The sequence below is a fragment of the Salvelinus namaycush genome, chromosome 5, assembly GCF_016432855.1.
Source record: "Salvelinus namaycush isolate Seneca chromosome 5, SaNama_1.0, whole genome shotgun sequence".
NCBI classification, from domain to species: domain Eukaryota; kingdom Metazoa; phylum Chordata; class Actinopteri; order Salmoniformes; family Salmonidae; genus Salvelinus; species Salvelinus namaycush.
Window position 1 is genome coordinate 3,762,193 of NC_052311.1, and position 72,089 is coordinate 3,834,281.

At 43.5% G+C, this 72,089-nt stretch overlaps 1 protein-coding gene and 1 long non-coding RNA gene across 2 annotated transcripts; both read left to right on the top strand.

The window, feature by feature from the left end:
- Positions 1-5,225: 5,225 nt before the first annotated feature.
- Positions 5,226-29,218, top strand: LOC120047368. Its single transcript, XR_005476875.1, has 3 exons — positions 5,226-5,498; positions 22,564-22,618; positions 29,158-29,218. It is a non-coding gene; the product is annotated as an uncharacterized LOC120047368 (long non-coding RNA).
- Positions 29,219-29,484: 266 nt separating this feature from the next.
- LOC120048905 (neuroblast differentiation-associated protein AHNAK-like) lies at positions 29,485-49,205 on the top strand. Its single transcript, XM_038995222.1, has 14 exons — positions 29,485-29,641; positions 29,865-30,094; positions 30,550-33,367; positions 33,470-36,004; positions 36,089-37,036; positions 37,121-37,374; positions 37,411-38,419; positions 38,522-39,409; positions 39,464-39,743; positions 40,032-40,369; positions 40,487-41,218; positions 41,333-42,166; positions 42,305-43,654; positions 43,769-49,205. Exons 1-14 carry the CDS (start codon positions 29,485-29,487, stop codon positions 47,959-47,961), a joined length of 16,566 nt encoding a protein of 5,521 aa, XP_038851150.1. The 3' UTR covers positions 47,962-49,205.
- The last annotated feature ends 22,884 nt before the right edge of the window (positions 49,206-72,089 follow it).

Consider the following 72,089-nt stretch of genomic DNA (forward strand, 5'->3'; position numbering starts at 1 on the left):
CCACGCCTACAGTAAAGAACACCACGCCTACAGTAAAGAACACCACGCCTACAGTAAAGAACACCACGCCTACAGTAAAGAACACCACGCCTACAGTAAAGAACACCACGCCTACAGTAAATAACACCACGCCTACAGTAAAGAACACCACGCCTACAGTAAAGAACACCACGCCTACAGTAAAGAACACCATGCCTACAGTAAAGAACACCATGCCTATAGTAAATAACACCAAGCCTACAGTAAAGAACACCACGCCTACAGTAAAGAACACCACGCCTACAGTAAATAACACCATGCCTACAGTAAAGAACACCATGCCTACAGTAAAGAACACCATGTCTACAGTAAAGAACACCACGCCTACAGTAAATAACACCATGCCTACAGTAAAGAACACCATGCCTACAGTAAATAACACCATGCCTACAGTAAAGAACACCACGCCTACAGTAAAGAACACCATGCCTACAGTAAAGAACACCATGCCTACAGTAAAGAACACCAAGCCTACAGTAAAGAACACCATGCCTACAGTAAAGAACACCAAGCCTACAGTAAAGAACACCATGCCTACAGTAAAGAACACCATGCCTACAGTAAATAACACCATGCCTACAGTAAAGAACACCACGCCTACAGTAAATAACACCATGCCTACAGTAAAGAACACCACGCCTACAGTAAAGAACACCACGCCTACAGTAAAGAACACCATGCCTACAGTAAAGAACACCATGCCTACAGTATAGAACACCATGCCTACAGTAAAGAACACCACGCCTACAGTAAATAACACCATGCCTACAGTAAAGAACACCAAGCCTACAGTAAAGAACACCACGTCTACAGTAAAGAACACCACGTCTACAGTAAAGAACACCATGCCTACAGTAAAGAACACCACGCCTACAGTAAAGAACACCACGCCTACAGTAAAGAACACCATGTCTACAGTAAAGAACACCACGCCTACAGTAAAGAACACCACGCCTACAGTGAAGAACACCATGCCTACAGTAAATAACACCACGCCTACAGTAAAGAACACCATGCCTACAGTAAAGAACACCATGCCTACAGTAAAGAACACCACGCCTACAGTAAAGAACACCACGCCTACAGTAAAGCACGGCGGTGGCAGCATCCTGTTGTGGGGGTGTTTCTCTTCAGCAGGGACTGGAGCACTTGTCAGGATAGAAGGTTAAATGGACAGTGCAAAATACCGACAGATTCTTGAGGAGAACCTGCAGCCCTCTGAAAGGAAGTTGAAAATGGGAAGATGGTTCATGTTTCAACATGACAATGACCCAAAGCACACCGCCAAAGCAACCGTACAGTGGCTGAAGGACAAGAAGGTGAATGTCCTTGAGTGGCCTAGTCAGAGCCCCGACCTAAATCCCATCGAGAATCTATGGAATGACTTGAAGAGTGCAGTCCACGAGCGGTCACCATGCAATTTGACTGAGCTTGAACAATTCTGTAATGAAGAATGGGCAAATATTGTACAGTCTAGGTGTGCAAAGTTAGTAGAGACGTATTCGAAGAGACTCATGGCTGTAATTGAAGCAAAAGGTGGTTCCACCAAGTATTAACTCAGGGGGATGTCCACTTATCCAAATAGGGTATTTTAATGTTTTACTTTTAATTAATTTTCAGTTTCTTTTTCTTCTCACTTGGATATTGTGGGTTACTGTGTGTAAATAAAGCTGGAAAAAGTCCAAATTTATGTGTTTTCATTTCAGGCTGTAAGGTAACAAAAGATGAACATTTTGAAAGGGGACATACTATACTCACTGTATATATTCTGCCTCACATGAGAAACAAAATATAACCTTTTTGATAGAAAAAAACCTTCTCTCCGTGTCTACTTCTCCTGTGTATTCAGGCCAGGACAATAACAGCTGAAAGAGTAGCCTACCTGGAACCAAGTTAGACAACGCCCTGCATGTGTATGTCCCAAATGACACTCTATTGCCTATGTTTTGGGCCTCTGGTCAAAAGTAGTGCACTATATAGGGAATAGGGTGCCATTTGAGAAGTTTTCCCCTATTTAACTTAATTGCTGTTGACAAAGATGACATGTATAATGCTTTATCTTGCTGCCGTGAGACTAGCACTGAAGCTACCACAATGAGAGGGAAATTATACAGTGTAGCATTTGCTCTGGTATGAATAACAGTATTGGGTGACACAGTCGGACTGCAGATTCGGTTTGAGTGCCTTGCCCAAGGACAGATTTTTCACCGTTGTCAGCTGAGGTATTCAAACCAGCGACCTACCGGTTATTGGCCCCAACGCTCTAACCGCTAGGCTACCTGCCACCCTACGGTTCTGAGTGGCACCCTATTCCCTTTATAGGGCACTGCTTTTGTCGAGGACTGGTGTAATATATGGGTCTCATCTGGGTCACTTATGACGCATTAATAACAAAGACATCTAGACATCCAACTGTCTAAACATTCAAGAGATCAATACAAAACTTGAAACAACTCCTTTGTTATCATCAGGGTTGGCCAGGCTACTTTCTAAATGTAATCCGTTACAGTTACTAGTTACCTGTCCAAAATTGTAATCAATAACGTATTATGACCAGCTGTGTCAACTTTAAACATTGATTTGTCCTGCAATAGATGTCATTCAATTGGTAACGTTGACGTTTGTCTTCTTCCTGAGTGGTGCAGTTGTTTAAGGCTACAGCTTAGAGGCATCATTACAGACCCTGGTTCGAATCCTGGCTGTGTGACAACCAGAAGTGATTGTGAGTCGTATAGGGCAGTGCACAGTTATCTGGGTTTGGCTGGTGTACGATGTCATTGTAAATAAGAAATAGTTCTTACCTGGTTAAATTATAATGCCTCTTAAGGGGAAAGTAATCTAAAAGTAACGGAATGTAATCAGATTATGTTACTGAGTTTGGGTAATCCAACAGTTTTGTTATTGATTATTAATTTTGGACAGGTAACTAGTAACGGATTACATTTAGAAAGTAACCTACCCAGCCCTGATCATAACAAAGGGTTGTTTGAAGTTTTGAATGGATCTCTTGAATCTGAGAGAGCAAAGTTGGACAGTTATTCAAAGCAATACAAATGTCCCTACTGACTTTCAACCAAAGCTCCTTCACAAAAATTAAAAAGTTCAATCTTTATGTGTTGTTAATAAATAGGTTAGGACTATATCGTTTGAATTTTTTGGGGCGGTAGGTTGCCTAGTGGTTGGAGTGTTGGACTAGTAACCGGAAAGTTGCAAGAACGGATCCCCTGAGCTGACAAGGTAAAAATCTGTCGTTCTGCTCCTGAACAAGGCAGTTAACCCACTGTTCCTAGGCTGTCATTAAAAATAAGAATTTATTCTTAACTGACTTGCCTAGTTAAATAAAGGTAAAATAAAAAAAAATGCTATTTTCCTATTGCTTCAAACAAAAACTACTTCAAAAGTTTATACAGAAACAAGAGAGATTGTTTCTTCAAAGAAAAAGAGACAAACGTTATATTTGAATGATAAAAAGTTATATTTGAAACACATGAGTTTATCTGCGCTCTAGAACTCTGTTACAAATGTATTATGTTGGAGAACTGGACCATGAAGGACTGCCCCTTTAACCACATATTCTGGTTGTAGAAACGTTTTCTATTACATGTCATTGGAGCAGTGTATGACTGTTGCATTGGGCAGGCTGGTCTCATAGACTAGACGTAACATAATGCACCAAAATCCGGGATACAAATTAGCATGATATGCTACATTTTGTATGGTTACATAAGACAGAAGGTTACTTATGGGTGGGTGTAAAATGTGAATGTCTAGCAACTGAAATGTTGCGTAATCAAATCTCATCAAGGACAACTTCAGCATTTTCGCTAATTAGCAACTTTGCAACAACCTACTACTTTTTAGATACTGTGCTACTTCTTAGCGTGTTAGCTAACCCTTCCCCTAAACCTAAACCTTTAATCTAACTCCTAACCCCAACCTTAACCCTAACTTTAACCCTAACCCTTAACCCCTAACCCTAACCTAGCTAACATTAGCAACAAAACATTTGAATTTATAACATATCATAGGTATTCAAAATTTGTAACATATTGTACGAATTGCAATTCATAACATATTATACAAATTGTATTTCGTAACATGTCATACAAAATGGATGATGGACATCCACAAATTAAATACATACCATACCAAAGTAACGTTACTTTACTATACTGAACAAAAATGTAGATGCAACATGTAAAGTGTTGGTACCATGTTTCATGAGCTGAAATAAAAGATCCCCGAAATGTTCCATATGCACAAAAAGCTTATTTTTCTCAAATTTTGATCAACAAATTTGTTTCCATCCATGTTAGTGAGCCTTTCTCCTTTGCCAAGATAATCCGTCCACCTGACAGGTGTGGCATATCAAGAAGCTTATTAAACAGCATGATCATTACACAGGTGCACCTTGTGCTGGGACAATAAAAGGCCACTCTAAAATCTGCATTTTTGTCACACACCACAATGCAACAGATATCAAAAGTTTTGAGGGAGTGTGCAATTGGCATGCTGACTGCAGGACTGTCCACCAGAGCTGTTGCCAGATCATTTATTGTTAATTTCTCTACCATAAGCCACCTCCAACGTCGTTTTAGAGAATTTGGCAGTACGTACAACTGGCCTCAAAACCACAGACCAAGTGTAACCACGCCAGCCCAGGACCTCCACATCCAGCTTCTTCACCTGCAGGATCGTCTGAGACCAGCCACCAGGACAGCTGATGAAACAGAGGAGTATTATGTCTGTAAAAAAGCCCTTTTGTGGGGAAAAACTCATTCTGATTGGCTGAGCCTTGCTCCCCAGTAGGTGAGCCTGGCTCCCAAGTGGGTGGGCCTATGCCCTCCCAGGCCCACCCATGGCTACACCCCTGCCCAGTTCTGAAATCCATGGAATGGGGCCTAATTAATTAATTTAAATTGACTTATTTCCTTATATTAACTGTAACTCAGTAAAATCTTTGAAATTGTTGCATGTTGCGTTTATATTTTTGTTTTACAAAATTAGTTTTATTTACTATGTTATGTCTACCCCTGATTCCAGGTTGCATTGGATGGGCAGAGCCAGAAAAGGAGACTACGGCCACTCCCTTCTACACCTCCCTCCCTATATCCCTCCTTCCCGCCCTCTATCCACGACCAGTAGCCCTACCCGTTCGCATGTCCAACCATTCTGCATCGCTCGGAGTAACAGCCACGCAGACTAGAAAAAAAAGGTACAACGCACTTTCTAAGGGGAGAGAGTGAAAAGGGAGGGGAGAGAGAACAACTCCCTGGACACCGAGGAAGACTCGGGTTGATAAAGCAAGAAAAGTTTTTTTTATAAGAGAGAAATAAGTTTCGATTGGGACGAAGAAGACGTGCTTTTATCGACTGCTGGGACAGAGGAGGGGAAGAGAACACTGCCGAAGATGCTCAAGCTGCTGTGTTAAAGTTGTTGCAACTCAAGACTGCTCATAGGTAAAACAACCATTTCATCACCATTCTTATGTAGGTTATTTTAAAAGTGTATTATGGTGATGGTATCCTATCTGGTAAACTCACAAAGTTGTAAGGCATTTGTTAAATGACGTGGCAATCGTGTTGTTTGAGGTTCGTTTACATGACGTTTTTGAAAATAAGAATAACAGTCTTTCACCCACTAACTGAGAGGAAGGGTGGTGGTCCGCCGTGTTACTTTGTTTTCTCGTTCAAAGTTCTGTAATTTAGAACACGGGATGAAGTGGGTGTGTGTCACCACCCACATTAACGGAAGAGTTGGGTCGCACTTCTTATTTCACTCTCTGTTACTGCGCACAAAATAAAGGCTAACTGGGGTATATGGAGCGACGCCAGTCACATAAAGGGGGGTTTATGTTCCTTTGTGCTTAATGCTTATCTATCCAATTTTAAAATACCCCACCCCATGCAGATGTGTAACCTCGTCCAGTTGTTACTTCATCTCAGCAACGTGGATATTGATCATTCTAACATCGCCCTGCACGCAGTAAAAAAAAAATGTACAAAGAAAACGCCCAAATATCACCTTTGATGAAAAACCTGTCAAGCTAAATTATGTTTTTTTTCCCCCTATTTGATTCTAATCTACCAAGTCGAGTGTTTGTGTTTGTGTGAGTATGAGTAAGAGTAATTGTTTGTTAAGGAATGGCTATCATTAAAGGCAGTTACCCATAAAGCCTTTTAAGATAGGCTACAGGCTTTGGGTACGGGTTCTACTTTTTTTTACTATTACCCTCCTACTCCCTCCCTCCCTCTTACTCCCTGTTTCAGGGAGGCGCACCCATGGGAGAGAGAAAATAATGACACACTCTGCAATCATGTACAGCAATCTTAGAACACCATCTTCTAACCGATCGTCACCAAAAACCAACGCTTTTCAGAGTATAATATAGTAACGGTTTTAATATAGTATACAAGTATACAGTGTGTGTGATAAATCAAACTGTACTTTCCAATTTAGCTAAAACTTAAAAACAAAAACAGTTTTTATCTGTTTAAAGTGTGTTTTAACGTGTTCACATGAATGGAGTTTTAGCGACTTTCTCCTCACTTGCAGTTTTAACTCGATTCGTTTTATCCTGGGATTCTAGCCAGGGTGGAGAGAGAGAGAGGGAGAGAGAGAGGGGGGGGGGGTTATGGTAATGGAATGTAGTGGTTTGGAAATACTTACTAATTGAAACCAGGCTTGAGGAAAAGAGGGGAAAAATAATCAAGAATTCTGTATCTCAGAGTGAAAGAGGCGTTTTACTCGAGCTCAGAACATTAAGTAACAAAGATGCAGAATGTGTTTGAATAACAGAAACAGCAACTTTATTATAACTTCAGTCGTGTATTAACTTTGAAGTTATAATAAAACCAAACAGACACCTTTTGTGTGTTTCTCCATCCCAATAGATAGAGATAGAGTTATAGACGGAGAGACTTAGATCCCCCAGATATTACGCTTTGTATAGTTGGGTGGAAATTCAAATGCTTTAATCGCTCCCTTCCCCCTTTCTGCCACACCCTGGCCGACGTTCTACTGTAGAGCCGCAGGGAAAGGAAAGTCTCTCTCCCAGAGAACACAAGCCACAGGCTGGCACCAGAGCCAGCGAGCTCACAGAAAATGTCTTAAAGCTGAAAAAGTATAGTGGTTCTCCCAATTGTTCCTGACGACGTGATGGATAATAACAGCGGCTATGAGCAAAGGGTTGTATGGTTGGTCAAGTCGTGCTTAAAGGTCCAATACAGACTCTTTTTTAAAAAATCATCTCAATATCAAATCATTTCTGGGTAAATATTAAGTACCTTTACAGTGATTGTTTCAAATTAAAATGATCAAAAATAAACAAAAATAGCTTCTTAGCAAAGAGCAATTTCTCAAGTAAGAATTTAGCTAGGACTGTGTGGGAGTGGTCTGAGTGGGGAGGAGAAAACTTAAAACTAGCTGTTATTGGCAGAGAGGTTTGGAACTCTCATTCTTATTGGTCTATTAACTAATTTACCACCTGATGATGTCACCAGACAGGCAAAAACTTAATCCCACCAAAAAACTGGCTAAAATTTCAGGCAATATTTTCAAACATTTCTTACACATCTCTTACACTAAAAGGGCATTATCATAATTTACACAATTTCACAGTATTATTCCAACCTCAGTGTGGAAATATATAAAACACAGGAAAATCACGTTTTTGACTGCACTGGACCTTTAAATGTTCACTTTTTTTATTGTGATGGTATGTAATGTAAGTATAGCCTATGTCTGCATGTTCAGTGTTTTGAACAGTTCATTTGACATGGTAGTACTTGTTCAAAACAGAGAATATAGTAAGTGTCAAATTTTGACTGGAATTTAAGTAAACGATAAGTTACTACACAGCCAACTTCAGATTCAGAACCGTTCTTGACAACCCCCTGACAATCCCAGACCTGGTTTTGTTATTTATTAACGTAATCTGTCAATCCAGTGGACAATGGAATTCATAGAACACTCATCATTGTACTCCACCAAACCTGCCACCATAGCGTTCCCCCTGCTAACTGTTGATAGCAGAGGAGAGGAGTGGCACTCTCACTGGGCCAGTGTGAAACGGAAAGAGCCCAGACTCTCGCACACTTCCTTTTGTCATTTCCTCCTCTAGGTCCCATTCAGGGGCGTTTAGGACCTTGCCCGTTAGAGAGAGGGAGAGCGTACGGGAGAGAGGGAGAGAGAGGGAGAGAGTACTGGAGAGAGGGAGAGAGTACGGGAGAGAGGGAGAGCATACAGGAGAGAGGGAGAGAGTACGGGAGAGAGAGGGAGAGAGTACGGGAGAGAGGGAGAGAGTACGGGAGAGAGGGAGAGAGAGGGAGAGAGTACGGGAGAGAGAGGGAGAGCGTACGGGAGAGAGAGAGAGAGTACGGGAGAGAGAGAGGGCGAGAGAGGGAGAGCGTACGGGAGAGAGAGAGCGAGATAGGGAGAGAGCGAGAGAGGGAGAGTACGGGAGAGAGAGAGAGCGAGAGAGGGAGAGTGTACGGGAGAGAGTGAGGGAGAGTACGGGAGAGAGAGGGAGAGCGTATGGGAGAGAGAGGGAGAGTACGGGAGAGTACGAGAGAGATAGGGAGAGAGAGGGAGCGAGAGAGGGAGAGTACGGGAGAGAGAGGGAGAGAGAGGGAGAGGGAGAGAGAGTACGGGAGGAGGACTGATTCCCATCAAACAAAAGTTTTTCTTTTAACACTTCGATTAATCTCTTTGTCTGATTGGTCCCTGGGTGTTCTGATTGTGGATAATTGAGATATTTAACTCATTTTAATCCCACCCTATTTTCTTTTATTTATCACGTAGATTTCATGACTGGTGCACTAAAGCAGCAACAGTTGTCCATCCGTCAGAAGTAGGACAGTAGCACGTTATTGATCCCAACTTGTGAAATTGTTGGCTAGAGATCCACTAGTGTGGTGGGTTCTCCTCCCCCCTCTGTGTAACTGTAAGCAAATCTCAACAAATATCTCTTGACTCATGGACTTATTTTGCCATAATGAAATGTAGCAATGTTCATGATAATAATTATTGCAAAATACCTCTTTCAGACAGAGCGATTGTACACAGATTTTCAGAGAGAGCCACTCCCTACACCCTCCTCGCTACTATTCTGTCTGCATTTAGAGACAGACTTTACGGCATGTTGCCTGTAAAAAAAATCTGGCTTTTTAGAGCCCAATTCATACAGTCCTATTTTTTTTTTTAACCAAATTCTTGCCGCGCTAAGTTTTTTTTATATCTCTTGTGCACATGGCGGCACGTTTATGAGTGGAAGTAGATGTGGGCAGATGTGGGTGGACGTCTATTTAAAGAAAATCTATTGAATATACACCATCACTAAGAAATGCATTATTAATTTGTTTTAGGAAACATTAAAAGACTAATACAATGTATTTTCAGAATAATAGAATGGCAACATTTTTGAGTTGAATTATGTTACTGGTTTGTGCAGTCTATATGCTACAGTACATGGCCATGCACATTAAATCAATAGTGATTATGTTCATTAAACAGATACGACACACTTAGGCCTCCCTAATCACAGTCAACACACTTATATTTTATAGTAGGCTAATAATATAATGAAATATAACAGAATAAAATATAAAATAATATTTTTTTCCCCCAACACAACTTGCGTCGTCACGGCAACGTGTGGAACCGCTGTCATAGGGGGAAAAAATGGGGATATTTTGAAACAGAGCCCAGGACAAGCCCATGCTTTTTTTCTTCATCCATGTTTTCATCTCTTTCCTACCCTATCCACTTTGTTAGGGAGCAGACATATGGTTTTACGTTGACAGTATCTTCATCAAAATATTACCAATCTTTATTTACAAGAGTCTCGTGTTCATATTTCAGATCCTCAGCGGCCTTTTGGAGTTGTATTTACGCGATCAAGCAAAAATAATAGATCTACATTTGGTTTAGGCTACATTATAAACTGGGTGGTTCGAGCCCTGAATGCTGATTGGCTGACAGCCGTGGTATATCAGACCGTATACCATGGATATGACAAAACAGTTATTTGTACTGCTCTAATTACGTTGGTAACCAGTTTATAATAGCAATAAGGCAACTCTGGGGTTTGTGATATATGGCCAATATACCACAGCTAAGGGCTGTGTCCAGGCACTCTGTGTTGCGTCGTGCATAAGAACAGCCCTTAGCTGTGGTATATTGGCCATATACCACACCCCCTCGTGGCTTATTGCTGAATTATAACATGCTAAATGTTTCTGATCAATGATAGATACATGAATTGATGAGCTATACCACCTCCACTTATTTGCCCAGTCAGAGAATGAACCAAATATAAAGACCGAGATTCAGTGGAACAACATCACATTGATTAAAACAAGTCACGGTCTTTTGGTCGGGAGACGGGCCTAGGCTACTAAGTGGCTGCGAGGGGAAGAGTAAACTAACCCACTCGTTAAAGCTACACAGCATGCTGGCAAAATGTTCTGATCAGTGATAGTGAAGGAGCCAACTAGACAAGAGGATCACGAGCAGCACTCACCTCAACTTAGCTAACATTTATAATTCTAGCCTAAACAGTATCCAAACAAAGATTTAGTGAGAAAAAAACATTTCTGACATTGTCTCAATGCAGCTGAAATAGTTGAACATACGTATGTATTATAACAAATTTCATGCCTTCAATTTCATTAGCATACTTTATACCAATATGTTCATCGTTCGGTGATTTTTATTCCCACAGCAGTTCTTTATGGATCCATCCAGTTATGATTAAGATTATATATATATATTTTTTTCATGGGTTGCAAAGTTTAGAACTGCCAGAATGATAGTAGTAACGGGCGCTGCCTAGCAACCGTCGAGAATTTAAGAGCGTAGTGAGTGCCAAAGCCACCTCAGCATTATGGCTACATTTAATACTAAGGCAAAACTCCTCCCATAACTTTTGGACTATAGGATTCCCAGACGGCATGGATTATTGAGTCATTGTTAGTTTTACACTTAAGACATGACTCTGCCATTGTGCTGTAGAATTTTGTGAATTTTGTCTCTTGTAGTAATACATTATATACATTAGTTTATAATGAATTATGTGTCAATTTTTGTTAACTCTTAGTTATGTTCCAACATTCCCTCTATCTTGTGCCAATATCAGTTCTTTTTAAGTCTTGTTTTCAATAGTTTATATTTTTTCCAAAGAGATTGTCAGTTGGATATGCTCTCTGCAAGGTTTTGTGTAGTTTATCTATCATATGAGCATCCTTTTCTGACTCAAATAGGTTTCTTCAAGATTGCTCTGATGTCCAAAAGATAACAAATCGAAATGTCTTGATATGAAACTTTCAAGTTGCATGTATTTGAAGATATCTACATTGGTCCAAAATTGCTTTTTAATTCTGTAATGGAAATAATTTCCTATTACCAAGTCATATATGGTTTCTATGGCTTTACATTTTAACATTTTTTTATTTTACCCTTTATTTTACCAGGTAAGTTGACTGAGAACACATTTTGATTTACAGAAACGACCTGGGGAATACTTCCAGAGGAGAGGAGGGGGGGATGAATGAGCCACTTGGAAGGCTGTAGTTTACCATGTGGAACAGTTTATGGATGAACAGTTGATGTTAAGATGTGTCTGTTACTTGAACACTGTGAAGCATTTATTTGGGCTGCAATCTGAGGTGCAGTTAACGCTAATAAACTTATCCTCTGCAGCAGAGGTTACTCTGGGTCTTCCTTTCCTGTGGAGGGCCTCATGAGTGCCAGTTTCATCATAGCGCTTGATGGTTTTTGTGACTGCACTTGAATAAACTTGAAAAGTTCTTGAAATGTTCCGCATTGACTGACCTTCATGTCTTAAAGTAATGATGGACTGTTGTTTCTCTTTGCTTATTTGAGCTGTTCTTGCCATACTATGGACTTGGTCTTTTACCAAATTGGGCTATTTGATTTGTTTAACACTTTTTTTGGTTACTGCATGATTCCATATGTGTTATTTCATAGTTTGATGTCTTCACTATTATTCTACAATGTAGAAAATAGTAAATCTAAAGAAAAACCCTTGAATGAGTAGGTGTGTCCAAATTGTTGACTGGTACTGTATATGTCGTAAGTAAAAGCCCCGGGTGGCAAGTTGATACAATTCCAAGTCAGGAAGGTTAAAACCACCCTCAGGCTTAAGAAGATAAAGTTTTCCTTTTTATTCTATGCATTTTATTTGACAATATAAAGTCTGTTATGACCGAGTATAGTTATTTAAAGAATGTCTTCGGTTGGGTAATTGGTATTACCGAGAATAATTATAAAAACTTTGGGAGCAATGCCATTCTGAAGAGGTTTATTCTACCTGTAAGATTCATGGGAAGTTTGTTCCATTTAATCAGATCTGCTTTCAACTCGTTGAATAATGGGATAAAGTTATCTTTATATATTTGTTGTTTGTTGTCACTTATTAACCGTCTAAGTATTTCGTATTTTTTTTGGTCCACTTAAAGGATTGCTGTAGATCATGAGTTATTCCCACAAAAAATCCTATTGCAATAATTTTTTTAAGTATTCTGATAATATTTTTTAGAAACAGAGGCATTGAGTTTTCAATATTGGTCTGGTATATCAGGATATCATCTGCAAATAAGTTTATCTTATATTCATGTTTACCAATACTGATACCTGTTACGTTTGGGTCCTGTCTAATTCCTTCTGCAAGCAGTTTAATTGCAAGTGCAAACAGAAGGTGGGGGGGGGGGGGAGGACATCCCTGTCATGTGCCCCTTTCTAAAGCAATTGAATCAGATAATGTTTTATTTGTGTATATCTTTGATTTAGGACATTTGATATATGTTTTTTTATAAAATTAATTATTTCAGCTGGAAAGTTGGTTTGAAAGGTGTATAATTGTCACTCAGTGCAAATGGTGCCTTAATCTAGTATGTGTTAACAGACACCTATCCTAGGTGATAGTGATTTCTCTATCACAAAGATAACAACCAAGAAACACAGAAAAACCTGACAATACACACGCTGTAAACCTTACACAACCGTGCATATGTGCAACCGTGCAACCCCCCCACCTTCCAACTCCCTTTGTACAGCTCTGACTAGAGTTGACATGTGTACAGATATAGGATCTTAATTTGATCACCCTGTTGTTGCAGGACAGTTCCTGCATTCCAGGAAATGCAAACTTGTAGTCTATTCAAGGTCTAAAAAGTATTATAAAGTTTGTAATTTCCACAAAGTCAGACTTGATTTGCCCTAACTAAACGAAACATTTATCAACCCCTACAAAAATGTCCATTTAATTATAATCCACACAATCATTCACATTTCCCGTTGCTGCAGGATTATTTTCCTGCTGTGCAAAACTGGTCAAATTAAGATCCTACATCTGTACGTACATGTTGTTTGGAATGGAGTGCCTAAATATCAGGCTGGCAGTGCGAGGAATATTAATTTAGACTTATATTTTGCTTTGTTGAGGTTGTTATCTTGCTGGCAACAGATACTGGCTCACATATGTTTTTTAAACTGTAATTTGTTTACCTCCTTCTCAGCACTTGTTTACAATCACAAGTGTTCTTGTACTCTGAAATAAAACCGCTAGCCTATAGAATGTGCAGAAAGTCAAAAGGTTACAGGTGTGTTAAACACTATGTATCAATACGTCATGTCACTGGAAGACGTTATAAAGATTAATGTCAACAATAACTATAGAATGTAATAGAATTTCAGGTATTAAATGGTGATTTACAAAGCTCCATCACTTTAAGATTAAAATGGAGGTGTGGTATAAGCCTGTAAATACCGTTAGCCACTGGTGACATTCACACAAGCAATAAACAGTGTTCCTGACACTTTGGGTCAGACAACAACAGCCTACAGTATAAATAACAATACTTATTTGCACTCTTTTAAAACAATACTTGTATGCCATCCTTAGTTATTGGTGCATTTTGATGCGTGTTGGAAACAAAATGTAAATCATTTCTATAAAATGATTTATTCCACTTGCAAATCAGTGTAATAAATAATTTCCAAGTTCAGTTATTGAACAAATGTTATTTGATTTTGAGGTTTTACGCACCATGTACTGTAGAATAATCACATTTGCCTCTGTCAATCTAAAAATGTTTCTCTTTGCTTATATAAAACCTTTCTCTCGCTCTCTCTCTCTCTCCATTTCTCTCTCAGGTCTGTAAACCAGTCAGGCCAGTTAGTGGTAGCAAATGTTGCTTTGTCAACTGATCGGTCCACCCCTTCGCTTGCAACTACTCCCCATCAATAACGGAAGGAGGAAAACGTTGAGACAATTCTGTTTGATAATAACATTGGAATAATTCCGCAACTAAGGGAGCATCCCAAATGGCACCCTATTCCCTTCATAGTGCACTACTTTTAACCAGGGCCCATAGGGGGTAGTGCACTACTTTAGACCAGGACCCATAGGGGGTAGTGCACTACTTTAGACCAGGGCCCATAGATCCTTAACCAAATCTTGCCATTCAATCTATTCTTTATTGTTGTCTTGACTGACAGATCCTTTCAGATCATTTGCTCTCTGGTTTCATTCACTTTCACTGCCTCTTTCAGAGACAAGACTAACTCACTAGGTATTTACTAAACCGGAGTGTCTATATGACTCCTTGGCACAATCATGTACAGATATCCATTCATTGATGTTGATTGTAGTTGCACAACCAAACAGAATAAAGAAAGAAAGAAAGAAAGAAAGAAAGAAAGAAAGAAAGAAAGAAAGAAAGAAAGAAGAAAGTGATTCTGTTTTGTGGCTGAACCCTGTGCTGACGTGCTCTGGGTGGCAGGCAGCACACGAAGAGGCTGGGTAGAGTGAGTGGAGGACATTTCTTTGGAGTTAGTCACTGCTAGAGAGAGAGAGAGACAGAGAGGAGAGACTAGGCTCTGTTCCAGCTGGCCTGACAACTCTATCAAGGAATGTGGTAGAGGCAGGGTGGGGCCTGCTCAGCCCCGTACAGCACAGCACCCAGCCCAGGGCCTGGCTTGCTCAGCCCCGTACAGCACAACACCCATCCCAGGGCCTGGCTTGCTCAGCCCCGTACAGCACAGCACAACACCCAGCCCTGTTGCCTAGCACGTTGGTTGCTCTCTTAGCAATCTAGCTAGAACTGAGAGGCTATGGTGGATCTCAGCCCTGTAGCCTGTTGCTCCAATCTCTTAGCAAGCTAACTGCTAGGGCTGAGACAGGGCTGGAGGCTAGGGTGGGGCCCAGCCTCGTAGCCTATTGCTCCAATCTCTTAGCAAGCTAACTGCTAGGGCTGAGACAGGGCTGGAGGCTAGGGTGGGGCCCAGCCTCGTAGCCTATTGCTCCAATCTCTTAGCAAGCTATCTGCTAGGGCTGAGACAGGGCTGGAGGCTAGGGTGGGGCCCAGCCTCGTAGCCTGTTGCTCCAATCTCTTAGCAAGCTAACTGCTAGCGCTGAGTCAGGGCTGGAAGCTAGGGTGGGGCCCAGCATCGTATTACAGCACCTAGCCCTTTAGACTGTTGCTCCTTTAACAAGCAAGCACTGCCTGAGGTAGGACCCGAAGCCTAGCCCGTTGCTCTGATCCAGTAGCAAACAAGCTAGCGCTGAGATGGTGAAAAGACCGGAGGCACATAGAAATAAATATATTTGTTTGACTGACTAGAACGGGGAAAAGCCCATCAGATCTCAGACATTTTGACAGTACACTCAAGGGTACAATCAATATTGCTGACATGGTATTGTGATGCATCTATTCTAGTCAGTCGAATTCCCAAGCCAGCCCTGCACAGCTTTCATTTAAAAAAATGTTTTATTTGACCTTTTATTTAACTAGGCAAGTCAGTTAAGAACAAATTCTTATTTTCAATGACGGCCTAGGAACAGTGGGTTAACTGCCTTGTTCAGAGGCAGATTTTGACCTTGTCACCTCAGGAATTTGATCTTGCAACATTCACGGTTGCTAGTCCAATGCTCTAACCACTAGGCTATCTGTCACTAGCAAGCTAGCTAGCGCCGACCACTCCTCTGTGTGTACTGCTGTGCTTGTCACTAGGCTATCTGTCACTAGCAAGCTAGCTAGCGATGACCACTCCTCTGTGTGTACTGCTGTGCTTGTCACTAGGCTATCTGTCACTAGCAAGCTAGCTAGCGACGACCACTCCTCTGTGTGTACTGCTGTGCTTGTCACTAGGCTATCTGTCACTAGCAAGCTAGCTAGCGCCGACCACTCCTCTGTGTGTACTGCTGTGCTTGTCACTAGGCTATCTGTCACTAGCAAGCTAGCTAGCGCCGACCACTCCTCTGTGTGTACTGCTGTGCTTGTCACTAGGCTATCTGTCACTAGCAAGCTAGCTAGCGACGACCACTCCTCTGTGTGTACTGCTGTGCTTGTCACTAGGCTATCTGTCACTAGCAAGCTAGCTAGCGACGACCACTCCTCTGTGTGTACTGCTGTGCTTGTCACTAGGCTATCTGTCACTAGCAAGCTAGCTGGCGCCGACCACTCCTCTGTGTGTACTGCTGTGCTTGTGACGGTCAGCAGTAGTCTGGGGACCACACTGTTTCCTTTCTGGATTAAACCTACCTGAGATTTGTTCAGCTTAGTTTTGCAGTGACCTTGAACTAGTTTCCCAAAACAGTACTATGATAGGTGAAGGTGTTTCCCCACACTTCTCAGAATACTTCTGTAACTGTTATTCCAGTCGCCTTGCTTTGACTAATGGTGTTCACTTTACCACATAGGTGTGACCGATAGTACACAGTGTTTTGGATGTGTGATGCCCATGTAACAAGTCAATGCAAGTCAAGGTTGACATGTTCCTATGTTAATAGCACCATTGACAATATCCATTTATCTAGTCAGAAAATGTTTCCAAACAGACATTAAAACAACCAATGCAAATCAGATCAACCTTACCTGCAACCGGCTTCCTTGAATGGAATACAGAGCCCACAAAGTCGTCTGTTCTTTCGACCAATCGTTTGGCCAACATTTTTCAACGTCTATTTTTCTATATATAGACACACCCTATGTGTTTTAATAAAATCAACTCTATGCATTGAGCTTGTCTGATGCTTTAAGCTTACGGATTGATTAAATAAGACAAATGCCTCAAGAGGGTGCCAGAGATCTAGATAACTAGAATAAAATAAAAAAATTAACCTGACCATCCTCCTCCTGCTGCTCATACGGGCTTTAACAGATTCTGCCGTAACTCTCCTGAAGTTGCCGGTAATAGGCTACACCAGGAGTCGGTAACGTTTCTCATGTGGAATGCCAATTTATCTTACCATTTCAACCGATCTGCGTGCAAGGTATGGTTTTCATATGCACATTTTTGTGAAATGTAATTCATATCTCAACTTAACTTTATTCATATCTCAAAATCGTTGTTCATGTGGTTCATCAAAATTCCATCCAAATCTAAATGAAAATGATACAAACCTAAAATGTAACTTCTATTGCTATTGCCAACTATGTAAAAAATAGCCTATATAAATCCAACAAATATAAACATTGCAGCCTACAGGTAGAAAATATCCTGATAACAATAAACATCTGTTAAATCATATTCAGCCTGTCTGCAACGAATTTGAAACATTTGATCAACTATTAGCTTGTGTTGGCTGAAGCTTGCAACATTGTATAAAATATTCTGGGCCCTCAAGAGTTTCCCACGCCAGTGAGCTTGGGACAGACACAGCTGTAGGCTATTTGCGCAAGCGATAAGAAGCAGTGCTTGACTTGGGGAGGAGCTCACTGGAGCTGAGTACCGGCACCTCAAATGTTCTACTGCTCTATTCCTCTGATAGAATTAGCAAAAAATTATTGTGGAGCTCCTGCATCTAAATATATACAGTACCAGCACCCAAAATGAGAACCGGAACCTACTACAGTACAAGTCAAGCCCTGATAAGAAGTAATCAGGCAGAACCTATTTTATGATGTTTCCATTGGATCAGAGCATGACATTTTTCCCTATCACACTAAGTGGTTATTGAAAGGGAAAGAGCTGGAAAGATTTTTCAAATACATGGAGGAACTATTATAATTCTCAACGGATGTAAAAACAGACTTTGCTTGCTGTTTGAGGTGAAGAAAACATTACTTTGAGATGCTCCACAGCTCATTAGTGGTGGTGTGTTAAGCCAATCAGAAATACTATCAGATGCCCAAATACTATCAGATGCCTACATTTGCACGCAGGCCAGGTAGCCTATAGACCTACTTCTATGTGTAAATCAGGCCAGGTAACCTATAGACCTACTTCTATGTGTAAATCAGGCCAGGTAGCCTATAGACCTACTTCTATGTGTAAATCAGGCCAGGTAGCCTATAGACCTACTTCTATGTGTAAATCAGGCCAGGTAGCCTATAGACCTACTTCTATGTGTAAATCAGGCCAGGTAGCCTATAGACCTACTTCTATGTGTAAATCAGGCCAGGTAGCCTATAGACCTACTTCTATGTGTAAATCAGGCCAGGTAGCCTATAGACCTACTTCTATGTGTAAATCAGGCCAGGTAGCCTATAGACCTACTTCTATGTGTAAATCAGGCCAGGTAGCCTATAGACCTACTTCTATGTGTAAATCAGGCCAGGTAGCCTATAGACCTACTTCTATGTGTAAATCAGGCCAGGTAGCCTATAGACCTACTTCTATGTGTAAATCAGGCCAGGTAGCCTATAGACCTACTTCTATGTGTAAATCAGGCCAGGTAGCCTATAGACCTATTTCTATGTGTAAATCAGGCCAGGTAGCCTATAGACCTACTTCTATGTGTAAATCAGGCCAGGTAGCCTATAGACCTATTTCTATGTGTAAATCAGGCCAGGTAGCCTATAGACCTATTTCTATGTGTAAATCAGGCCAGGTAGCCTATAGGCCTACTTCTATGCGTGCGCGTCCTTCCTCAACATTGACAGGAGCGCTCCAAACAAAAGACAATGACTAAATTGACAAAACTCGTAAATGGAATGAAATAAACCAAAACTTGTTTCTCACAAGTGTAGCATAGGTTGTGTACTCTGGGAGGCGCATGGCGGTCGACTAACACCCTAACGACCAAACAATCGGACCAGTCGACCGATTGGGGTCAGCCCTACCAGGTATGTTGTTGATCTCCCCTTCGTGACAGGAGGCAAAATGAATACAACGCCTCTGGGTGTCTGCTAGTTTAGACAGCTGTCATACCCCTGAGTCTCTCTATGCAAACACAGTGACAATCCAACCTCGTATCGCTTGGCGTTTATCACCTATCTATTTCAGTACCCCGGCAGAAATAACCAACCAACTAGCTGCGCCAACAATAAAGCAGTAAGGATAGGAAGACGTTTTAGCTTGGTGGTGTTGTGATGAAAGACTTTAATGAGGGTTTGAAATGACTGGAGGCCGGGGGGGTCAGTTAAGACAGAAACACTTGTTGGATCCGTTGCCAGACCCTGTCGCTATAGACAACGACGTGTAGCTGTGACCTGCTTGGTTTCTGCTCTTCTGCAACTTCAACAGGAAGCAGAAACGGAACACGGGAGTGATACATAACTATAAATCAAGCTTAGATCCAATTTGTTAACACTATACAGATATAACTGTGCTATGCATCAAAAGGTTTGCGTTTGATCCTCAAACTAGTTCAGCCTGTAACCAATCAAAATCCTGGAAAGCTTTTCATATTTTGACCACTTTACTATAACTTTAACTTTGACTTTGAGTTCCGTTTTTTAAATTGAAAGTGTCTCTAATAAACAAACAAAACAACAACATGTTTGCTGGTGGTGAGGGAAGACAATCCAATAAAGTCTCTCAGGATTGTAAACACAGTTATTTGTTGTACTTTTCTCGGAGGTATTGAATAGTTCAGCTGTATACAACAACAAAGGGGAGGAGGCAGCAGACTAATGACAGTTGTTAAAAAAACTAAAAAAAACTTGTCTTTAAAGAATTTGTAAATGGGGGCAGGTTGTCACTGGTCCATTCCTGTCTGTGAGGAATCCAGTCCACCATTTGCTGTTTCTGCTCCAAAGGAAAGACTCTTCTTTGTTTCCCAGTACCCTCGTCCAGTCAAAACAGTCATCTTCAAACGTGGACAGGAAGCGCTTTAAATATAACGTACCAAGTTCAGCTTTTACTGTCTAGACAAATGGCAAAGTTTAATCGGAAAATTAAATCTATCACTATCAAAGCAGTTGGCTAGCATATGATTATATGATTATATCTTGAAAATATAGACGTCTCATAGCTTAAAGGCTGTGCAGGAAATGACCATAATCATTCAGGAAATCAGAATTCTACAGATACTTTATAGTATGAATGAATCTTAAATCAGATAAGTATGAGTCATGAATCTTAAATCAGATAAGTATGAGTCATGAATCTTAAATCAGATAAGTATGAGTCATGAATCTTAAGTCAGATAAGTATGAGTCATGAATCTTAAATCAGATAAGTATGAGTCATGAATCTTAAATCAGATAAGTATGAGTCATGAATCTTAAATCAGATAAGTATGAGTCATGAATCTTAAATCAGATAAGTATGAGTCATGAATCTTAAATCAGATAAGTATGAGTCATGAATCTTAAGTCAGATAAGTATGAGTCATGAATCTTAAATCAGATAAGTATGAGTCATGAATCTTAAATCAGATAAGTATGAGTCATGAATCTTAAATCAGATAAGTATGAGTCATGAATCTTAAGTCAGATAAGTATGAGTCATGAATCTTAAATCAGATAAGTATGAGTCATGAATCTTAAATCAGATAAGTATGAGTCATGAATCTTAAGTCAGATAAGTATGAGTCATGAATCTTAAATCAGATAAGTATGAGTCATGAATCTTAAATCAGATAAGTATGAGTCATGAATCTTAAGTCAGATAAGTATGAGTCATGAATCTTAAGTCAGATAAGTATGAGTCATGAATCTTAAGTCAGATAAGTATGAGTCATGAATCTTAAATCAGATAAGTATGAGTCATGAATCTTAAATCAGATAAGTATGAGTCATGAATCTTAAATCAGATAAGTATGAGTCATGAATCTTAAATCAGATAAGTATGAGTCATGAATCTTAAGTCAGATAAGTATGACTCATGAATCTTAAGTCAGATAATTCTTCACCTTCAGACATGTGCTAGTGAGCTCCAAGAGTATTGGGACACTAAGCAGGTTTCCATCCGACCTTTTTATGTGAGTAAAGTTCATGTCGAAATAAAAAAAATATAAGGACAGGCCTGATGGAAACAGACATTTGTCAGTAAACTTTCCAAATGTCCACAAAACAAAATACGCTAGACAAGGTGGGATCTTTTTTTGTGTCTGCAAAATGATTTAAGCGAGAAATGTCGATGTTCTCCTCCCCACTACTCCAACAAAATGTGGAAAAAGTCACGGGTGTGGGAATACTTTCTGAAGGCTCTATAACCTCAAGCGAGACGCTATCTGTTACGTTGGCCTAAGGCTAGTCGCTAGTTGTTTCTAAGATGTTAATAGACCTGAACTGAAAGTGAATCTTGGCTAAACGTATTAGAAGCCACATGCAGACATCAGAAGTAGGCCTACGGCAGACAGCAGCTGGGTATGTGAGGTCTGTGTACAAGCCAAGGTGTTGACTCCCCAGGGGGAACATTGTAAGTAAAGGGCCAATACCTCGTGACTGTTTTTGTATGGGACTGATTTGGCAACGTTTGATAGTCCAGCAATGTGTTCCAAGTTGTGGTTTGAACATACTAGTCTTGCGCTGAAATGACCTGCCTGCAGTGTATCTTGTTGTGTTGAGTGATCTGTGGTGCTTATTTAAAATGGTATGGCTGCCTGCTATGGTATGGTCTGCCACATAATTCACATTACCCACTGGGCACAGACGTCAGTTTAAACGTCTACTTTTGATTTACATTGGGTTGAGTTGTCCACCGACGTCAATTTAATGTGAAATCTTCAAAACATTTAACCATGTTGTTGGATTTAGGTAAAAATTTGGGTGAAAAAAGGGACTAAATGTCCTTACCTTGATGACGTTTTGTAAATCCAATCAGTTGTCCACATTGACTTAACATCATCACATAGATATTTTGGGGGTTAAAATGATGCATCATGGTCTAAGCAGTAGCTGGATACACATCATTTAAGGGAGTGTTTTACATAAGTGGTCCTCTTTGCCATCAATACTTTATTCTCACCCAGGCAGGTTCATTATTAATGTTCCGGGGTGCCCCTCCAGCTGATTAAAGGAATTCTCTCTGAGGTGAAAGTCCATTGCATTTTTAGGAAGACACAATCACAACACACTGCAGACGTGTGACGTAGTCATGTAGACTAGATATCCCTGGAGCAATAGCGTGTAAGTACGGGGGTAGTTTATGAATTTGTTTCTATGTCTGTCCGAAAGCCATGAATGAAAGTGTGTTGAAGTTGGTTGCTCTCTTGTGTGAGTAACACATGCAAGAGAGATGTGTGGACGTGAGAATGAACCTAACTAGTCGATCAATCAATGTGATTAACTCCTATTCCTCTTCTCTCTCCGTGTGTCCCTCTGTTAACAGACAAACAGAAAGCAAAGAGACAACAGAGCCCTTGGCCTTGCTTGAGCAATCCAAAGTACGTAAGTGTCCTTCATTCAAAGATATAGTCCTCCAAGATGTTGACGACAAGACACAGACTAAACACAACACAAAACACATCAGTCACTGTAAACTGAATATCTCCACAACTATAAGCAATCTATTGTCTTTGTTGATTGGACCTTGGTGATTCTAAAGTCAAACTCTAGAACCTCTTTTGGAATGTTTGTCACAGAACCTTCTTTGAACCTGGAAGGTCATGTGTCCATTCAGCTGTGAAAGGCCTGCCTTGGAGAAATCTGACACCCTGTGTGTGCCTCCTCTTTACCCCCCATACCATTGCTCGACCACCTGTTTAGTCCAGCCCCCCACCTTTAATATGAAATGGCAAGCCGAGCACTGCCAGATCACACTGTTTAACTGTTGGTAGTAGCAGCTGCGGCAAGATACATTTTTAGTGTCACAAGTCTAAGGAATACCAAACTGCCAAACAGTACGTAGACAATATAGCCAATAAGGGGGAAGGAAACAGGGTATATACAGAAATGTTCTGTGGTTAGAAAGAGGCGGGTTTTAGCCAACTGGTTAGGAGCTGCCATTGTCAGAAACCAGAAGCTTTCTGGTCGGGTGGTCTGTCCTCGTGTATCCTGCAGGTTTTCTCTCATAGCACAGTTACATAGCAAACCACAATGATGATGTATGACGCTCATCCCATTCCTTCCCTCCCATTCCTTCCCCACAATTTTCTTCTTTGACAGTTTTTGTGCCCAAATATTGACTTTCATGTCTCTCTTGAGCACATTTCGATGAGCTCAATGATTTGATTCGAGTGCGTTGTGTCCTTTGACAAGTACATTTTTTGTTGTTACACTCAAGGCACGGAGAGATAGAAATGGAAGAAAGATAAGTTGTTTGACTGTTGTTGTTTCTGCTTTCCATGACTTGCTTGTCTGTCGTATGATTCCACGAAGACAAGTCTTGTTCACTGTTTGTTTACCCCTCAACCAGCTGGTCATGTGACTTTACATTACAGCAATACGGTTTTGTTTACCCCTCAACCAGCTGGTCATGTGACTTTACATTACAGCAATTATACAAACCATAGTTTCCCTCCTGATCTGTGTGTCTTTTTGATGTTAAGAGTTGGATTCCGGTACTTAACAGTTTCCTCTTCCTGCTCATATTTCATTCCTTTCCTATAGTGTTCTTCCCTGTCTCCTTTCCTATATTGTCCTTCCATGTCTCCTTTCCTATAGTGTTCTTCCATGTCTCCTTTCCTATAGTGTTCTTCCCTGTCTCCTTTCCTATATTGTCCTTCCCTGTCTCCTTTCCTATAGTGTCTTTCCCTGTCTCCTTTCCTATAGTGTCTTTCCCTGTCTCCTTTCCTATAGTGTCTTTCCCTGTCTCCTTTCCTATATTGTACTTCCCTGTCTCCTTTCCTATAGTGTTCTTCCCTGTCTCCTTTCCTATATTGTCCTTCCCTGTCTCCTTTCCTATAGTGTCTTTCCCTGTCTCCTTTCCTATAGTGTCTTTCCCTGTCTCCTTTCCTATAGTGTCTTTCCCTGTCTCCTTTCCTATATTGTACTTTCCTGTCTCCTTTCCTATATTGTACTTCCCTGTCTCCTTTCCTATATTGTACTTCCCTGTCTCCTTTCCTATATTGTACTTCCCTGTCTCCTTTCCTATAGTGTTCTTCCCTGTCTCCTTTCCTATAGTGTTCTTCCCTGTCTGCTTTCCAGTCTTTACAAGCATTTCGCTACACCCGCAATAACATCTGCTAAACATGTGTTTGCGACCAATACAATTTGATTTGATCTCTAGTTTGAGGAGATTGTCTAAGTGAAAGCAAGTTGGGAGAAACATAACATTGTGTAGTTAATGGACAGAAAGACTGGAAATCTTAAATGAAATTCACTAATAAATAACTGGAACATTTAAACAGTTCTCCTCTCTGTTTTCTACAGAGGTTGTAAAGCAGCTGTCTGTGGTTTTAAGGTCCCTGGCATGACGCCAAGTTTACTTCTAGGCTGACATTCCACAGGAACTGGTCCTGGAACAGTTAGACCCTCCTCCCATGTTCTCCCTCTCTCTCACCCTCTCCTCCCCTCCTTCCCTCCCTGTGTTCTCCCTCTCTCTCACCCCTCCTCCCATATTCTCCCTCTCTCTCACCCTCTCCTCCCCCCTTCCCTCCCTGTGTTCTCCCTCTCTCTCACCCCTCCTTCCCTGCCTGTGTTCTCCCTCTCTCTCACCCTCTCCTCCCCTCCTTCCCTCCCTGTGTTCTCCCTCTCTCTCACCCTCCTCCCATGTTCTCCCTCTCTCTCACCCTCTCCTCCCCTCCTTCCCTCCCTGTGTTCTCCCTCTCTCTCACCCTCCTCCCATGTTCTCCCTCTCTCTCTCACCCTCCTCCCATGTTCTCCCTCTCTCACCCTCTCCTCCCCCCATCCCTCCCTGTGTTCTCCCTTTCTCTCACCCTCCTCCCATGTTCTCCCTCTCTCTCACCCTCTCCTCCCCTCCTTCCCTCCCTGTGTTCTCCCTCTCTCTCACCCTCCTCCCATGTTCTCACCCTCTCCTCCCCTCCTTCCCTCCCTGTGTTCTCCCTCTCTCTCACCCCCCTGCTCTCACCCCTTCCATCCATTTGTTCTCTCCTCTCTCTCACCCTCTCCTCCCCTCCTTCCCTTCCTGTGTTCTCCCTCTCTCTCACCCCCCTGCTCTCACCCCTTCCATCCATTTGTTCTCTCCTCTCTCTCACCCTCTCCTTCCCTCCCTGTGTTCTTTCCTCCCTCTCAACCCTCCCTCCCCTTCCCCTTTCTCCTCCCTCTTCATGTTTCTCTATCTCTCTCTCTCTCTCCCTCTTCATGTTTCTCTCTCTTTATCTCTCTCTCCCTCTTCATGTTTCTCTCTCCCCCACCCATTCATCCCTCCCTCACAGTCTCTCTCTGCCCCTCCCAGTACACCTTGCCAGGAATATGTCAAAACTGTGAGAACAAGGACTGCCCAAATACTTCTCTAGATCATAAAGATATGTTCCAAAAGAGGGAACAGGAAAATACACATTTGGTGTTATGAAACCTAGAGCACTATTTGCAGCAATAGAGAGTGAAGGAGTGAGAGTTGGGTGTGATGTGGCCTTAGGTTACTTTTTAATGTGAGAGATGAGGGCGGGACTTAGAGAATAATAACGAGAGGTGTATTCTCTGAGCCGGGATCTGTTGGTGACCCCCCTCCCTCTGCTTTTGTAAATAACTCTGAATAGCAACAATAATAATAGGGCTTATTAGAGAGTTAGAGCAGCATAGTTTTCATCAAATCAAATGTTATTTGTCACATGCGCCGAATACAACAAGTGTAGACCTTACAGTGAAATGCTTACTTACAAGCCCCTAACAAAAATGTAGTTAAGAAAAATAAGTGTTAAGAAAGTATTTACTAAAATAAACTGAAGTTAAAAAATAAATAAACAGAATTAAAAATAAACCAGAAGAAAACTGAAAAATAACAAATAATTAAAGAGCAACAATAAAACAACAGTAGCGAGGCTATATACAGGAGGGTACCCGGTACAGAGTCAATGTGCGGGGGCACCGGTTAGTCGAGGTAATTGAGGTAATATGTACATGTAGGTAGAGGTACAGTGACTATACATAGATAATAAACAGAGGTCCTGGATGGCAGGAAGCTTGGCCCCAGTGATGTACTGGACTGTACGCACTACCCTCTGTAGTGCCTTGCGGTCGGAGGCCAAGCAGTTGCCATACAAGGCGGTGATGCGACCAGTCAGGATGCTCTCGATGGTGCAGCTGTAGAACCTTTTTGATGATCTGAGGAGCCATGCCAAATCTTTTCAGTCTCCCGGGTCTCTCAAATCCTTCAATGTCTCTATTGCAGTGTAGTAGAGCAAAATCATGAAAAAATCTGCAAAATCATGAAATGGGACGTTGTGTTTTTTTTGTGTGGCTCTTTTGATGATTTCTAATTCCTCTGATGAATGCAGTTTTGGAGGGCTCAGGTGTGTCACGTGTGGTGTTTGCGCGTTCGATCTCTCACACGGCGTGTTGACTTTGAGAAAAACACACACACACACACACACACACACACACACACACACACACACACACACACACACACACACACACACACACACACACACACACACACACACACACACACACACACACACACTCTCTGTTTTTGATTTACTTAGAATACATTTTTGGTCATGGTAATACGGGTCCGTTTTAGATTGTATTACTAGCTAGCAGTGTCAGTTGACCTGAGTGGAATTTGATCTTCATGAGTTAATTCGATCAAGCCGTCTTTGATTAGTAACACTCTATTCCCTACGTTGTGCACTACTTTTGATGGGCCATGGTCAAAAGTAGTGCACTATGTAGGGAATAGGGTGTCATTTGGGATGCTTCCTTTGACACTGCAGATTCGGTAGGTCTGCGTAGTTGCCTTGTTAAAGTAACTCCCTTTAGCTGGACTGGCTGTGCTTGTTGTTGAGGTTTAATGTACCAGCAGTATATGAATAGAATCTACATCTCATAGCTATGATCTGATTCATATCTAGAATTACGTAAAGTACGGTATATTTCATTTCGAAAGCATGTGCATTCTTGGAGAGGGAGGGAGGGAGAGGGACAGAGGGAGGGAGAGGGAGAGAGGGAGAGAGGGAGAGAGAGAGAGAGAGAGAGAGAGAGAGAGAGAGAGAGAGAGAGAGAGAGAGAGAGAGAGAGAGACAACATCATCATGTAATTACAAGGGGTGGGATGTTCGAGGAGTTGACATTAATGAAACAATGGGTTATCTGTCCCCAAAGTGTGTGCTGGACTGTGTAGTGTAGGCTAGGTCTTGTCAGCATGTGTTGGACGGGACAGGCACTCACCCTGGCAAGTAAATGATGTAAACAAACCACTTTCTTCCTTTCTTGTGTTGTATTTGTAGCGTACTTTGGATCGTTCCTCCCTGTCAAAGTGCTTTATATCTCAGAGCATTTCCTATTATTCCGTACGGAAATCCAAGAGACTCCATTTTGTATGATATTCGTATGGTATGTATTCTTTTGTGGATGTCCATTATCCATTTCTTATATGTTACGAATTGTAATTCGTATGAAATGTTATGAGTTGCATTTGTACAATATGTTACTAATTGCAATTTGTGCAATATGTTACGAATTTGCTAAAAGTACAACATTTTACAAATTTGCGAAACGTATGATATGTTACGAATTCCAATTTGTTGTGGTCAACATTAGCTAGGCGGCTAATGCTAACGTTAGCTAGCTAGTTAGCTCTAAAGGGTTAAGGTTAGGGTTAGCTAGCATGCTAAGTAGTTGCAAAGTTGCTAAAATGTAGTAAGTAGTTGAAAAGTTTCACAATTAGCAAAAATTGTCTGTGATGAGATTCGAAGACGCAACCTTTGGATTGCTAGACATTAGCATTATACGCCCACTCATCCACCCCAAACAACCACCCTCTTTTCATATTTGCCTTCAGTAACCATCTGTCTTATATACCCATACCAAACGTAACATATCATACTAATTTGAGTGTCCCCGGATTTACGTTTTCTATGTTACGTCTAGGCTATGAGACCAGGTTGGATATGCAGCATAATTTTGTCTTTTGCATCACAGGGTTTAGCCATCACAGTTCATTTACAAAAAAATTGGCCTTCCCTTAATCTGTGAAATCAAAGGGTGGGACCCACTAATCCCTATCTGTAAGTCATACAATCCAGTATTATTTATGTGCTTTCACAACCTTGAACACACCCTGATGAATATGCCCAGTGAATTGACGATAGTTACAAATGTGGAGGTTTTATTTCACAACAAATAGTTGACAGAAAATAGCCTGTCAGCAGTCACACCAGGGCGCTACATAAAACAATGGGGAATTACAGTTTGTTCTTACCTTGACTGAGCTATTTCTACACGGCCTGATGTGTACAAAAACAAAAACACGTTCAATTAAGGTTCAATAAAATAAAATAAAAAGTATATATATAAAAAAACAAACAAGAGGTTTGGTTTATTTACGTGTGTGTGTGCATGTGTGCTTGTCTAAAGAATGGCAGCTACAGCCATCATTGTTCTCAGTATTGACATTGTAAGGTGCAGGCTGCAGGATCAGGCAGCTTCCCTCAGGGCAGGGTGTGGTCTCAGTCCAACTCCAACCAAATTTCCACATCACACCTCACAGGAGAAAAGGGAGGGGACCTGAGAGTTGGGTGGTTTTATAGGACAAGGCAATACTACTCACCTACCCAGAGTTTTAGCGCCATCTATTGGACATTGCATATATCTTGGCCATTGGATATATCTTGGACATTGCATGTATCTTGGACGTTGCATATATCTTGGACATTGCATATAACAACAGCTTGTTGTAACTATGCAGTGAGTGACAGGTAGAACATGGTTTTCGTAAAAACAAATATGTCAGGTGCCTTAAGCTTTGTACACATTTTAACAGGGTTTTCATTTTACAGATGTGAACGGTTTGCTGATGATATGAGAAAGCATGTTCACGGGTCAACAGTACTGATGTTATGTCATGTTTTGTTTTTCAGGAAAACCAAGGCAGAAACAAACCACACCAGAGCATAGACAGAGGACAAGAAAAAACAAAAGTATTTCACCTACTTAGAAATCACCTTAAGAAATACTATAGTCTTTCTTTGCATTTTATATTCTCTCTCTCTCTCTCTCTCTCTCTCTCTCTCTCTCTCTCTCTCTCTCTCTCTCTCTCTCTCTCTCTCTTCCTCTTCCCCTTCCCCCTCCCCCCCCCCCCCCCCCACGTAAAGATCCGCCCATGAACTAACTTAATGTTGTTGGTCTTGAAAGCGTCTTTGAGATGAAAGCGCCATGTAAATTAAATATATTATTATTATTAAAGGATGGCTGAGGAGGAGGAAACCAGGGAGGTGCTCTTCTCTGACTGGTCGGGTCCAGAGAAACAGGGAATGACCCTTGAGCAGTCAGGCGAAGGAGAGATCTATGTCAAAGAGGTGAAAATGGAGTCGCCTGCTGGACGCACTGGAAGAGTACACGAGGGTATGCAACGGAGTTAGAATTGCCCTTATGTACAGTATTAATTTTCTATAATACATTAACTTAATTGATTTCTACTGTTATTGAAGCTCATGATATCTTATAATTTGCGTAAATTGATGTAGAGTAAGGTTTGATTAATCTACCTTTCTTTTTTTCAAAGTCGATTTTTGACTGAGGAATCTTAACACGGTATCAATGTCATCTTGTGTCCTTCCCCTTAAAGGTGATCAGATTGTGGGCGCCACCATCTACTTTGACAACATGAGTTCCAAGGAGACGACGGAGCTCCTCAAGACCCTAAACAAACACAAGGTTGGTCTGAAACTACAGAACAAGGACAAGTCACCATGCCGCTCCCCCATGGGCACTCTGTCACCCTGCCGCTCCCCAATGGGAACTCTGACGTATGAAGGGAAGGGGAGGTTTGGAGGCTCCAGCCAAGACAGTATCCTGGTATGTAGCTATGTTTACTGTGCAAGCAATTTTAAGTGTATTTACCTGTGTGGTGGTATTGCGGAAAAGATTGGGATTTTACAGGATTTTAATAAACTTTTCAGTGGCTTTTACGTGAACACTAGGGTTGGGGTCAATTCTATTTAACTTCCAGTCAATTAAGGAAGTACACTGGAATTTCAATTCTCTTCAATGGTTTTAAAATTAGGAACATTTAGATTTGTAATTAGAATTAGGTTTACTTTCTGAATTCACTGGAATTGAAATGGAATTGACCTCATCCCTGGTAAACACAGACTTGGAATTCAGACTTGTCTCAAATGATCAATACATCTCCTCAAATAGACTAAATTCCATAATCGAATGTTCATACTGTACATTTTCAGCGGCAGTATTATTCCCAAAATATAATAAATTCATGAATGACTGATTTCACCTTCTTTTGATGAGAACAGAGTGGGGATGATGAAGATTACAAGAGAATATTTTCCAAGAAGATTAAGCCCCGGCTGAAGTCTGAGGATCTGGCGGAGGGCGTGGACGTCCGTACGGAGCGTCACAGCAGCACCAGCACCGACGGCAGCACGATCACCACCATCACCCGTCGCATCACTACCTACACTGTGGACATGCCAGAGGGCGTGGACGAGCAGCTTGATCTAACCAGCCCAGAGTTCAAAGGGCAACGGTACGAGCAGTCAGGAGGGGGCAGCTCCTCTCAAATACGAGTTTTACACGGAAGCGGAAGCCCTTCAGGTATAGGAGGTGGATCGGAGGGGGGTGATTTTGAACTAGGAGGTGATGGTGTTTCTTTCACTGGGCCGGATGTAACTAGCTCCTCTGAGAAGCACTGGAGCACTGGAGGGGTGAAGACCACCACTGTTACAAGGCAGATAGAGGGGGGAGATGGTGGAGCAGCAGGGATCAGATTCAAAGGATCTAGCTTTGGGATGCCCGGTACGAAGGGTCAGCGGGAGTTCGGCCTCTATAGAGGGGGTGAGCAGGGAGACGGTAGCTTTCAGGTTTCAGGTGACTCAGCTGACTACCAGGCAGGATCAGTCAATGTCACGGTCCCTGGAAAAACAACAAATATTTCATCCAGCTCCATATCAATGGGTAAAGGGGAGGTGAGAGGAGTAGACGTTCATTTGCCTGGTAGGGGCAGTGCAGACTGGCAGGGTAGGGCCGGAGGTTCAGTACCTGGAATAACCATTAGTGATCAACAGATGAGAGGGCCTGGGAGCATAGGTCTCTCCAGAGGCAACCAGGGTGGGGTTTCCTTACCCAACATGCCAGGCATTGATACAGGCTTGAATGGGGGCAAGATATCAACAGACATAAGAGCGCCAACACTTGACATCAATACCTCAGGCATGAAGGAGTCTGGCTCAGTGCAAATGTCTGTAAAAGAAACAACAATGGAAAGCAAACTCAAAGGTGGCATCAAAATGCCATCATTTGGACTGAACACTGGAGGTGCAGACGGCGATGGAGATGTTAAACTACCGAAGGTAAAGGGTAGTGTAGATGTTTCGGTACCCGGGGTAGATGTAGATTTATCAGGCGCATCTATGAATATGAAAGGAGGAAAGACGATAGGTGGTGTTTCCATCAAAGCACCCAAAGTAGACATTAAAGGTTCAGGTGTTGATATAGAAGGTCCAGAAGGCGGTTTCAAGATACCCAAAGTAAAGATACCATCATTTGGAGTTAGAGGAGCCGGACTTGAGGGTCCTGGTGTCGATGTCAACCTACCAAAAGCTGACATTGACATCAAAGCTCCCAAAGTAGGCATTGAAGGTCCAGATGTTGACATTGAAGGTTCAGGAGGATTTAAGATGCCAAAGATGAAGATGCCCTCATTTGGAATCAAAGGATCTAAATTGGAGGGTCCAGATATTGATGTCAACCTACCAAAAGCTGACATTGACATCAAGGCTCCCAATGTTGACATTAAAGGTCCATCAATATCAGGACCAAAGATCTCAATGCCCGATGTGGACTTCAATCTGAAAGGCCCAAAGGTGAAGGGAGATTTGGGTATGTCAGGAGACCTCAAAGCACCCAAAGTAGGCATTGAAGGTCCAGATGTTGACATTGAAGGTTCAGGAGGATTTAAGATGCCAAAGATGAAGATGCCCTCATTTGGAATCAAAGGATCTAAATTGGAGGGTCCAGATATTGATGTCAACCTACCAAAAGCTGACATTGACATCAAGTCTCCCAAAGTTGACATTAAAGGTCCATCAATATCAGGACCAAAGATCTCAATGCCCGATGTAGACTTCAATCTTAAAGGCCCAAAGGTGAAGGGAGATTTGGGTATGTCAGGAGACCTCAAAGCACCCAAAGTAGGCATTGAAGGTCCAGATGTTGACATTGAAGGTTCAGGAGGATTTAAGATGCCAAAGATGAAGATGCCCTCATTTGGAATCAAAGGATCTAAATTGGAGGGTCCAGATATTGATGTCAACCTACCAAAAGCTGACATTGACATCAAGTCTCCCAAAGTTGACATTAAAGGTCCATCAATATCAGGACCAAAGATCTCAATGCCCGATGTAGACTTCAATCTTAAAGGCCCAAAGGTGAAGGGAGATTTGGGTATGTCAGGAGACCTCAAAGCACCCAAAGTAGGCATTGAAGGTCCAGATGTTGACATTGAAGGTTCAGGAGGATTTAAGATGCCAAAGATGAAGATGCCCTCATTTGGAATCAAAGGATCTAAATTGGAGGGTCCAGATATTGATGTCAACCTACCAAAAGCAGACATTGACATCAAGGCTCCCAACGTTGACATTAAAGGTCCATCAATATCAGGACCAAAGATCTCAATGCCCGATGTGGACTTCAATCTGAAAGGCCCAAAGGTGAAGGGAGATTTGGGTATGTCAGGAGACCTCAAAGCACCCAAAGTAGGCATTGAAGGTCCAGATGTTGACATTGAAGGTTCAGGAGGATTTAAGATGCCAAAGATGAAGATGCCCTCATTTGGAATCAAAGGACCCAAAGTTGAGGGAGATTTTGATGTCAACCTACCTAAAGGTGACATTGACATCAAGGGACCTAATGTTAACATCAAAGGTCCAGAACTTGACTTCGAAGGCCCTGATGGGAAAATCAAGAATCCAAAATTCAAGATGCCATCAATGTCAGGCCCAAACATCTCAATGCCTGATATGGACATCAATCTGAAAGGTCCAAAGGTGAAGGGAGATGTGTCAGTGCCAAAGCTGGAAGGAGACATCAAGGCTCCCAAAGTTGACATTAAAGGTCCATCAATATCAGGACCAAAGATCTCAATGCCCGATGTGGACTTCAATCTGAAAGGCCCAAAGGTGAAGGGAGATTTGGGTATGTCAGGAGACCTCAAAGCACCCAAAGTAGACATTGAAGGTCCAGATGTTGACATTGAAGGTTCAGGAGGATTTAAGATGCCAAAGATGAAGATGCCCTCATTTGGAATCAAAGGATCTAAATTGGAGGGTCCAGATATTGATTTCAACCTACCAAAAGCTGACATTGACATCAAGGCTCCCAACGTTGACATTAAAGGTCCATCAATATCAGGACCAAAGATCTCAATGCCCGATGTGGACTTCAATCTGAAAGGCCCAAAGGTGAAGGGAGATTTGGGTATGTCAGGAGACCTCAAAGCACCCAAAGTAGGCATTGAAGGTCCAGATGTTGACATTGAAGGTTCAGGAGGATTTAAGATGCCAAAGATGAAGATGCCCTCATTTGGAATCAAAGGATCTAAATTGGAGGGTCCAGATATTGATGTCAACCTACCAAAAGCTGACATTGACATCAAGTCTCCCAAAGTTGACATTAAAGGTCCATCAATATCAGGACCAAAGATCTCAATGCCCGATGTAGACTTCAATCTTAAAGGCCCAAAGGTGAAGGGAGATTTGGGTATGTCAGGAGACCTCAAAGCACCCAAAGTAGGCATTGAAGGTCCAGATGTTGACATTGAAGGTTCAGGAGGATTTAAGATGCCAAAGATGAAGATGCCCTCATTTGGAATCAAAGGATCTAAATTGGAGGGTCCAGATATTGATGTCAACCTACCAAAAGCTGACATTGACATCAAGGCTCCCAACGTTGACATTAAAGGTCCATCAATATCAGGACCAAAGATCTCAATGCCCGATGTGGACTTCAATCTGAAAGGCCCAAAGGTGAAGGGAGATTTGGGTATGTCAGGAGACCTCAAAGCACCCAAAGTAGGCATTGAAGGTCCAGATGTTGACATTGAAGGTTCAGGAGGATTTAAGATGCCAAAGATGAAGATGCCCTCATTTGGAATCAAAGGATCTAAATTGGAGGGTCCAGATATTGATTTCAACCTACCAAAAGCTGACATTGACATCAAGGCTCCCAACGTTGACATTAAAGGTCCATCAATATCAGGACCAAAGATCTCAATGCCCGATGTGGACTTCAATCTGAAAGGCCCAAAGGTGAAGGGAGATTTGGGTATGTCAGGAGACCTCAAAGCACCCAAAGTAGACATTGAAGGTCCAGATGTTGACATTGAAGGTTCAGGAGGATTTAAGATGCCAAAGATGAAGATGCCCTCATTTGGAATCAAAGGATCTAAATTGGAGGGTCCAGATATTGATGTCAACCTACCAAAAGCTGACATTGACCTCAAGGCCCCCAACGTTGACATTAAAGGTCCATCAATATCAGGACCAAAGATCTCAATGCCCGATGTGGACTTCAATCTGATAGGCCCAAAGGGGAAGGGAGATTTGGGTATGTCAGGAGACCTCAAAGCACCCAAAATAGACATTGAAGGTCCAGATGTTGACATTGAAGGTTCAGGAGGATTTAAGATGCCAAAGATGAAAATGCCCTCATTTGGAATCAAAGGATCTAAATTGGAGGGTCCAGATATTGATGTCAACCTACCAAAAGCTGACATTGACATCAAGGCTCCCAAAGTTGATATTAAAGGTCCATCATTATCAGGACCAAAGATCTCAATGCCCGATGTAGACTTCAATCTTAAAGGCCCAAAGGTGAAGGGAGATTTGGGTATGTCAGGAGACCTCAAAGCACCCAAAGTAGGCATTGAAGGTCCAGATGTTGACATTGAAGGTTCAGGAGGATTTAAGATGCCAAAGATGAAGATGCCCTCATTTGGAATCAAAGGACCCAAAGTTGAGGGAGATGTTGATGTCAACCTACCTAAAGGTGACATTGACATCAAGGGACCTAATGTTAACATCAAAGGTCCAGAACTTGACTTCGAAGGCCCTGATGGGAAAATCAAGGGTCCAAAATTCAAGATGCCATCAATGTCAGGCCCAAACATCTCAATGCCTGATATGGACATCAATCTGAAAGGTCCAAAGGTGAAGGGAGATGTGTCAGTGCCAAAGCTGGAAGGAGACATCAAGGCTCCCAAAGTTGACATTAAAGGTCCATCAATATCAGGACCAAAGATCTCAATGCCCGATGTAGACTTCAATCTTAAAGGCCCAAAGGTGAAGGGAGATGTGTCAGTGCCAAAGCTGGAAGGAGACATCAAGGCTCCCAAAGTTGACATTAAAGGTCCATCAATATCAGGACCAAAGATCTCAATGCCCGATGTGGACTTCAATCTGAAAGGCCCAAAGGTGAAGGGAGATGTGTCAGTGCCAAAGCTGGAAGGAGACATCAAGGCTCCCAAAGTTGACATTAAAGGTCCATCAATATCAGGACCAAAGATCTCAATGCCAGATGTAGACTTCAATCTTAAAAGCCCAAAGGTGAAGGGAGATTTGGGTATGTCAGGAGACCTCAAAGCACCCAAAGTAGGCATTGAAGGTCCAGATGTTGACATTGAAGGTTCAGGAGGATTTAAGATGCCAAAGATGAAGATGCCCTCATTTGGAATCAAAGGATCTAAATTGGAGGGTCCAGATATTGATGTCAACCTACCAAAAGCTGACATTGACATCAAGGCTCCCAACGTTGACATTAAAGGTCCATCAATATCAGGACCAAAGATCTCAATGCCCGATGTGGACTTCAATCTGAAAGGCCCAAAGGTGAAGGGAGATTTGGGTATGTCAGGAGACCTCAAAGCACCCAAAGTAGACATTGAAGGTCCAGATGTTGACATTGAAGGTTCAGGAGGATTTAAGATGCCAAAGATGAAGATGCCCTCATTTGGAATCAAAGGACCCAAAGTTGAGGGAGATGTTGATGTCAACCTACCTAAAGGTGACATTGACATCAAGGGACCTAATGTTAACATCAAAGGTCCAGAACTTGACTTCGAAGGCCCTGATGGGAAAATCAAGGGTCCAAAATTCAAGATGCCATCAATGTCAGGCCCAAACATCTCAATGCCTGATATGGACATCAATCTGAAAGGTCCAAAGGTGAAGGGAGATGTGTCAGTGCCAAAGCTGGAAGGAGACATCAAGGCTCCCAAAGTTGACATTAAAGGTCCATCAATATCAGGACCAAAGATCTCAATGCCCGATGTAGACTTCAATCTTAAAGGCCCAAAGGTGAAGGGAGATTTGGGTATGTCAGGAGACCTCAAAGCACCCAAAGTAGGCATTGAAGGTCCAGATGTTGACATTGAAGGTTCAGGAGGATTTAAGATGCCAAAGATGAAGATGCCCTCATTTGGAATCAAAGGATCTAAATTGGAGGGTCCAGATATTGATGTCAACCTACCAAAAGCTGACATTGACATCAAGGCTCCCAACGTTGACATTAAAGGTCCATCAATATCAGGACCAAAGATCTCAATGCCCGATGTGGACTTCAATCTGAAAGGCCCAAAGGTGAAGGGAGATTTGGGTATGTCAGGAGACCTCAAAGCACCCAAAGTAGGCATTGAAGGTCCAGATGTTGACATTGAAGGTTCAGGAGGATTTAAGATGCCAAAGATGAAGATGCCCTCATTTGGAATCAAAGGATCTAAATTGGAGGGTCCAGATATTGATGTCAACCTACCAAAAGCTGACATTGACATCAAGTCTCCCAAAGTTGACATTAAAGGTCCATCAATATCAGGACCAAAGATCTCAATGCCCGATGTAGACTTCAATCTTAAAGGCCCAAAGGTGAAGGGAGATTTGGGTATGTCAGGAGACCTCAAAGCACCCAAAGTAGGCATTGAAGGTCCAGATGTTGACATTGAAGGTTCAGGAGGATTTAAGATGCCAAAGATGAAGATGCCCTCATTTGGAATCAAAGGATCTAAATTGGAGGGTCCAGATATTGATGTCAACCTACCAAAAGCTGACATTGACATCAAGGCTCCCAACGTTGACATTAAAGGTCCATCAATATCAGGACCAAAGATCTCAATGCCCGATGTGGACTTCAATCTGAAAGGCCCAAAGGTGAAGGGAGATTTGGGTATGTCAGGAGACCTCAAAGCACCCAAAGTAGGCATTGAAGGTCCAGATGTTGACATTGAAGGTTCAGGAGGATTTAAGATGCCAAAGATGAAGATGCCCTCATTTGGAATCAAAGGATCTAAATTGGAGGGTCCAGATATTGATGTCAACCTACCAAAAGCTGACATTGACATCAAGTCTCCCAAAGTTGACATTAAAGGTCCATCAATATCAGGACCAAAGATCTCAATGCCCGATGTAGACTTCAATCTTAAAGGCCCAAAGGTGAAGGGAGATTTGGGTATGTCAGGAGACCTCAAAGCACCCAAAGTAGGCATTGAAGGTCCAGATGTTGACATTGAAGGTTCAGGAGGATTTAAGATGCCAAAGATGAAGATGCCCTCATTTGGAATCAAAGGATCTAAATTGGAGGGTCCAGATATTGATGTCAACCTACCAAAAGCTGACATTGACATCAAGGCTCCCAACGTTGACATTAAAGGTCCATCAATATCAGGACCAAAGATCTCAATGCCCGATGTGGACTTCAATCTGAAAGGCCCAAAGGTGAAGGGAGATTTGGGTATGTCAGGAGACCTCAAAGCACCCAAAGTAGGCATTGAAGGTCCAGATGTTGACATTGAAGGTTCAGGAGGATTTAAGATGCCAAAGATGAAGATGCCCTCATTTGGAATCAAAGGACCCAAAGTTGAGGGAGATGTTGATGTCAACCTACCTAAAGGTGACATTGACATCAAGGGACCTAATGTTAACATCAAAGGTCCAGAACTTGACTTCGAAGGCCCTGATGGGAAAATCAAGAGTCCAAAATTCAAGATGCCATCAATGTCAGGCCCAAACATCTCAATGCCTGATATGGACATCAATCTGAAAGGTCCAAAGCTGAAGGGAGATGTGTCAGTGCCAAAGCTGGAAGGAGACATCAAGGCTCCCAAAGTTGACATTAAAGGTCCATCAATATCAGGACCAAAGATCTCAATGCCCGATGTGGACTTCAATCTGAAAGGCCCAAAGGTGAAGGGAGATTTGGGTATGTCAGGAGACCTCAAAGCACCCAAAGTAGGCATTGAAGGTCCAGATGTTGACATTGAAGGTTCAGGAGGATTTAAGATGCCAAAGATGAAGATGCCCTCATTTGGAATCAAAGGATCTAAATTGGAGGGTCCAGATATTGATGTCAACCTACCAAAAGCTGACATTGACATCAAGGCTCCCAACGTTGACATTAAAGGTCCATCAATATCAGGACCAAAGATCTCAATGCCCGATGTGGACTTCAATCTGAAAGGCCCAAAGGTGAAGGGAGATGTGGGTATGTCAGGAGACCTCAAAGCACCCAAAGTAGGCATTGAAGGTCCAGATGTTGACATTGAAGGTTCAGGAGGATTTAAGATGCCAAAGATGAAGATGCCTTCATTTGGAATCAAAGGATCTAATTTGGAGGGTCCAGATATTGATGTCAACCTACCAAAAGCTGACATTGACATCAAGGCTCCCAAAGTTGACATTAAAGGTCCATCAATATCAGGACCAAAGATCTCAATGCCCGATGTGGACTTCAATCTGAAAGGCCCAAAGGTGAAGGGAGATTTGGGTATGTCAGGAGACCTCAAAGCACCCAAAGTAGGCATTGAAGGTCCAGATGTTGACATTGAAGGTTCAGGAGGATTTAAGATGCCAAAGATGAACATGCCTTCATTTGGAATCAAAGGATCTAATTTGGAGGGTCCAGATATTGATGTCAACCTACCAAAAGCTGACATTGACATCAAGGCTCCCAAAGTTGACATTAAAGGTCCATCAATATCAGGACCAAAGATCTCAATGCCCGATGTGGACTTCAATCTGAAAGGCCCAAAGGTAAAGGGAGATTTGGGTATGTCAGGAGACCTCAAAGCACCCAAAGTAGGCATTGAAGGTCCAGATGTTGACATTGAAGGTTCAGGAGGATTTAAGATGCCAAAGATGAAGATGCCCTCATTTGGAATCAAAGGATCTAATTTGGAGGGTCCAGATATTGATGTCAACCTACCAAAAGCTGACTTTGACATCAAGGCTCCCAAAGTTGATATTAAAGGTCCATCATTATCAGGACCAAAGATCTCAATGCCCGATGTGGACTTCAATGTAAAAGGGCCGAAGGTGAAGGGAGAGGTGGATGTGTCATTGCCAAAGATAAAAGGAGACCTCAAAGCACCCAAAGTAGACATTGAAGGACCAGATGTTGACATTGAAGGTTCAGGTGGAATTAAAATGCCAAAGATGAAGATGCCGTCTATGTCAATGCCTGATGTTGATTTCAGTCTCAAAGGACCAAAATTCAAAGGGGGAGTTGAGGGAGAAATGAGTACACCCAAAGCTGAATTTGATGGATTGGATATCTCAGTAGAGAGTCCTGACATTGCACCAAAGAAGTCTAAGTTCAAAATGCCAAAGTTTGGATTCAAAGGGCCCAAAGTCAAGTCTCCAGAGGTTGATGTAAAGCTAGCAAAAGCAGATATTAATGTCAAAGTACCGAAAGGTAGTCTTCCAGACATTGACCTTGATATTGGGGCTAACAGCCCTAAAGTCAAAGGATCCAAATTCAAAATGCCTAAATTTGGATTCAAAAGCCCCAAGGTAGAGATACCAGATGTAGATATTAACCTTCCTAAAGCTGACATTGACTTCAAGGGACCCAGTGTCGATATTAAAGGTCCTCATATTGACATTGAAAGTCCTGATGGCAAAATCAAGGGCCCAAAAAACAAGATGCCAACAATATCAGGACCAAAGGTCTCCATGCCTGATGTGGATTTCAACCTAAAAGGTCCAAAGATGAAAGGAGATATCAATATACCAGTCCCCAAGATCGAAGGAGACTTCAAAGGTCCAAACCTAGACATGGAAGGTCCAGATGGTAAAATCAAAGGGACAAAATTCAAGATGCCGTCAATATCAGGACCAAACATCTCAATGCCTGACATGGACTTCAACCTGAAAGGTCCAAAGGTGAAGGGAGATTTGGATATGTCAGGAAACCTCAAAGCACCCAAAGTAGACATTGAAGGTCCAGATGTTGACATTGAAGGTTCAGGAGGATTTAAGATGCCAAAGATGAAGATGCCCTCATTTGGAATCAAAGGACCCAAACTGGAGGGGCCAGATGTTGATGTCAACCTACCTAAAGCTGACATTGACATCAAAGCTCCCAAAATTGATATTAAAGGTCCAGAACTTGACATTGAAGGTCCAGATGGTAAAATCAAAGGGCCGAAATTCAAGATGCCATCCATATCAGGCCCAAACATCTCAATGCCTGACATGGACTTCAATCTGAAAGGCCCAAAGGTGAAAGGAGATTTGGATATGTCAGGAAACCTCAAAGCACCCAAAGTAGACATTGAAGGTCCAGATGTTGACATTGAAGGTTCAGGAGGATTTAAGATGCCAAAGATGAAGATGCCCTCATTTGGAATCAAAGGACCCAAACTGGAGGGGCCAGATGTTGATGTCAACCTACCTAAAGCTGACATTGACATCAAAGCTCCCAAAATTGACATTGAAGGTCCAGATATTGACATTGAAGGTCCAGATGGTAAAATCAAAGGGCCGAAATTCAAGATGCCATCCATATCAGGACCAAACATCTCAATGCCTGACATGGACTTCAACCTGAAAGGTCCAAAGCTGAAGGGAGATTTGGATATGTCAGGAAACCTCAAAGCACCAAAAGTAGACATTGAAGGTCCAGATGTGGACATTGAAGGTTCAGGAGGATTTAAGATGCCAAAGATGAAGATGCCCTCATTTGGATTCAAAGGACCCAAAGTTGAGGGAGATTTTGATGTCAATCTACCTAAAGGCGACATTGATATTGAAGGTCCAGATATTGACATTGAAGGTCCAGATGGTAAGATCAAAGGGCCGAAATTCAAGATGCCATCCATATCAGGACCAAACATCTCAATGCCTGACATGGACTTCAACCTGAAAGGTCCAAAGCTGAAGGGAGATTTGGATATGTCAGGAAACCTCAAAGCACCAAAAGTAGACATTGAAGGTCCAGATGTTGACATTGAAGGTTCAGGAGGATTTAAGATGCCAAAGATGAAGATGCCCTCATTTGGATTCAAAGGACCCAAACTGGAGGGGCCAGATATTGATGTCAACCTACCTAAAGCTGACATTGACATCAAAGCTCCCAAAATTGATATTAAAGGTCCAGAACTTGACATTGAAGGTCCAGATGGTAAAATCAAAGGGCCGAAATTCAAGATGCCATCAATATCAGGACCAAACATCTCAATGCCTGACATGGACTTCAACCTGAAAGGTCCAAAGCTGAAGGGAGATTTGGATATGTCAGGAAACCTCAAAGCACCAAAAGTAGACATTGAAGGTCCAGATGTGGACATTGAAGGTTCAGGAGGATTTAAGATGCCAAAGATGAAGATGCCTTCATTTGGAATCAAAGGACCCAAAGTTGAGGGAGATTTTGATGTCAATCTACCTAAAGGCGACATTGACATTGAAGGTCCAGATATTGACATTGAAGGTCCAGATGGTAAAATCAAAGGGCCGAAATTCAAGATGCCATCAATGTCTGGACCAAAGATCTCTATGCCTGATGTGGACTTCAACCTGAAAGGTCCAAAGCTGAAGGGTGATTTGGATATGTCAGGAGACATCAAAGCACCCAAAGTAGACATTGAAGGTCCAGATGGTAAGATCAAAGGGCCGAAATTCAAGATGCCATCCATATCAGGACCAAACATCTCAATGCCTGACATGGACTTCAACCTGAAAGGTCCAAAGCTGAAGGGAGATTTGGATATGTCAGGAAACCTCAAAGCACCAAAAGTAGACATTGAAGGTCCAGATGTTGACATTGAAGGTTCAGGAGGATTTAAGATGCCAAAGATGAAGATGCCCTCATTTGGATTCAAAGGACCCAAACTTGAGGGGCCAGATATTGATGTCAACCTACCTAAAGCTGACATTGACATCAAAGCTCCCAAAATTGATATTAAAGGTCCAGAACTTGACATTGAAGGTCCAGATGGTAAAATCAAAGGGCCGAAATTCAAGATGCCGTCCATATCAGGACCAAACATCTCAATGCCTGACATGGACTTCAACCTGAAAGGTCCAAAGCTGAAGGGAGATTTGGATATGTCAGGAAACCTCAAAGCACCAAAAGTAGACATTGAAGGTCCAGATGTTGACATTGAAGGTTCAGGAGGATTTAAGATGCCAAAGATGAAGATGCCCTCATTTGGATTCAAAGGACCCAAAGTTGAGGGAGATTTTGATGTCAATCTACCTAAAGGCGACATTGACATTGAAGGTCCAGATGTTGACATTGAAGGTCCAGATGGTAAAATCAAAGGGCCGAAATTCAAGATGCCATCAATGTCTGGACCAAAGATCTCTATGCCTGATGTGGACTTCAACCTGAAAGGTCCAAAGCTGAAGGGAGATTTGGATATGTCAGGAAACCTCAAAGCACCAAAAGTAGGTGTTGAAGGTCCAGATGTTGACATTGAAGGATCAGGAGGATTTAAGATGCCAAAGATGAAGATGCCCTCATTTGGATTCAAAGGACCCAAAGTTGAGGGAGATTTTGATGTCAATCTACCTAAAGGCGACATTGACATTGAAGGTCCAGATATTGACATTGAAGGTCCAGATGGTAAAATCAAAGGGCCGAAATTCAAGATGCCATCAATGTCTGGACCAAAGATCTCTATGCCTGATGTGGACTTCAACCTTAAAGGCCCAAAGGTGAAGGGAGATTTGGGTATGTCAGGAGACCTCAAAGCACCAAAAGTAGACATTGAAGGTCCAGATGTTGACATTGAAGGTTCAGGAGGATTTAAGATGCCAAAGATGAAGATGCCCTCATTTGGATTCAAAGGACCCAAACTTGAGGGGCCAGATATTGATGTCAACCTACCTAAAGCTGACATTGACATCAAAGCTCCCAAAATTGATATTAAAGGTCCAGAACTTGACATTGAAGGTCCAGATGGTAAAATCAAAGGGCCGAAATTCAAGATGCCGTCCATATCAGGACCAAACATCTCAATGCCTGACATGGACTTCAACCTGAAAGGTCCAAAGCTGAAGGGAGATTTGGATATGTCAGGAAACCTCAAAGCACCAAAAGTAGACATTGAAGGTCCAGATGTTGACATTGAAGGTTCAGGAGGATTTAAGATGCCAAAGATGAAGATGCCCTCATTTGGATTCAAAGGACCCAAAGTTGAGGGAGATTTTGATGTCAATCTACCTAAAGGCGACATTGACATTGAAGGTCCAGATGTTGACATTGAAGGTCCAGATGGTAAAATCAAAGGGCCGAAATTCAAGATGCCATCAATGTCTGGACCAAAGATCTCTATGCCTGATGTGGACTTCAACCTGAAAGGTCCAAAGGTGAAGGGAGATTTGGATATGTCAGGAGACCTCAAAGCACCAAAAGTAGACATTGAAGGTCCAGATGTTGACATTGAAGGTTCAGGAGGATTTAAGATGCCAAAGATGAAGATGCCCTCATTTGGATTCAAAGGACCCAAACTTGAGGGTCCAGATATTGATGTCAACCTACCTAAAGCTGACATTGACATCAAAGCTCCCAAAATTGATATTAAAGGTCCAGAACTTGACATTGAAGGTCCAGATGGTAAAATCAAAGGGCCGAAATTCAAGATGCCGTCCATATCAGGACCAAACATCTCAATGCCTGACATGGACTTCAACCTGAAAGGTCCAAAGCTGAAGGGAGATTTGGATATGTCAGGAAACCTCAAAGCACCAAAAGTAGACATTGAAGGTCCAGATGTTGACATTGAAGGTTCAGGAGGATTTAAGATGCCAAAGATGAAGATGCCCTCATTTGGATTCAAAGGACCCAAAGTTGAGGGAGATTTTGATGTCAAACTACCTAAAGGCGACATTGACATTGAAAGTCCAGATATTGACATTGAAGGTCCAGATGGTAAAATCAAAGGGCCGAAATTCAAGATGCCATCAATGTCTGGACCAAAGATCTCTATGCCTGATGTGGACTTCAACCTGAAAGGTGCAAAGGTGAAAGGAGATTTTGATATGTCAGGAGACCTCAAAGCACCCAAAGTAGACATTGAAGGTCCAGATGGTAAGATCAAAGGGCCGAAATTCAAGATGCCATCCATATCAGGACCAAACATCTCAATGCCTAACATGGACTTCAACCTGAAAGGTCCAAAGCTGAAGGGAGATTTGGATATGTCAGGAAACCTCAAAGCACCAAAAGTAGACATTGAAGGTCCAGATGTTGACATTGAAGGTTCAGGAGGATTTAAGATGCCAAAGATGAAGATGCCCTCGTTTGGATTCAAAGGACCCAAACTTGAGGGTCCAGATATTGATGTCAACCTACCTAAATCTGATTTTGACATCAAGGCTCCCAAAATTGATATTAAAGGTCCAGAACTTGACATTGAAGGTCCAGATGGTAAAATCAAAGGGCCGAAATTCAAGATGCCATCCATATCAGGACCAAACATCTCAATGCCTGACATGGACTTCAACCTGAAAAGTCCAAAGCTGAAGGGAGATTTGGATATGTCAGGAAACCTCAAAGCACCAAAAGTAGACATTGAAGGTCCAGATGTTGACATTGAAGGTTCAGGAGGATTTAAGATGCCAAAGATGAAGATGCCCTCATTTGGATTCAAAGGACCCAAAGTTGAGGGAGATTTTGATGTCAATCTACCTAAAGGCGACATTGACATTGAAGGTCCAGAAATTGACATTGAAGGTCCAGATGGTAAAATCAAAGGGCCGAAATTCAAGATGCCATCAATATCAGGACCAAACATCTCAATGCCTGACATGGACTTCAACCTGAAAGGTCCAAAGCTGAAGGGAGATTTGGATATGTCAGGAAACCTCAAAGCACCAAAAGTAGGTGTTGAAGGTCCAGATGTTGACATTGAAGGTTCAGGAGGATTTAAGATGCCAAAGATGAAGATGCCCTCATTTGGATTCAAAGGACCCAAAGTTGAGGGAGATTTTGATGTCAAACTACCTAAAGGTGACATTGACATTGAAGGTCCAGAAATTGACATTGAAGGTCCAGATGGGAAAATCAAAGGGTCGAAATTCAAGATGCCATCAATATCTGGACCAAAGATCTCTATGCCTGATGTGGACTTCAACCTGAAAGGTCCAAAGGTGAAGGGTGATTTGGATATGTCAGGAGACCTCAAAGCACCCAAAGTAGACATTGAAGGTCCAGATGGTAAGATCAAAGGGCCGAAATTCAAGATGCCATCCATATCAGGACCAAACATCTCAATGCCTGACATGGACTTCAACCTGAAAGGTCCAAAGCTGAAGGGAGATTTGGGTATGTCAGGAAACCTCAAAGCACCAAAAGTAGACATTGAAGGTCCAGATGTTGACATTGAAGGTTCAGGAGGATTTAAGATGCCAAATATGAAGATGCCCTCATTTGGGTTCAAAGGACCCAAACTTGAGGGTCCAGATATTGATTGCAACCTACCTAAAGGCGACATTGACATCAAGGCTCCCAAAGTTGACTTTAAAGGTCCGTCAATGTCAGGACCAAAGATCTCAATGCCCGATGTGGACTTCAATCTGAAAGGCCCAAAGTTGAAGGGAGATTTGGGTATGTCAGGAGACCTCAAAGCACCCAAAGTAGGCATTGAAGGTCCAGATGTTGACATTGAAGGTTCAGGAGGATTTAAGATGCCAAAGATGAAGATGCCCTCATTTGGGTTCAAAGGACCCAAACTTGAGGGGCCAGATATTGATTGCAACCTACCTAAAGCTGACTTAGACATCAAGGGACCGAGTATTGACATTTCACGTCCAGATCTCAACATCAGAGGCCCTGATGCAAAGTTGTCCGGTGGATCCCTTGATATGGGAAGTCCCAGTTTCAGTATTGACAAACCAGATGTCAAGTTTCCAAAGTTCAAAGGTCCCACATTTGGTATTAGGTCACCTGAAGTTGAAGGACCTGAACTGAATATTTATCAAGGAAAGATGGATGTGAAGGCACCTGAGGTTGACCTTAACCTAGGGGATGCAAATATCAAAGGACCTAAATTCAAGGCACCAAAGATCCATATGGGAGGCAAGAGCCCCAAATTAGATGTTAATTTGCCAGAGGTTGACAGTAGTCTAGAAGCCCCTGATGTTGACGTTCATGTCAAAGGAAAGAAAGGCAAATTCAAACTACCCAAAATCAAAGGGAAAGCAAAGAAACCTGATGTTGATATTGACCTTGAAACTTCAGGTGTAGATTTAGATGTTGACTCTCCTGAGCTTCACCTGAAAGGAGCAAAAGTAAAGAAACCCTTCTTTGGAAAACTTCATTTCCCCGATGTGGAATTTGATGTAAAATCTCCCAAAGTTAAAGGTGATGGCTCTCTGTCTGGTGGCTTGTCATCTGGGAGCCTACAAGCCAATATTGAGGCACCAGATCTAAACGTGCAAGCCCCGGATGTAAAAACTAAGTCTAACATAAAATTTCCAGGGATGAAAATCAAAGGGCCCCAGGTAAATGTACCTGATGTCGATGTAAATGTGAACAGGAAAAATCTGAAAGGAGAGGCAAGCCTTTCAGGAGATTTAAAAGGTCCTAAGATAGATATTGGAGGAGTGGGAGGAGGAGTAGATGTAGACTCAAATGTTTCAGGATACAGTGGACTACATTTCCCAGAGGGACATGTATCATTCCCCAAAATCAATGTTTCAAAGTACCATGGACCAGAGATGGGAGAAGATGTTGATGCAGGAGCAAGAGCAGGGGCAGGGGCAGCAGTGCGGGGTGGAAAGATTGATGTGCAGGCTCCTTCGGTTAGTGGTAGTTCTCCGAGCCTGGAGATGCACAGTGGTGAGAAAGTAAAGGTCAAGATGCCAAGGTTCGGTTTTGGCAAGTCTAAAGCAAAGGGAGGTAGTGCAGCGGATCTTAGCTTCCAGGGGCCGGACGCAGAACTTGGAGCCGGTGGTCGTGGCGGCGTTAAGGGCTCCAAAGAGTTGAGTTTAAGTCATGGGGAGTTAGTAAGTGGCAAGTTGTCAGTAGAGGGAGGATCTGGGCTTAGTGTGTCCCCTAAGAGCAAGTCAGCCTCACTGGATCTTTTTAAGAAATCAAGGCATCGGTCTTCCTCTGTGGCGAGTGACGAGGGAGATCTGGCTGTGTCTTCCCCCTCAAGTCACTTAAGTGCTGAGGGTGGCGACATCTCTGTAGATGTTGGGAGGGCCAAGGTGAAAGGAAAGAAGTTAAAGTTTGGCACCTTTGGTGGTTTTGGCTCAAAGTCAAAGGGCTCATATGAAGTGCGACTGGGTGAAGATAGTGAAGAGAGAGTTGAGGTAAGTGGTGTATCTCTCCCCTCTAAAAAGTCTAGAATCTCTTCATCCTCCAGCAGCGACAGTGGGTCTAGAGGTGGTTTCCGTTTCCCAAAACTCGAGTTGTCTGTGTCACCAAAGAAATGATGAATTGTGAGGATAATTATAAACTACTACCCAATTGTCTGTTCCATGTACACAACACCCCTATCTGCTCAAGTTTTTAAAACTTGACAGATGAGTTCACATCTCATCTCAATGTAACATTACGTGTGTGTTATTCCCTTTGGACTTTCTCCACACATTTGTCTTATTACATATGGGGTAGATGACATTGTTCAGACTACAATTTAACTGTAAATAAGATCTGTATCTGTATTGTAATATTAAGTATTGTCTTTTGTACATAGTCAAAATTTATTGAATTTATTACCATCTCACCAAATTCATACCAATAGTGCCTCACATGTTTAGTCCAAGTGTTGCATTGCACTCTTTTAAAATGCATTTAGTTAAGATTAGGTGTGGTATTTTTGTATCCAGGGGTGGTTTTATTGCACAAACATAGTTTAGATTAAATTGTTATTTTGAAGAAAAGTATGTTTATATACACAGACAACAACTACTTTTCATTTTTATGTATGAAATGATTTACATTTGTTTTGAAGCTTTGGATATATAATCGTTGCAGAAGCATATTTACTCAACATAGAGCAGGGCCCTGTATAACATTCTATCAAGAGTGACAATGCTATTAGAGACCATAATTGAAAATAAAAGCAATGTTTATGTAAACTACAAACTCTATTAACAGCTGTTATTAATCTTTGAGAGAGAGAATGTACTTTTTTTAATTATTTTTTTTTACATCCATTTCATTACTACAATTTGTCCCTTTTTACTTCAACACATTTAATTTGAATTCTACTCAAATGGCAAAGTGGTCGAAATTGTAAAATAGAACAGCGTATGCTGAAGAATCCATTCGTATTTTTTTTATTATTGTACAATCAAGAGATGTAATGTAAAGAAACAGAATAACAGAAGCAAAATTGTGTTTTTAATGAAGACATTGTATTACATTCAGGTGGATCACTCTCTCTCTCTCAATGTCTCTCAATGTCTCTCTACTTTTCTCCCTCACTGTCTCACTTAATGCAAGTCTCTGGTGTTTGGTTATACTAAAGAAAATATATGACTATCATGAAAAAGAGTCACGCTGTATTACTTTTGCACCTTTAGAGGTAAACAAATATCTGCAATGTTAATAACAGAGAACGAAAGCTGAAAATGTCCTCGCTTTTATTTGATGGAGTTGGAGTTTTGAATACTATTTAGATCTATTGTGTTTCGTTCTGCAAAATAAATCTAATAAACGGTTAAGATACCAATTGTCCCTGATTTATTTCATAACACTGTCTTCATCATCCTCACCCCATAGTTACCAATGATATTACACAACCTAATGTGTTTAGACATACAGCAAATATACAACATGGAAAATCCCACATGAAGAACAAAGCTGTCAGGGAATCACACTGAGGGCCATTCGGGTACGCGGGCCATTCAGCCACACCCCGTGTGGCCTGGTCAAAAGTAGTACACTTTATAGGGAATAGGGATCCAATTGAGGCCTTTGAGAGGGTCTGTATGGAAAGTGCATGATCCATGGCGATAACTTAACGTTGAAAATTTTAACAACGTTATTAATATGTGGCAAAGAGGAGTATGCAGAGTTGTGGTTAACTTATTAAGAAATAGCTATAAGGCCTGCATCCCCTATTCCTTATTATTCCCTACATAGTGCACCAGAGCCCTAAGGGCCCAGGTCAAAAGTAGTGCACTAAATACAAATTTTACATGCGCCAAATACAACAGGTGTAGATCTTAAAGTGAAATGCTTACTTACAAGCCCCAAACCAACAGTGCAGTTTTAAGAAAAATAAGTGTTAAGAAAGTATTTACTAAAGAAACTGAAATAATATAAAATAAATCATAGAAAAAATATGAAAAGGTGTTGTGGTGCCCTCTTCATGACTGTCTTGGTGTGTTTGGACCATGATAGTTTGTTGGAGATATGGACACCAAGGAACTTGAAGCTCTCAAACTGCTCCACTGCAGCGCCATCGATGAGAATGGGGGTGTGCTCGGCCCTCCTTTCCTGTAGTCCACGATCATCTCCTTTGTCTTGATCACGTTGAGAGAGATGTTGTTATCCTGGCACCACACTGCCAGGTCTCTGACCTCCTCCCTATAGACTGTCTCATCATTGTTGGTGATCAGGCCTACCAATGTTTTGTCATCGGCAAACTTAATGATGGTGTTGGAGTCGTGGCCATGCAGTCATTGGTGAACAGGGAGTACAGGAGGGGACTGAGCACGCACCCCTGAGGGGCACCCGTGTTGAGGATCAACGTGGCAGATGTGTTGTTTACTACCCTTACCACCTGGGAGCCGGCCCGTCAGGGAGTCCAGGATCCAGTTGCGGAGGGGAGGTGTTTAGTCCCAGGGTCCTTAGCTTAGTGATGAGCTTTGAGGGCACTATGGTGTTGAACACTGAGCTGTATCAATCAATCAAGTTTATTTTATATAGCCCTTCGTACATCAGCTAATATCTCGAAGTGCTGTACAGAAACCCAGCCTAAAACCCCAAACAGCTAGTAATGCAGGTGTAGAAGCACGGTGGCTAGGAAAAACTCCCTAGAAAGGCCAAAACCTAGGAAGAAACCTAGAGAGGAACCAGGCTATGAGGGGTGGCCAGTCCTCTTCTGGCTGTGCCGGGTGGAGATTATAACAGAACTATGCCAAGATGTTCAAAAATGTTCATAAGTGACAAGCATGGTCAAATAATAATCATGAATAATTTTCAGTTGGCTTTTCATAGCCGATCATTAAGAGTTGAAAAACAACAGGTCTGGGACAGGTGGCGGTTCCATAACCGCAGGCAGAACAGTTGAAACTGGAATAGCAGCAAGGCCAGGCGGACTGGGGACAGCAAGGAGTCACCACGCCCGGTAGTCCCGACGTATGGTCCTAGGGCTCAGGTCCTCCGAGAGAAAGAAAGAGAGAAGGAGAAAATTAGAGAGAGCCAAGATTTTCAAAATGTTCATAAATGACAAGCATGGTCAAATAATAATCAGGAATAAATCTCAGTTGGCTTTTCATAGCCGATCATTAAGAGTTGAAAACAGCAGGTCTGGGACAGGTAGGGGTTCCGTAACCGCAGGCAGAACAGTTGAAACTGGAATAGCAGCAAGGCCAGGCGGACTGGGGACAGCAAGGAGTCATCATGCCCGGTAGTCCTGACGTATGGTCCTAGGGCTCAGGTTCTCAGAGAGAGAGAAAGAAAGAGAGAACGAGAGAATTAGAGAGAGCATACTTAAATTCACACAGGACACTGGATAAGACAGGAGAAGTACTCCAGGTATAACCAACTGACCCTAGCCCCCCGACACATAAACTACTGCAGCATAAATACTGGAGGCTGAGACAGGAGCGGTCAGGAGACACTGTGGCCCCATCCGAAGATGTAGTCAATGAATAGCATTCTCACATAGGTGTTCCTTTTGTCCAGGTGGGAAAGGGCAGTGTGGAACGCAGTTGTCACGATCGTCTTGCTGAGAGAGAGCGACCAAGGCGCAGCGTGTGAAAAATACATCTTCTCTTTATTAGAAGAAGAACAACGAAACAAAACAACAAACAGACGAACGTGAAGCTATCAAAGACTAAGTGCAAACAGGCAACATAGACATAGACAATTACCCACAAAACCCCAATGCCTATGACTGCCTTAAATATGGCTCTCAATCAGAGACAATGAACCACAGCTGCCTCTAATTGAGAACCAATCTAGGCAGCCATAGACATAACTAGACAACTACACTAGACACTGCCCCATACACATACAACACCCCTAGACACTACAAAAACACATACATTCCCCATGTCACACCCTGACCTAACTAAAAAACATAAAGAAAACAAAGAATACTAAGGCCAGGGCGTGACAGTACCCCCCCCCCCCCCCAAAGGTGCGGACTCCGACCGCACAACCTGACATAGAAAGGGGAGGGTCCGGGGTGGGCCCCATCATGGCGGCGGCTCGGGTGCGGGACGTGGCCCCCACTCCACCATTGTCAATACCCGCTTTGGTAGCCTCCTCCAAATGGCCACCCTCCAAATTAACCCCACTGGATTAAGGGGCAGCACCGGACTGAGGGGCAGCACCGGACTGAGGGGCAACACCGGAATGAGGGGCAACACCGGAATGACGGGCAACACCGGAATGAGGGGCAGATCCTGGCTGGCTGGCTCTGGCGGATCCTGGCTGGCTGGCTCTGGCGGATCCTGGCTGGCTGGCTCTGGCGGATCCTGGCTGGCGGACGGCTCTGGCTGATCCTGGCTGGCGGACGGCTCTGGCTGATCCTGGCTGGCGGACGGCTCTGGCTGATCCTGGCTGGCGGACGGCTCTGGCTGATCCTGGCTGGCGGACGGCTCTGGCTGATCCTGGCTGGCGGACGGCTCTGGCTGATCCTGGCTGGCGGACGGCTCTGGCTGATCCTGGCTGGCGGACGGCTCTGGCTGATCCTGTCTGGCGGACGGCTCTAGCGGCTCCTGTCTGGGGGACGGCTCTAGCGGCTCCTGTCTGGGGGACGGCTCTAGCGGCTCCTGTCTGGCGGATGGCTCTAGCGGCTCCTGTCTGGCGGACGGCTCTAGCGGCTGCTGTCTGGCGGACGGCTCTGAAGGCTCCTGGCAGACGGGCGGCTTTGCAGGCTCAGTACAGACGGGCGGCTTTGAAGGCTCAGTACAGACGGACAGTTCAGACGGCGTTGGGCAGACGGGCAGTTCAGGCGCCGTTGGGCAGACGGGCAGTTCAGGCGCCGTTGGGCAGACGGGCAGTTCAGGCGCCGTTGGGCAGACGGGCAGTTCAGGCGCCGCTGGGCAGACGGGCAGTTCAGGTGCCGCTGGGCAGTCGGCAGACTCTGGCCGGCTGAGACGCACTGTAGGCCTGGTGCGTGGTGCCGGAACTGGAGGTACCGGGCTAAAGACACGCACCTTCAGGCTAGTGCGGGGAACAGCAACAGGGCACACTGGACTCTCAAGGCGTACTATAGGCCTGATGCGTGGTACCGGCACTGGTGGTACCGGGCTGAGGGCACGCACATCAGGGCGAGTACGGGGAGAAGGAACAGTGCGTACAGGGCTCTGGAGACGCACAGGAGGCTTGATGCGTGGTGCCGGAACTGGAGGCACTGGGCTGGAGACACGCACCACAGGGAGAGTGCGTGGAGGAGGAACAGGGCTCTGGAGACGCACTGGAAGCCTGGTGCGTGGTGTAGGCACTGGTGGTACTGGGCTGGAGCGGGGAGGTGGCGCCGGAAATACCGGACCGTGCAGGCGTACTGGCTCCCTTGAGCACTGAGCCTGCCCAACCTTACCTGGTTGTATGCTCCCCGTCGCCCGACCAGTGCGGGGAGGTGGAATAACCCGCACCGGGCTATGTAGGCGAACCGGGGACACCATGCGTAAGGCTGGTGCCATGTAAGCCGGCCCGAGGAGACGCACTGGTGGCCAGATGCGTTGGGCCGGCTTCATGACATCCGGCTCAACGCTCAATCTAGCCCGGCCGATACGTGGAGCTGGAATGTACCGAACCGGGCTATGCACGCGTACAGGAGACACCATGCGCTCTACTGCGTAACACGGTGTCTGCCCGTACTCTCGCTCTCCACGGTAAGTACAGGGAGTATGCGCAGGTCTCCTACCTGACTTCGCCACACTCCCTTTTAGCCCCCCCCCCAAGACATTTTTGGGTTGTACTCGCGGGCTTCCAGCCTTGCTTCCGTGCTGCCTCCTCATATCGCCGCCTCTCTGCTTTCGCTGCCTCCAGCTCAGCTTTGGGGCGGCGATATTCTCCTGGTTGAGCCCAAGGTCCCTTACCATCCAATTCGTCCTCCCATGTCCAGAAATCCTGTGTAGGTGGGTCCTGTTGCTGTTTCACACGCCGCTTGGTCCGATTCTGGTGGGTAATTCTGTCACGATCGTCTTGCTGAGAGAGAGAGGACCAAGGCGCAGCGTGTAAAAAATACATCTTCTCTTTATTAGAAGAAGAACAACGAAACAAAACAACAAACAGACGAACGTGAAGCTATCAAAGACTAAGTGCAAACAGGCAACATAGACATAGACAATTACCCACAAAACCCCAATGCCTATGACTGGCTTAAATATGGCTCTCAATCAGAGACAATGAACCACAGCTGCCTCTAATTGAGAACCAATCTAGGCAGCCATAGACATAACTAGACAACTACACTAGACACTGCCCCATACACATACAACACCTCTAGACACTACAAAAACACATACATTCCCCATGTCACACCCTGACCTAACTAAAAAACATAAAGAAAACAAAGAATACTAAGGCCAGGGCGTGACAGCAGTAGAGATTGCGTCATCTGTGGATCTGTTGGGGTGGTATGCACATTGGAGTGGGTCTAGGGATTCTGGGATAATGGTGTTGATGTGAGTCATGACCAACTTTTCAAAGCACTTCGTGGCTACAGACATGAGTGCTACGGGTCGGTAGTCATTTAGGCAGGTTACCTTGGCTGTCACGAATCCCGCTTCCTGAGTCTGGGTTTGCCTGTGTGTCTGTCCTGGAGTGTGTTTCAGGTGTCCTGGAACGCACCCTGTCTGGTTGCCGGGCGAATTAGCTTGTTGGGAGATTGATGTTCACCCGCACCTGTGTCCCATCAGTATTCTGCACACCTGTCCTGATCATCATCTCTCCCCTTCAAAAGCTCTGACCTGACTTCCATTCCCTGCCGGATCGTTAGCCATGAACAGTATGTTGTGCCATAGTACCAGACTCAAGTTGGATAGTATTTGTTTTGTTGTTTTTGTTTACGTATTGCTTGCCTTGAACTTACCTCCGTTTGTTTTGCCTTCAGTTACTCACCCGGATCATTCACCCCATTCCCGCCTGGTTGACGGAGGATTCCGCTACTCCATTGGATTCACCTATTTCCTCTCATCAATTCACCACCGCTGCCCGCTACGCCATCTGGATATATCTACCCTTTCACATTTAATTGTAAATAAAGACTCACCTTCTTCCTACGCTCCTTGTCCTGGTCTGCTTCTGGGTTCGATCTTGAAAGAACGTGACAGAACGATCCGGCCAGTGATGAACCCAGCGGACCTGGACTCCGTTTGCCATGCAATCACCCAGCAGGAGAAGATGTTGGGACAACACAAGACGGCGCTACACGAGATAGCGGGTTCGATCCGAAACTTATCGGATAGATTAACGAGTATCCAGGATCAGCTCAGGTTGCCGGTGGATCATCTACCACCTGTTTCACCCATATCACCTGCCGATTCGGGAGCGGGTTCCTTCCGTGAGCCCAAGGTTCCGACACCGGATAAGTACGAGGGAGATCTGGGAGGATGCCGTTCATTTCTTTTGCAATGTGGGTTAGTTTTTGATCTGCAGCCCTACTCTTACGCCACAGATAAGGCTAGGATAGCTTTTGTTATTGAGCTGCTGCGTGGTAGAGCTCTTGAATGGGCTTCAGCTGTTTGGGAACGACGGGACACCTGCATGACGTCATACCAGGGGTTCACGGCAGAGATGAGAAAGCTTTTTGACCATCCAGTCCGAGGTAAGGACGCAGCTAAACGTTTGTTCTCTCTTCGCCAAGGAACTCTCAGTGTGGCAGACTTTGTGATAGAATTCAGGACATTGGCTGTGGAGAGTGGTTGGAATGAGGAATCACTACAAGCGGTTTTTTACCAGGGGTTGTCGGAGCAACTCAAGGACGAGCTGATCTCCTATCCAGAGCCTAGTGACCTAGATAGTTTGGTCACCTTAGCTATCCGGGTAGATAATAGAGTCCGAGAGAGAAGGAGGGAGAAGAAGTGTGGTAGTTCGGGACATTACATCTCCGTTTTTCCTCAGCGCCCGTTAAACTGCTCGGCTCGTTAAGTTTGGGAGGTTTGTTAGCGAGTCAGTTTCAACCTCTTAAGAGTCCTGTCAGACCTCGTTTCCCTGCTACCCTCATAAATAAGGATCAGAGTTTAGCGATTAACGCTTTCATCGATTCAGGTGCCGATGACAGCTTCATTGATGCCGACTTAGTGGAACAGCTGGGGCTTTCCAAGGAGCAATTACCGGAAGCCATTGAAGCAACCACTCTGAACGGCAGTGTTCTGGCACGGATCACTATGAGGACTGAACCGGTTAAGATGTTGTTGTCGGGGAATCATTCAGAGGTTATTTCTTTTTTCATTTTGCCTTCCCCCCATGTACCTCTGGTTCTTGGATACCTCTGGTTCTGGCTAAAGGAACACAATCCCTCGTTCGATTGGGTGACTGGAAAGGTAACTAGTTGGAGCATTGAGTGCCATGCTAACTGCCTCAGGACTGCCTGTTCTCATGCTGTCCCCAGTCGGGTCTTTGAGTCTGCTTCTCCTGATTTGTCCCTGGTTCCTGAAACATATCACGAGTTGGGTGAGGTGTTCAGTAAGCAGAAAGCTCAGTCACTTCCTCCCCACCGACCTTATGATTGTACAATTAAGCTGTTCCCTGGAGCTGCCTTTCCCAAGGGGCGGTTATACAGTATTTCTCGACCTGAGCGGGAAGCCCTGGAAACCTACATAAAGGAGTCTCTTGCTGCAGGTCTCATTCGTCCCTCGTCATCACCCCTGGGAGCTGGATTTTTTTTTGTGAGTAAGAAGGATGGCTCTCTTCGACCGTGTATTGATTATCGGGGGTTGAATGATATTACGGTCAAGAACAAGTACCCCTTGCCCTTGATGAGCTCCGCTTTCGATTCTTTACAGGGTGCTACTGTGTTTACGAAGCTTGATCTACGCAATGCGTATCATCTGGTTCGGATCAAGGAGGGGGACGAGTGGTTGACTGGATTCAATACACCTATGGGACATTTCGAGTACCTGGTGATGCCGTTTGGACTTTCCAACGCTCCAGCAGTGTTCCAATGTTTGGTGAATGACGTGCTGAGGGATATGATCGGTCTGTTTGTGTTCGTTTACCTGGATGACATCCTGATTTTCTCCAAGGAGCTTTCCAGCCACATCCAGCATGTTAAGCAGGTCCTGCAGCGGTTATTGGAGAACCGTCTGTTTGTGAAGGCAGAGAAGTGTGATTTTCACGCCCACACTACATCCTTTCTCGGGTACATCATCTCCAGGGGAGAGATCAAGATGGACCAAGAGAAGGTTCGGGCGGTTCGGGATTGGGTCCAGCCCGGTACGAGATTGCAGCTCCAGAGATTCCTGGGGTTTGCGAACTTCTATCGGAGGTTTATCCGTGATTACAGCCGGGTGGCCGCCCCATTAACTGCTCTGACGTCTTGCACCAGAAGGTTCTGTTGGACTCCTGAGGCAGACCGAGCATTTCTGGATTTGAAGAGTCGATTCACCAACGCCCCGATTCTCTCTCAACCTGACACTTCCCGTCAGTTTGTTGTTGAAGTGGACGCGTCTGATGTGGGGGTGGGCGCCATCCTGTCCCAGCGTAGCTCCACTGACGGTAAACTCCATCCCTGCGCTTTCTACTCTTGTCGTCTTTCTCCAGCTGAAAGAAACTACGATGTGGGTAACCGGGAGCTTCTCGCTGTGAAGCTTGCCTTGGATGAGTGGCGTCACTGGTTGGAGGGAGCGGAGCAACCGTTTGTGGTCTGGACTGACCACAAGAATCTGGCTTACGTGCAATCGGCTAAACGTCTCAACTCCCGTCAGGCCAGGTGGGCTTTGTTTTTTGGACGCTTCAATTTTTCCCTGACGTTCCGACCTGGGTCGAAGAACGGCAAGGCGGACGCCTTGTCCCGGATGTTCTCCAAGACGGAGGAGAGTGGGGCCAAGACTGAGACGATTCTTCCCCAGAATCTTGTCGTGGGAGCCGTTACATGGAGGATTGAGGAGGATGTGATGGCGGCCCTTCGGACGCAGCCCGGCCCTGGTAACGGTCCACCCGGTCGGTTGTTCGTGCCTGAGTCGGTCCGTTCTGCTGTTCTTCAGTGGTCCCACGCCAGCAAGATAGCTTGTCACCCTGGCGTTGCTCGGACTATGGCGCTACTGCGCAGACGATTTTGGTGGCCTGCCATGGGAGAAGATACCCGGAGGTTTGTTGCCGCATGTCCTGTTTGTGCTCAGAACAAAAGTACCAATCGGCCCAGCTCTGGGCTTCTTCACCCTCTACCTATTCCTCAGCGACCTTGGTCGCATCTGGCCCTGGATTTTGTCACGGGATTGCCCCCTTCTGTTGGGAACACGGTCATTCTGACCATTGTGGACAGATTCAGCAAGTTTGCTCATTTTGTTCCTCTCTCCAAGCTTCCATCGGCTACGGAGACGTCTGAGATCCTGGTTAGGGAGGTTTTCAGGGTCCACGGATTGCCCAGTGACATTGTTTCTGACCGTGGTCCTCAGTTTACCTCTGCTGTTTGGAGATCTTTCTGTTTGGCCATTGGAGCTACAGTCAGTCTCACTTCTGGATTTCATCCTCAATCTAATGGTCAGGCGGAGAGAGCCAACCAGAAGATGGAGTCCACGCTGCGTTGTCTTGTCTCTTCTGATCCTACCTCTTGGTCATCTCAATTACCCTGGGTCGAGTATGCCCATAATACCCTTCCGTCATCTGCCACTGGGATGTCCCCCTTCCAATGCCTGTACGGTTACCAACCTCCTTTGTTTCCTTCTCAGGAAAGGGATCTCTCGGTTCCCTCTGTCCAGACCCACATTCGTCGTTGCCACCGGACCTGGCATCGGGCCAGGAAGGCTCTCCTTAGAGTGTCTGACCGGTATCAGATCCAGGCGAATCGTCGCCGTAGTCCTGCCCCAGCTTATACGGTCGGAGATAAGGTTTGGTTGGCTACACGGGATCTTCCTCTACGGACTGAGTCGAGAAAGTTGTCACCGAAGTTCATTGGTCCGTTTGTAGTGGAGAGAATCATTAATCCTGTTGTGGTTCGACTCAAGTTGCCTGCAACTCTTAGAGTACATCCCACCTTTCATGTCTCCTGCCTCAAGCCGGTTCACCTCAGTCCTCTGTTGCCCCCTCCTCCTCGTCCTCCTCCTCCTCGGATGATCGGAGGTGGTCCTGTCTACACGGTGCGCCGCATCATGGACTCCAGACGGCGGGGTCGAGGGTACCAGTATTTAGTGGATTGGGAAGGATATGGTCCAGAGGAGAGGAGTTGGATTCCTCGGCGTCAGATCCTGGATGACGACCTGCTTCGTGACTTCTACCGCCTCCACCCTGGCGCTCCAGGTAGTCCGCCCGGTGGCGTTCGTCGGAGGGGGGGTACTGTCACGAATCCCGCTTCCTGAGTCTGGGTTTGCCTGTGTGTCTGTCCTGGAGTGTGTTTCAGGTGTCCTGGAACGCACCCTGTCTGGTTGCCGGGCGAATTAGCTTGTTGGGAGATTGATGTTCACCCGCACCTGTGTCCCATCAGTATTCTGCACACCTGTCCTGATCATCATCTCTCCCCTTCAAAAGCTCTGACCTGACTTCCATTCCCTGCCGGATCGTTAGCCATGAACAGTATGTTGTGCCATAGTACCAGACTCAAGTTGGATAGTATTTGTTTTGTTGTTTTTGTTTACGTATTGCTTGCCTTGAACTTACCTCCGTTTGTTTTGCCTTCAGTTACTCACCCGGATCATTCACCCCATTCCCGCCTGGTTGACGGAGGATTCCGCTACTCCATTGGATTCACCTATTTCCTCTCATCAATTCACCACCGCTGCCCGCTACGCCATCTGGATATATCTACCCTTTCACATTTAATTGTAAATAAAGACTCACCTTCTTCCTACGCTCCTTGTCCTGGTCTGCTTCTGGGTTCGATCTTGAAAGAACGTGACATTGGCGTTATTGGGCACAGGGACTATGGTGGTCGGCTTAAAACATGTTGGTATTACAGACTGGGTCAGGGAGAGGTTGAAAATGTCAGTGAAGACACTTGCCAGTTGGTCAGCACATGCTCGGAGTACACGTCCTGGTAGTCCGTCTGGCCCTGCGGCCTTGTGAATGTTGACCTGTTTAAAGGTCTTACTCACATCGGCGACAGTAGGTGATAGGGTGTTATTTGGGACACAGTAGTATGTAGTGTAGCCTACCATTGTGTTTTGGAAGTTTTCAGGAAGTCTTCACTGTTCCTGGTTGTTTGAATGTAATTGTTGCTGAGGCAGCACAAAGGAAGGAACTCTTCAGGAAATTCCTTTAAAAAAAGAAAGTGCTCTTTTCCTCCAAAATATTTGTCAGCTAAAGAGGAGGACATGGGGGAATAAAACAAAATGGAACCTTTCATTGGAGACTTGTAGTAGGTTGTAGTAGTGCTGATTTAGAAGACTTAGAAGACTTAGAGACTTCCAGATATCAAATAGTCGGCAGAGAGGAATATAAGACCGTCTGGATGCAATAACCAGCAGGATTCCTTTAACAGGTAAGAACTATGTTCTGTGTAGTGATGCTTGAGTTGCTGTAAGAGACTTTCTATCATTTAATCTAGGAACATTTGTCACTCATAATACTTAAATCATTACCGTATCTGACAGGAGCTCAAAGACACTCCCATTGCCCTATGTCCTTGCCTTGGCTTGGCCGTCCACAAATATTACTAAATGTCTTCCTATTGATTCAAGGAAAAACCTCAGCTGCAGAAACGGTACATTAAATGTAATTTTCTCATAAATTTAGACCTGTCTCTCCTGACCTCCAGAGATTGAGCGTACCTCCCAAATGGAATCCTATTCCCTATATAGTGCACCACTTTAGACCAGAGACCTATTCCCTATATAGTGCACCACTTTAGACCAGAGACCTATTCCCTATATAGTGCACTACATTAGACCAGAGACCTATTCCCTATATAGTGCACTACTTTAGACCAGAGACCTATTCCCTATTATAGTGCACTACAGAGAGTATAATGACTCATTCGTGGAGAGGAAGCCTATTTCATAAACACGTTTTTTTCTTTCTTTGTGACTCGATGACAGGAATTATTTCAAATAAATGTCAAAAGGATTTTTGAATTCAGATCACCATCGAACAACTTTGCTCTTTACTAATTGGATGAGAGAGAGAGAGATGCTCATCTTAACGGTTTAATATTTTCTTGTCTAATCAGTGTAACGGTCAACTGATGGCTCATAGCATATGAATAAGTCACTGAGGGTGGTGGGTACAGGAGCTGCAAATTCCTCCTTTTTGGTTGCCTATTTGGTTCACTACTTTTGACCAGGGCCCATAGGGCTCTCGTCAAAAGTAGTGCACTATATAGGGAATAGGGTGCTGTTTGAGAAGCAACCTTTATATTCAGATAGAGCATGAGGCAGATGAGACAGATGATACACACTGCTGCTGCATAATGACATATACTGTCATCAGTCAGCAGGCTAGCTTCCCCTGTCAGCAGGCTAGCTTCCCCTGTCAGCAGGCTAGCTTCCCCTGTCAGCATGCTAGCTTCCCCTGTCAGCAGCTTGTATGAGAAAGAAGTCATTGTACTTTGCTGGTGTACAGTATAAAAATCATACCTATTTGAGCACACAGGACCCATACTGACAAAATAAATTGCATACTGGAAATGCCGTATACTTTAGGTAACACTTTACAATAAGGTTTTAAAAATAACTAATTTATAAAAGGTACCTTATTTTAAAATGGTATACACCTTTAATAGTATACAGTTGAAGTCGGAAGTTTACATACACTTAGGTTGGAGTCAATAAAACTCGTTTTTCAACCACTCCACAAATTTCTTGTTAACAAACTAGTTTTGGCAAGTCGGTTAGGACATCTACTTTGTGCATGACACAAGTAATATTTCCAACAGTTGTTAACAGACAGATTATTTCACTTATAATTCACTGTATCACAATTCCAGTAGGTCAGATGTTTACATACACTAAGTTGACTGTGCCTTTAAACAGCTTGGAATATTGCAGAAAATTATGTCATGGCTTTAGAAGCTTCTGATAGGCTAATTGACATCATTTGAGTCAATTGGATGTGTACCTGTGGATGTATTTCAAGGCCTACCTTGCTTGACATCATGGGGAAATCAAAAGAAATCAAGCCAAGACCTCAGAAAACAAATTGTAGACCTCCACAAGTCTGGTTCATCCTTGGGAGCAATTTCCAAACGCCTGAAGGTACCACGTTCATCTGTACAAACAATAGTACGCAAGTATAAATACCATGGGATCACGCAGCCGTCATACCGCTCAGGAAGGAGACTCCTAGAGATGAACGTACTTTGGTGCAAAAAGTGCAAATCAATCCCAGAACAACAGCAAAGAACCTTGTGAAGATGTTGGAGGAAACAGGCACAAAGTATCTATGTCCACAGTAAAACGAGTCCTATATTGACATAACCTGAAAGGCCGCTCAGCAAGGAAAAAGCCACTGCTCCAAAACCGCCATAAAAAAGCCAGACTACGGTTTGCAACTGCACATGTGGAGAAAGATCATACTTTTTGGAGAAATGTCCTCTGGTCTGATGAAAAAAAATAGAACTATTTGTTCTCGAGGAAAAAGGGGGAGGCTTGCAAGCCAAAGAACACCATCCCAACCGTGAAGCACAGGGGTGGCAGCATCATGTTGTGGGGGTGCTTTGCTGCAGGAGGGACTGGTGTACTTCACAAAATAGATTGCATCATGAGGCTGGAAAATTGAAGCAACATCTCAAGACATCAGTCAGGAAGTTAAAGCTTGGTCGCAAATGGGTATTTCAAATGGACAATGACCCCAAGCATACTTCCAAAGTTGTGGCAAAATGGCTTAAGGACAACAAAGTCAAGTTATTGGAGTGGCCATCACAAAGCCCTGACCTCAATCCTATAGAAAATTTGTGGGCAGAACTGAAAAAGCGTGTGCGAGCAAGGAGGCCTACAAACCTGACAGTTACACCAGCTCTGTCAGGAGGAATGGTCCAAAATTCACCCAACTTATTGTGGGAAGCTTTTGGAAGGCTACCCGAAACGTTTGACCCAAGTTAAGCAGTTTAAAAGCAATGCTACCAAATACTAATTGAGTGTATGTAAACTTCTGACCCACTGGGAATGTGATGAAAGAAATAAAAGCTTAAATAAATCATTCTCTCTACTATTATTCTGACATTTCACATTCTTAAAATAAAGCGGTGATCCTAACTGACCTAAGACAGGGAATTTTTACTAGGATTAAATGTCAGGAATTGTGAAAAACTGAGTTTAAATGTAATTGGCTAAGGTGTATGTAAACTTCCGACTTCAACTGTGTCTAGCACACATATAATGACTACTACCCATAATGACTACAGTTCACACAATGAATCATAGGGTAAATGATTTATGATTTCTCCACTGCCATCTCTGTGTATTTGTTATTCAATCTATGCAATATCAAGGTTCTAATATATACAGTATGTTGACAAGGTAATGATATATACAGTATGTTAACAAGGTATTAATAATATAGAGTAAGTTGACAAGACATTAACATACAGTGCATTGAATAGGTGTGACTGTCTGTGTCAAAATCAACCACATAAAATCCTTAAAATGCTTCAATCTTTGGATCCCGAGGAAGTTAAAGGGGCAATCTTTGGACTTTTAATTGAATGACGTTGTTGAATCCGACATTTCCCCTTTAATGATCTGACCTTTGGATATAATGTAATTAGTAGACCTCCTGTCCATACAGTACATAACAACTGTAAGGTATGAGAACAAATAACATATCACTATAGAAACCACAACTACAGATCTATAGCTAGTGGTTTGTCTGTGGTGTCAATATCTAATTGTGCAATAAATTACTTCACTAGCCCTATGGCAATTTTTCATTATTTCTGACCACTAATTTCTAATTTCCCATAATAAAATAACTAGAGTAACAAAAATCACTGTGGACGGTGTACCGTACAACAGCTTATACTGGCCTCTTATTTTCCTATGTTGCTGATGTTGTCAAGATCAATTGAATTGTCCTCAGATTACCCTGCACACTATATCAAACCGTCTCTTTAATCCGTACCCTAGAGTCTATATCCAGGACCATGTGATACAGGAAACATCTATATTCAGGACCATGTGATACAGGAAACATCTATATCTAGGACCATGTGATACAGGATACATCTATATCCAGGACCATGTGATACAGGACACATCTATATCCAGGACCATGTGATACAGGACACATCTATATCCAGGACCATGTGATACAGTAAACATCTATATCCAGGATCATGTGATACAGAACACATCTATATCCAGGACCATGTGATACAGGAAACATCTATATCCAGGACCATGTGATACAGGACACATCTATATCCAGGACCATGTGATACAGGATACATCTATATCCAGGACCATGTGATACAGTAAACATCTATATCCAGGACCATGTGATACAGGAAACATCTATATCCAGGACCATGTGATACAGGACACATCTATATCCAGGACCATGTGATACAGGAAACAGCTATATCCAGGATCATGTGATACAGGACACATCTATATCCAGGACCATGTGATACAGGACACATCTATATCCAGGACCATGTGGTACAGGACACATCTATATCCAGGACCATGTGATACAGGAAACATCTATATCTAGGACCATGTGATACAGGACACATCTATATCCAGGACCATGTGATACAGGAAACATCTATATCCAGGACCATGTAATACAGGAAACATCTATATCTAGGACCATGTGATACAGGACACATCTATATCCAGGACCATGTGATACAGGACACATCTATATCAAGGACCATGTGATACAGGAAACATCTATATCTAGGACCATGTGATACAGGTCACATCTATATCCAGGACCATGTGATACAGGAAACATCTATATCCAGGACCATGTGATACAGGAAACATCTATATCTAGGACCATGTGATACAGGATACATCTATATCCAGGACCATGTGATACAGGACACATCTATATCCAGGACCATGTGATACAGGTCACATCTATATCCAGGACCATGTGATACAGGAAACATCTATATCCAGGACCATGTGATACAGGAAACATCTATATCCAGGACCATGTGATACAGGACACATCTATATCCAGGACCATGTGATAACGGAAACATCTATATCCAGGACCATGTGATACAGAACACATCTATATCCAGGACCATGTGATAACGGAAACATCTATATCCAGGACCATGTGATAGAGGACACATCTATATCCAGGACCATGTGATACAGGAAACATCTATATCCAGGACCATGTGATACAGGAAACATCTATATCCAGGACCATGTGATACAGGACACATCTATATCCAGGACCATGTGATACAGGTCACATCTATATCCAGGACCATGTGATACAGGAAACATCTATATCCAGGACCATGTGATACAGGACACATCTATATCCAGGACCATGTGATACAGGAAACATCTATATCCAGGACCATGTGATACAGGACACATCTATATCCAGGACCATGTGATACAGGAAACATCTATATCCAGGACCATGTGATACAGGAAACATCTATATCTAGGACCATGTGATACAGGATACATCTATATCCAGGACCATGTGATACAGGAAACATCTATATCCAGGACCATGTGATACAGTACACATCTATATCCAGGACCATGTGATACAGGATACATCTATATCCAGGACCATGTGATACAGGAAACATCTATATCTAGGACCATGTGATACAGGATACATCTATATCCAGGACCATGTGATACAGGACACATCTATATCCAGGACCATGTGATACAGGACACATCTATATCCAGGACCATGTGATAAGGACACATCTATATCCAGGACCATGTGATACAGGATACATCTATATCCAGGACCATGTGATACAGGACACATCTATATCCAGGACCATGTGATACAGGTCACATCTATATCCAGGACCATGTGATACAGGACACATCTATATCCAGGACCATGTGATACAGGATACATCTATATCCAGGACCATGTGACACAGGAAACATCTATATCCAGGATCATGTGATACAGAACACATCTATATCCAGGACCATGTGATACAGGAAACATCTATATCCAGGACCATGTGATACAGGAAACATCTATATCCAGGACCATGTGATACAGGAAACATCTATATCCAGGACCATGTGATACAGGACACATCTATATCCAGGACCATGTGATACAGGAAACATCTATATCTAGGACCATGTGATACAGGAAACATCTATATCTAGGACCATGTGATACAGGATACATCTATATCCAGGACCATGTAATACAGGAAACATCTATATCTAGGCCAATGTGATACAGGACACATCTATATCCAGGACCATGTGATACAGGACACATCTATATCCAGGACCATGTGATACAGGAAACATCTATATCTAGGACCATGTGATACAGGAAACATCTATATCCAGGACCATGTGATACAGGAAACATCTATATCCAGGACCATGTGATACAGGACACATCTATATCCAGGACCATGTGATACAGGAAACATCTATATCCAGGACCATGTGATACAGGATACATCTATATCTAGGACCATGTGATACAGGACACATCTATATCCAGGACCATGTGATACAGGAAACATCTATATCCAGGACCATGTGATACAGGATACATCTATATCCAGGACCATGTGATACAGGAAACATCTATATCCAGGACCATGTGATAGAGGTCACATCTATATCCAGGACCATGTGATACAGAACACATCTATATCCAGGACCATGTGATACAGGAAACATCTATATCCAGGACCATGTGATACAGGACACATCTATATCCAGGACCATGTGATACAGGTCACATCTATATCCAGGACCATGTGATACAGGAAACATCTATATCCAGGACCATGTGATACAGGACACATCTATATCCAGGACCATGTGATACAGGACACATCTATATCCAGGACCATGTGATACAGGACACATCTATATCCAGGACCATGTGATACAGGATACATCTATATCCAGGACTATGTGATACAGGAAACATCTATATCCAGGACCATGTGATACAGGACACATCTATATCCAGGACCATGTGATACAGGACACATCTATATCCAGGACCATGTGATACAGGACACATCTATATCCAGGACCATGTGATACAGTAAACATCTATATCCAGGACCATGTGATACAGGTCACATCTATATCCAGGACCATGTGATACAGGATACATCTATATCTAGGACCATGTGATACAGTAAACATCTATATCCAGGACCATGTGATACAGGAAACATCTATATCCAGGACCATGTGATACAGGAAACATCTATATCCAGGACCATGTGATACAGGATACATCTATATCTAGGACCATGTGATACAGGATACATCTATATCCAGGACCATGTGATACAGGACACATCTATATCCAGGACCATGTGATACAGGATACATCTATATCCAGGACCATGTGATACAGGAAACATCTATATCCAGGACCATGTGATACAGGAAACATCTATATCCAGGATCATGTGATACAGGACACATCTATATCCAGGACCATGTGATACAGGACACATCTATATCCAGGACCATGTGATACAGGAAACATCTATATCCAGGACCATGTTATACAGGACACATCTATATCCAGGACCATGTGATACAGGTCACATCTATATCCAGGACCATGTGATACAGGAAACATCTATATCCAGGACCATGTGATACAGGAAACATCTATATCTAGGACCATGTGATACAGGATACATCTATATCCAGGACCATGTGATACAGGAAACATCTATATCCAGGACCATGTGATACAGTACACATCTATATCCAGGACCATGTGATACAGGATACATCTATATCCAGGACCATGTGATACAGGAAACATCTATATCTAGGACCATGTGATACAGGATACATCTATATCCAGGACCATGTGATACAGGACACATCTATATCCAGGACCATGTGATACAGGACACATCTATATCCAGGACCATGTGATAAGGACACATCTATATCCAGGACCATGTGATACAGGATACATCTATATCCAGGACCATGTGATACAGGACACATCTATATCCAGGACCATGTGATACAGGTCACATCTATATCCAGGACCATGTGATACAGGACACATCTATATCCAGGACCATGTGATACAGGATACATCTATATCCAGGACCATGTGATACAGGAAACATCTATATCCAGGATCATGTGATACAGAACACATCTATATCCAGGACCATGTGATACAGGAAACATCTATATCCAGGACCATGTGATACAGGAAACATCTATATCCAGGACCATGTGATACAGGAAACATCTATATCCAGGACCATGTGATACAGGACACATCTATATCCAGGACCATGTGATACAGGAAACATCTATATCTAGGACCATGTGATACAGGATACATCTATATCCAGGACCATGTAATACAGGAAACATCTATATCTAGGCCAATGTGATACAGGACACATCTATATCCAGGACCATGTGATACAGGACACATCTATATCCAGGACCATGTGATACAGGAAACATCTATATCTAGGACCATGTGATACAGGAAACATCTATATCCAGGACCATGTGATACAGGACACATCTATATCCAGGACCATGTGATACAGGACACATCTATATCCAGGACCATGTGATACAGGAAACATCTATATCCAGGACCATGTGATACAGGACACATCTATATCCAGGACCATGTGATACAGGAAACATCTATATCCAGGACCATGTGATACAGGATACATCTATATCTAGGACCATGTGATACAGGACACATCTATATCCAGGACCATGTGATACAGGAAACATCTATATCCAGGACCATGTGATACAGGATACATCTATATCCAGGACCATGTGATACAGGAAACATCTATATCCAGGACCATGTGATACAGGACACATCTATATCTAGGACCATGTGATACAGGACACATCTATATCCAGGACCATGTGATACAGGACACATCTATATCCAGGACCATGTGATACAGGAGACATCTATATCCAGGACCATGTGATAGAGGTCACATCTATATCCAGGACCATGTGATACAGAACACATCTATATCCAGGACCATGTGATACAGGAAACATCTATATCCAGGACCATGTGATACAGGACACATCTATATCCAGGACCATGTGATACAGGTCACATCTATATCCAGGACCATGTGATACAGGAAACATCTATATCCAGGACCATGTGATACAGGACACATCTATATCCAGGACCATGTGATACAGGAAACATCTATATCCAGGACCATGTGATACAGGACACATCTATATCCAGGACCATGTGATACAGGACACATCTATATCCAGGACCATGTGATACAGGAAACATCTATATCCAGGACCATGTGATACAGGAAACAGCTATATCCAGGATCATGTGATACAGGACACATCTATATCCAGGACCATGTGATACAGGACACATCTATATCCAGGACCATGTGATACAGGTCACATCTATATCCAGGACCATGTGATACAGGAAACATCTATATCCAGGACCATGTTATACAGGACACATCTATATCCAGGACCATGTGATACAGGAAACATCTATATCTAGGACCATGTGATACAGGAAACATCTATATCCAGGACCATGTGATACAGGACACATCTATATCCAGGACCATGTGATATCGGAAACATCTATATCCAGGACCATGTGATACAGAACACATCTATATCCAGGACCATGTGATACAGGTCACATCTATATCCAGGACCATGTGATAGAGGACACATCTATATCCAGGACCATGTGATACAGGAAACATCTATATCCAGGACCATGTGATACAGGACACATCTATATCCAGGACCATGTGATACAGGTCACATCTATATCCAGGACCATGTGATACAGGAAACATCTATATCCAGGACCATGTGATACAGGAAACATCTATATCTAGGACCATGTGATACAGGATACATCTATATCCAGGACCATGTGATACAGGACACATCTATATCCAGGACCATGTGATACAGGATACATCTATATCCAGGACCATGTGATACAGGATACATCTATATCCAGGACCATGTGATACAGGATACATCTATATCCAGGACCATGTGATACAGGACACATCTATATCCAGGACCATGTGATACAGGACACATCTATATCCAGGACCATGTGATAAGGACACATCTATATCCAGGACCATGTGATAAGGACACATCTATATCCAGGACCATGTGATACAGGATACATCTATATCCAGGACCATGTGATACAGGACACATCTATATCCAGGACCATGTGATACAGGTCACATCTATATCCAGGACCATGTGATACAGGACACATCTATATCCAGGACCATGTGATACAGGATACATCTATATCCAGGACCATGTGACACAGGAAACATCTATATCCAGGATCATGTGATACAGAACACATCTATATCCAGGACCATGTGATACAGGAAACATCTATATCCAGGACCATGTGATACAGGAAACATCTATATCCAGGACCATATGATACAGGAAACATCTATATACAGGACCATGTGATACAGGAAACATCTATATCCAGGACCATGTGATACAGGAAACATCTATATCTAGGACCATGTGATACAGGACACATCTATATCTAGGACCATGTGATACAGGACACATCTATATCCAGGACCATGTGATACAGGAAACATCTATATCTAGGACCATGTGATACAGGATACATCTATATCCAGGACCATGTATTTATCATTAATGCTGAGTTTCTACTAGTACGAGGAGGATGGAGAGGAGAGAGTCATTATTCTGTATGGTTGACTGCCTACATAGAGCGATCTTTCCCTATGAGACGCTGCGAGAAGTGGGGTGGGGTGGGGGGGGCAGTGCTGTGCTGTGTAGGCAGATGTGATGTGTGTGTGTGTGTTTGTGTGTGTGTGTGTGTGCATCATGTATGATAGCATAGCGTGAGGGTTGCTGTGAGGGACCCTGCTACTTGAGACGGAGGAGACAGTGAGGGTTGCAGTGAGGGACCCTGGTACTAAAGACGGAGGAGACAGTGAGGGTTGCAGTGAGGGACCCTGGTACTAAAGACGGAGGAGACAGTGAGGGTTGCTGTGAGGGACCCTGCTACTTGAGATGGAGGAGACAGTGAGCGTTGCTGTGAGGGACCCTGCTACTAAAGACGGAGGAGACAGTGAGGGTTGCAGTGAGGGACCCTGGTACTAAAGACGGAGGAGACAGTGAGGGTTGCAGTGAGGGACCCTTCTACTTGAGACGGAGGAGACAGTGAGGGTTGCAGTGAGGGACCCTGCTACTTGAGACACAGGAGACAGTGAGGGTTGCAGTGAGGGACCCTGCTACTTGAGACAGAGGAGACAGTGAGGGTTGCAGTGAGAGACCCTGCTACTTGAGACAGAGGAGACAGTGAGGGTTGCAGTGAGGGACCCTGCTACTTGAGACGGAGGAGACAGTGAGGGTTGCAGTGAGGGACCCTGGTACTAAAGACGGAGGAGACAGTGAGGGTTGCTGTGAGGGACCCTGCTACTTGAGACGGAGGAGACAGTGAGGGTTGCTGTGAGGGACCCTGCTACTAAAGACGGAGGAGACAGTGAGGGTTGCAGTGAGGGACCCTGGTACTAAAGACGGAGGAGACAGTGAGGGTTGCAGTGAGGGACCCTTCTACTTGAGACGGAGGAGACAGTGAGGGTTGCAGTGAGGGACCCTGCTACTTGAGACACAGGAGACAGTGAGGGTTGCAGTGAGGGACCCTGCTACTTGAGACAGAGGAGACAGTGAGGGTTGCAGTGAGGGACCCTGCTACTTGAGACAGAGGAGACAGTGAGGGTTGCAGTGAGGGACCCTGCTACTTGAGACGGAGGAGACAGTGAGGGTTGCAGTGAGGGATCTTGCTACTTGAGACGGAGGAGACAGTGAGGGTTGCAGTGAGGGACCCTGCTACTTGAGACGGAGGAGACAGTGAGGGTTGCAGTGAGGGACCCTTCTACTTGAGACAGAGGAGACAGTGAGGGTTGCAGTGAGGGACCCTGCTACTTGAGACAGAGGAGACAGTGAGGGTTGCAGTGAGGGACCCTGCTACATGAGACGGAGGAGACAGTGAGGGTTGGAGTGAGGGACCCTTCTACTTGAGACGGAGGAGACAGTGAGGGTTGCAGTGAGGGACCCTGCTACTT

Coding starts and splice junctions, on each gene's coding strand:
- LOC120048905 (XM_038995222.1), top strand. CDS start 29,485: ATGGCTGAGGAGGAGGAAACCAGGGAGGTGCTCTTCTCTGACTGGTCG. Junction 36,005..36,088: donor CAAAGGATCTAAATTGGAGG/GTCCAGATATTG, acceptor CATCAATATCAG/GACCAAAGATCTCAATGCCC. Junction 40,370..40,486: donor AGACATGGAAGGTCCAGATG/GTAAAATCAAAG, acceptor TGGATATGTCAG/GAAACCTCAAAGCACCCAAA.